The following is a 72,089-nucleotide window of genomic DNA, read 5'->3' as shown; positions in this document are numbered from 1 at the left end:
CGGATAATATACTAATCTTACCTAAGTCATTATTTAGAGCAGGTAAAGTTGTTACCTGGGCAAAGCTAGGTATCAAAAGGGGGATAGGTAAATTGTGGTCTAGGATAGGATGGGGCCTATTGGATAAGAAACTAATATTTTTTTAAATGTAGTTAACAAATGGGCATAGAAGTTAAAGATAGAATCAGATCAAACATGAGAAACTGTTTGTTAACCAAGCCTGTATGTCCAGCATTTTATGCATTATAGGTGAACTGCAGGTGAAGTCACTCAATCCAGTCCCAGAGGCTTGTTGGGGGGACCATACCAAGGTCTCCTGGTGGCAGCTAGCTGAAAGAGCTACCCGGATTCATATCGCACGGTGGGAGGGTAAGACACACTGACACTATCGAACAATAAACAGTGTTCGAGAGGAGAACTGGAATTAACAGAATTCCGGGGGCCATCTCTCGAATGAAGAAAATCCTCCCTGTCCTGTCACCCCTGTTTTTGTTCATAGAAGTGAAGATGTGTCTGGCTCTTGCTAAGTGATGTGTTCTCGGGGAAAGGGTGGGGCTTCACATGGAAGCTGTTTGTCTGAGCTGTCTTATCGTGGGTGACATCCCAAATAACACAGCTCCGGATGAATCAGTACCCGAAGCCTCAGCTGGTTTGACCACCCTGGATCACGGGTTGACAGAAAACACTGGGGTGGATACTTCTGATTAATTGGGTTTGATAATATGTTTAGAAAATGGGCAAAATATTATGATCACTGTATTGTGGGCTACATTCACCTGTGTGACTGTTTTAGTTTTATGGGGCTGTTGTCTAACTCCCTGTCTATGAGGCCTTATTTCCAGGACTCTGGAGAAATCGATGGAAATAGATGGTGATGTACCAGCGGATTCCAGGTTCTGACCCGTGGAATGCTGAATGTATGTCTACAGAACAAGTGGACGAAAATTATAAATGAAATTATATTAAATTGGGAGGGTGTCCGTATGGGGATTACAGGATAACCGACTTGGGACAGTTCTGGGATTGGAAGAGAGGGTATCCTTATAGCATAGGGGATCCCACAAAGGTGGATAGGCTTTTCATGATATGGGAAAACCTGGGAGCACTGTTGAACTTTGTAAAGGTGATGAAATCTTGCTAACCATCAAAACTATTAAGCTCTCTGATGCAGGCACTTACACCCTCGGACTACAAAGGACCGGGACAGACACGATGGGTGTGTTTTCTATTAAGGTGCTGCCAAAACCAGAGGTCCCAGATGAACCAGGGCCAGACACACTCCTCTACCACCCCTGGACCGAACCTGCCACCACTGTATTAAAAAATCCCATTCAGGTAATTAATGTTAGACTATTCAGCTATTGATCAATTAGGCACTGAGACTGGTGTTATTGGTAGGGACAATTTGTGGCTTTCTTATGAGGTACAGTTAAGACCCTGAAAAGAAAGGACTACATGAGTTACATGAAACATTGGTCATGATGGACCTGTTCTGGCTACACACCCATTTGCTATAGGAGAAGGAGAGGGGTGGTTGTGTATTCTGAGAGGTTTATACCTGGTTGAGGCCAATTCAACTCTCTGTTCCTCTTTGAGCCTTGTGTTTCCTACAGTACCTCCTCATCGGGCCCCTTGGGGTGTTGAGGCATATGGGGGCAATTACAGTTGCATCACGGGTACAGGTAATGGCATTGATTATGGGAGATTGCCTGAAGCTGATTGCAGTAGTAACATAACCATTAATTCCACTTGGCCAGTTACAGGCCTAAACCAAACTAGTGGTCTGGCTGATGTGTGGTGGATCTGTGGACCCAAAAGAGTGCTGAGACCCATTCTTAGAGGAGACTGGCAAGGTACGTGTGCTCTGACCAGTTTGATAATTCCACTGACCATTGTTGATGTTACTGCTGAACAGTTGTTGGGTTCTGTATCCAGGGGACCTGAAAACATTCCATCCCATGGGAGACATAGAAGTAGTGCTCCATGGACAGAGGATGTAGTTGACATACACACTAACCTGTTAGGAGTGCCGGTGGGGGTTCCTCATGAGCTTCAGGCCTTGGGCAGGAATGATGGATTATAGGTCTAGCCATGGTGGATGCAAGACAGACTGCATGGATTTATTACATCTACTATGATCAACAGCGTTTTGTTAATTACCCCCGTGATGCACTCACTGGTATGTCTGAACAGTTTGAGGCCATATCTAGGGTTGCCAGACAGAATAGACTTGCTTTGGATATGCTTCTTGCCAGTCAGGGGGGCGTATGCAAGATGTTCGGTGAACAATGTTGCACGTATATTCCTAATAACACCAGTCCAGATAGTAGTATATCTAAGGCCCTTAGTGGGCTTGATGCACTATCTGCTGAGATGTGGACCATGGCGGGGGTGGAGGAGTCTGGCCTGTTCTCTTGAGTGGGAGCCTGGTTTTGGTAAGTAAACTAGAATGGTGGTTACTGGATTTCTGACCCTAATTTTTGTTATTTGACGTGTTGTGCTGCTTGCATCATACCGTGTTTTAAGAAGTCTGTTACAGATGTGGTGAAGGCTTCAGGCATGATGATGCCTTTGCTTGATGCTCCAGTTGGAGATGCTGATACTGAAGCATGCTTTCAGGGGAGGATGAGACTGACTGAGGATGACCCATGGTATGCTGTGGGCGAGGTAGTAGAATAAATCTTACACCACCACAGTTCCTTGTTATACATCTTTATGATGGGTTTTCTTTCCAGTATGTTTGTTCTCCCTGTTGTGAAGGTTTTGAGTCCCTGGGTGGCATGAAGCCCAACTGGTGCAGGATAGGAGTAGCTGAGAGGACCAGATGGTTTATAATAATGCTTTGCTTTGCTTTACTCTGTTTTCCATGACCAAAGTTTTATCCGGTATCTTACATGTCAATAAACAATAAAGTGTTATCCTGTTTTTGCTAAGTGACACCCTTGTGGGTGTCAAAAGGGGGACTTAAATTTCACACAATTTTTTTTAAATGTGCTGTTTTTGAATGAGCTGTTCTCTTTTGACATGAAGGTATTTTAAACTCTGTGACTGTTATATGATTCATTGCTGAGTTTTTGTTCACACCCTGGGGGGTGTGAAAAAGAGGGATTATTGGTTCCTGTGTTTTACATTATAGCCATTACCATATATATGATTGAATATTATCTGCTGTTGGCTTGTGTTGATGTATGCAAGTGTTATGCAACATAGCTGACTTGAAACATTGTTAAAAGTGTCAGGGCCAGGGGACTTTCTCATGCTGGAAAAATACAGAAGGGAGGGCACATTCAGAGCGTGGGGTTGCGAGAACAAGCGTTTTTTTTTTGTTGTTGTTAGATAACAGGAGCCAGGTGCGTGATAACGGTATGGAGCATGAGAGCCTGGCTGCAACTTCTCTTATGACATTCCAGAATCGCATTGCAGTAGATATGCTACTGGCGGAGAAAGGTGGAGCTTGTACTATGTTTGGTGAACAGTGTTGCACTTTCATCCCTAGTAACACAGCCTCCGATGGTAGCTTGACCATGGCCCTAGAAGGTTTGAGGACGCTTAATGGTAAAATGAAATCTCATTCTGGGATGGATACCTCTATGTGGGGACTCCTGGATGAGTGCGTTTGGTAAATATAAAACCCTGGTGTCCTCCATTTTGGTATCCATTTCGGTGTTCGCTGCCATTTTAGTTCTCTGTGGATGCTGTTGCATTCCATGCATCCGTCCCCTTGCCACTAGGGTTATCTCTAAAGCCATTGACCCTTCCTCCCCTTCCCAGATGTTTCCTCTGCTGGATAAAGACCTACATGAATTCGAGGAGGAGAGTGCCTATTTAGGTTTACATTATATCTGCTGTTGCCTTATGGGGATGTATGTATGTGTTATGCAAGTGGATCATTCCGCCTGACTTGCCTAGTTTAAGTCACATCTCTTTGGAGATGTGAAGAGAGGGAATCACAACTTTTTCCTGCGGGAAAAAAGTTGGCTTATGTAGACAAGCATTTACTTTTATTTTGAGCTGTTGTTCTCCGCTCTGTTAAATGAGGGTTGTAAGTTCCTAGGTGGCTGGTAGCCAACTTAGTACATAGTGGGATTGAATGGAGAACATGATGTAATACATATATATCTATTTCTGTTTAAAACTGTGCCTTATTTCATAGTCCCATTGGGAGAAGTTTCTCTTTGTGTCTGGATCCAGTTAGGTTGTGTCACGTCTCTGGTGAGACGTGAAGAGAGGGTTTTGTAGAGAAATGCTAATTCTTATGTAGGTGACCAAACTATTGTTGATAAAGGGCTACAACTCAGAGTTGAGCCTGTGGGGTCCCCTACAGGATAGCTCCCGCATTACACTAATGGCCAAAACCAGCGCACACACACATGATCTCCGTTGTAGCTGAACGTTGAATGCCCGAAGAGGATTCTACGATGACGGACAGACAACTGAGCCAATGGCGGAAGACTACAGACTACACCCCAGATGAACCAATCCAAAGATCCGATCTTCCAGAATCAACCTACATTCTTTCCTATATAATAGTGGTGTACTGATTGTAACGGTCTCTTCTTCGTCTGCGCTTCCGTACGAACCAGCGGGAGAGCCGTAATTACGCTGTTCTAGATATCTTCACTCTGAATAAACTGTAGCTTGTCATACAATTTACCACCTTGTCTGAATCGATCCTTGACCGACTCGTCCGTCTACATACCTAATTACTAACACGATCCTCTATTCAACTTGAATTTTAACATGATTTGATTACATATTACACGCGCAATGACTGTTCCATGGAGTTTGCTAACGATTCTGAGTTTGGTGCACCACACGGAATCGAGGTGTTCGCCGACTACTTATTATAAAAACTGTTGGATTCGTCAGTACCCTGGTATATTCATCGACATTGAGGAATCTCAGAGAAGAGGCGCTCAACTTCTGAAGTATTACCAGGAAGAGACAGCTCTGAAATGCAGCCGAACCTGTTGCCTTACGAGAAATTGTAAGTTTACTGTAATTGTTCATTTTTACTATTGATTAGATGCGCAGCGAAATCAGTTTAACCCTACCATAACCCAGTGTACTATTATGTAAATGTCGACATTAAAAAAGTAGTCTCAAATGTTTAATTCATGATTTATTGGAGGCAATTTTGTACAATACTTTTATTTGCAGGAGCCCTGCCAGGTGGACAGGCGTAGCATATCATGTGTGACTGCGCTACGCAAAAGTCTATTAATCTGTTGCAGGGTGCGTCGATGGATAATTAACATTTTATGTAACTCCTTAGTTTCTTGTAACCTGGCGATATTCCACTATGACACCATCCAAGAGAATGTGAACTGTTTTCATATGCACTGTCCAACATTGGAGAGCTGCATCCTAAGCTACAGAGGCAACGTCATCCTGTACAACATCACCAAAGGTGAGCCTCCATAGGATTCAAATGTTTAGACCCAGGAAGCCAAACATAGATGTTTATTACTGGTTATTAATAGACACACACGTAAAAAGCTTTACCTAGAACATTGCAGGCACTTTATACACTGTTATAGCTTGTGGTATAGATGTTTATCACCTGCTACTCTGACAGCATTTGACTGTGGGGTTGGATGCATTGGGTCTCACACAGGTGTGGATCCAGACCTGTTGGTGTTTGGAAAGTACTTCACCTCCAACGTGCGGGTGTTACCCCACCTCTACACCAGAGTCAACGCCTCAGAGCCCCTAGCCTCAGACAAACGCCAGTTCAACCGGCCACCCGTCCCCCCTGTCCAGCCTCTAACCATAGCCCCTACTACCAGGATCCCCACCACCACCACCGCACTCCAGAGCCCTACTCTGGGCACTACTCATTCCCCCATCACATCCACCCCCTCCTCCACCATAATGCCCACCCTGGGAACCGAGGCCCCCACCACCACTCCCCCGAACCCCATCACGACTGCCCCTGCCCCCTACACCACCCAGACCATCCCTGCCTATTCATCAACCCACAGAGAATCAACTACCACCCCACATCCCACCACACCTACCCAGCAGCCCACATCCACAGCCAGGATGGCCACCACCACCAGCCCACCGACCTCCCTGGCTCCTGCAGCCAATGTGGATGGCAGTAACAAGCAGGACCTCAACGACTCCAAGGGCTACGTGGGCAGGAACCAAACAGCGGCCGCAGGGGGAGAAGGCGACCAGGGTAGCCAGGGCGGGGTGGAGTCCCCCTCACCCGGTGGTTTGGGCCCAGGGTGGCACGTAGCGGCTCACACCCTGCTGGTTGCTGCGGTGACGGTCGTCACGGTGCTGCTGAGCTGCTGCTGTTCCGTGCTGCTAGTGGTGAGCTGGAGGGGTCGGAGGAAGAGGAAGGGGCGGTACAGGACCACCTGGAGGGGGAAAGGGGGGTCCATGCGCCTCATTAAGTATGCCATTGTCAGGGAGAGCTCGTGAGGTAACCATGGGGACAGGGACTAACAAAGCTTTTACATGGAACTGCACAGTTAAAGGTAAAAGTAGTGCTAGTCCACTAGAGAAATAATGTTTACATCAGAAACAATCATGAATTTAGCAAAGAGACCTGCCACCGACCTGCAAATGTTGTTTTCCTCCCTCCAAACTAAATCTGTGTGTGTAGTCTGGAAAAACCACAAACTGAAAAGCAAAGATCGGGACCATCACTGGTGTAGTTTTTTTAAAATGCAGCTGTTATTTCCCCCCCCATTCTGACATGTTCAGTATCATCTTACTTATGTATAGCTATACTTTAGTGGTTTTGAAAAGATGAGCTGCGTGGAGCATATTTTAGATTCCGTAGACCTGGTAGAGAATGAATTGAAGTACATGCCAAAACTGTGAGACCAAAGTTGCTGTGAGGATTGTGGTTAATACTGATGTCATGGCTTGAGACTGACAGTAACTGCTGATGCATTTGTAGGTCATTTGCCTAAAGAAAGATACCGTGCGTCCTTTTGGCAGACCTACATTTTGATGCGGTCGAACAAAATCAAACCGATGTTGATGCCAAACTCCATGGACAGTGTCTGCTCTGCTTTAAGTGCATCGATGGGGGCTTCCAAGCAAGAACAGCTGCTGCAACAAGCCAAGTTTTGTTCTGAGGCAGTAAGATGCTAAATGGACTCTGGTGTATACAAGTGGAGGTGTATCTTAGGCTCAGGCCCATCTTGCCACCGCTCCTCTCTCCTTCAGAACATCTTTCCTGCGCATCGGGTTTCACCTGACCCAGAATCACATGGACCAGAGCAGGAACTCTTTTGAAGGGTTTGGTGATTTCTTTTTTTAATAGGCCTATTGCTGAATGTGTCCTTTCAGTACGGTGCTTCTCTTTGTCCCCCTGGGCCAGAGGGGAGAAGGTGATGGGTTTGAAGCCAGGAAGAGAGGGTAATATAGTAAACATTTGTGTCCACTGTCTAGTGATGTAAAAAGCACTTGTTGAAATTAGCCCAAATTTCAGAACTTGAGGAAATTAAAGCTTTTTATTTAAAATGCAAGGAATACATTTTTGCTTCAGGCTATCAGTTTAGCATAACTCATATACGACAATTGTATTACAGACATATAAACATAGGCCCTTTCATTTATTGTCAATAAATATTTCACAAAAGACCGTTACAGGCATCAAATGCTGTGTGTGGTGATATCAGATGATAGGTTTGTCTCTAGACTTTGAACTGATCACCCCAAGTGTGTTGCAGACGAGTTCTGCTCTTGCTCACTCTCCTGTGTGTTTGTGTGTATCTGCATGTATAGAAGAGGGCATATTAAAGGTTAAGCAGTTTCTTCACAGCGTCTCTGTACTGGTGCATGCTGCTCTCGCTCTCTCCCTCGTTCTTCAGTCTGGTCACAGAGTCCCTGTACTCCTGCACCTCCGGCCTCCCCAGCAGCTCCTCCCTCACCGCCTCTCCCTCCCCCTCCCCTGCTACCTGCATGCGGACCAACGTGGACATGATGTTCTTCTGAGAGGGGCTGTCCTCCCAGCTGTACTCCTCCATGTCTGCCACAGTCTTCTCCGACTCCCAGGCCTCCATTTTCTAGAAAGAATAAGTGGAACAGCACAGCATTATTAGCTACAGTGCATTCAGAACGTACTCAGACCCCTTGACTTTTCCCCCAAAATGTTACGTTACAGCCTTATTCTAAAATTGTTTCAACATTTTTTCCCCCCTCATCAATCTACACACGATACCCCATAATGACAAACAAAAACAGGTTTAATAATTTTTTGCAAAATAAAAATATGAAATTACATTTACATAAGTATTCAGACCCTTCACTCAGTACTTTGTTGAAGCACTTTTGGCAGTGATTACAGCCTCGAGTCTTCTTGAGTATGACGCTACAAGCTTGGCACACCTGTATTTGGAGAGTTTCTCCCATTCTTCTCTGCAGATCCTCTCAAGCTCTGTCAGGTTGGATGGGGAGTGTCGGTGCACAGCTATTTTCAGGTCTCCAGAGATGTTCGATCGGGTTCAAGTCCGGGCTCTGGCTGGGCCTCTCAAGGACATTGAGACTTGTCCCGAAGCCACTCCTGCGTTGTCTTGGCTGTGTGCTTAGGGTCGTCCTGTGGAAGGTGAACCTTCACCCCAGTCTGAGGTCCTGAGGGCTCTGGAGCAGGATTTCATCAAGGATCTCTCTGTACTTTGCTACATTCATATTTCCCCTAGATCCTGACTAATCTCCCAGTCCCTGCCGTTGAAAAACATCCCCACGCTTCCCCGTAGGGAATGTTGCCAGGTTTCCTCCAGATGTGACGCTTGGCATTCAGGCATTCTTGGTTTCATCAGACCAGAGAATCTTGAATCCAAACTTCTTCCATTTAAGAATTATGGAGGCCACTGTGTTCTTGGGTACCTTCAATGCTGCAGATATTTTTTTGATACCCTTTCCCAGATCTGTGCCTCAACACAATCCTGTCTCAGAGCTCTACGGACAATTCCTTCAACCTCATGGCTTGGTTTTTGATCTGATATGCACTGTCAACTGTGGGACCTTATATAGGCAGGTGTGTGCATTTCCAAATCATGTCCAATTAATTGAATTTACCACAGGTGGACTCAAATCAAGTTGTAGAAACATCAAGGATGTTCAATGGAAACAGGATAAACCTGAGCTCATTTTCGAGTCATGGCAAAGGGTCTGAATACTTATGTTAATAAGATATGTTTTTTTCCACTTTGTCATTATGGGGTATTGTGTGTAGATTGATTAAAAATATAATTTAATACATTTTAGAATAAGGCTGTAACGTAACAAAATGTAGAAAAAGGAGTCTGAATACTTTCCGAATGCACCATAAATAACCTCAGACAAAGAAATTGAAACCGTGATTCTTCTGTTTATGCCTCAATATATGACAATAACGAGAGGTATGTGACACGTTAACATAAGCTGTCCCACAGGGGTCCGTGATGGCCCGTCTTGGGAATGTGGGTTTGGAGACAGCGCAGTGTGTGGAACCCCTGGAGTGCCCTGATCGCCCCTAAACCATCTGTGGCGCTCTCCTCTCACAGAGATAGTGTTTCTCCAGACGTGGTGCTGAGTCCCTATACCATAGCCGGTCTCCCTCCCATCACATTCCCCAAAGGACAATAGGCCCGTTGTGTGGGAGCTTAAAGCAGGGGCTGCCACAGGCTCTCCTGCAGCCCAGGTGTTTGGGGTTAATGGACCTCATTACGTCTATATGGTCCCCAATATCAAGACTGGCTGGAGGCCAACCCCTCCAGCGGACAGGTGGTGCGGGTGGGGATGGCTGGAGAAGAGATTGGTCCTCTCCCCTTAGCCTGACTGTCAGGATTATTACACCACTACAGAATCGTCACTGGGCAAAATAGGGCCAACTAAGGTAATGTAGTTCCTTCAAATCACTGATTCTGTACTGTAGTTTTATTCAGAATCTATCATCTGATTGTAAATTAAAATTAAACTACACTGGGTATGCAAAATTATTTTGATTGACAGACTGATCAGGTGAATCAAGGTGAAAGCTATGATCCCTTATTGATGTCACTTCAAATCAGCGTAGATGAGGGGAAGGAGACAGGTTAAAGAAAATGTTTTACACAATCCATGTCTCAATTGTCTCAAAGTGTAGGTGTGCCATTCAGAGGGTGAATGGGCAAGACAAAATATTTAAGTGTCTTTGAACGGGGTATGGTAGTAGGTGCCAGGCGCACCTGTTTGTGTCAAGAACTGCAACGCTGCTGGGTTTTTCACACTCAACAGTTTCCTGTGTGTATCAAGAATGGTCCAACTCAATATGCAACTCGATATTAGGATGGCGTTCCTAATGTTTGGTATACTCAGTGTATATAGCTATAATGGTTGACCATTGGCCTGACAGACTCCATATCTCCCACCACAGAGTGTATCCCAGTGATTGAAAAGAGGGAGATGACTGACAGACGGCTATGTGGCCAGACCAACAGCCACCTGTTCTTCAAAGTTGCTGAGGAGGAAGACATTTGTGGGTTTTATTACTGGAATAGGGCACAGAGTACTGGAGCGCTCAGATAAGGGATTGACATATTAGATAGTCACGTGGAGATTGGAGCGACTCTAGTGCCCAGCGGGCCAGATGGTAAAGTACGGTACCGTACTGTAGATTTCCTGCTGTGGTGTGGTGGAGGACTGGTCCGTCCCAGTAGAGCACTGGCCCGGATCAACAGCCCACAGCAGAATTAGCAACAGGCCCAGAGAGTCAAGAGTCCTTCTCACTGAGTGAAGAGATAGAATCACTTCAGCGGCAACTAACAATTGGCCTCTTTGTGGGCTAGCGTTACTACCGGTGTATGGGCTCCCCCTCCCAGCGTCCACCAACCTGCGGGCTGCACTGTGCCTTCCATTGTGCGTGTAAAGGGCAGCGGACAGTGTTCCGCTTCCCGGCTCCGACGCCATTTCTTAGAGAGACGAAAAAAAGCAGAGGCTTTTTACCAGCTAAACCCCTGCTGCCTTGGCGAGAGAACTGCCAGAGGCACAACAGGGAGAGTCATTAATTCCCTTGTGGATCTGATGTGAAAGCAGCCTGTGCTGGTGACCCTGGTGGTGGATTTCTCAGGTGTGTGGTGTTGGTTGTAGTTGGCGCACTGTGAATAAGTGGCGGGGTCAGGATCTTATTCTGGTGTTGGTTTTCTCCTGTTTAGAGGGGAAATGCCAGTGGGACAATGCTGCTGTATGCCATCCGTTTGCCTATTCACCACTCATAGCTCCCTAACAGGCTTTCTCCTTCACACCAAGGGTAGAGAAAGGTGTCAAGTCCATTGGTGCTAGCTAGATTGGCATGTCTTAGTAGTTGGAAATGAAAACAGACAAATGGAGGGAGGAGGAGCATTGGCCATGGAAAAGCCACACGAGTGTCTCAGCAGGACACAGGGGTTTGGTGGGGAGGGGCAGTACTTGTGAATAGTGAACTCTTGAAATATTCATTACTTGGTTTAAACAAAAAGTATGTCGTGCTCTTTCTACTTAAAAAGCCCTAATGAATACGCTAGCCCTTTACCTCTAGGGACGGCTTAAGGTATCAGGCATCCCTTTCCTAGTACATCATGGATTCTCTGGATAGTGATGGACTTGGCTGCCTGACCACCTGTCTACTCATCGTCCACGTATTGGCTGGGTGGTAAGGTTAGATGGAAGATTGTCTACTCGAGCTCTTTGGCACTGATCAGGGTCACGTTCAGGAAGATGCAACGCACTGAACGTAGCAGATAGACATGTCATGAATAGAACCGAGGATCAATTGTACATCGGGACGCGGCCCTGGCAAGACACTTACCCAAGACTCGTGATAGAGGACAGTCAGGAGGTACATGGCATAGTCATAATTCTGCTTTCTCACAGGGCAGCTGGCAGGGCAAAAAAAAATAAAACATTGATCAGAAAGTACAGGTCAGGTTGACATAAAAACCTCCCCACCAAAAGACATCACTGTAAAGCAATGACAACAGTGAAGGACCAATAACTTCCTTACTTTAGCCTCTTTTAAACAAAGAGGAACTAGTAGATATTTGTAATAGTACATTGAACAACAGGAAGCGCTGCTTACCTGTCAGTGGTGATGGCGAGTATGTCTGTGTCCTTGCAGTACCGCTCTCCTACCAGTTTAACCATCTTCTTCCTGGCATGGTCGTCCAAGTTCAGACAGGAGAGCTTCAGCTGAGTGGACAGAAACACAATCTGACATCATAATACTGAAGCTTATTTGGTTTGCCTAAGATGCTCGATTAGCATGCAAAAAAACGCAACCGTCCATCCCTACTCATGACATCTGAAATAATAAGCACCGTGCCTCACTAAATGTTGAAACTCTGCAGAGGTAAAACACTTCATCACAAAATATGCTTAAAATGATTCCAAAGAACTGCAGCTGTCACAGCTGTAAGGGGGGGAATAATGTTTTCTGCAGCATGAATCATAATCTGCTTGTCTTTCAGTAAACTGAGTTTAAAACACAGGCTTGAAACCTAACAACCGTTTGTACACTTAACATAGGCCAGGCCTGTTGTTACCTCATATCCCAACAATAATGTCTTGCATTACACCTGGGAAGAAAACACTTCAATTTGCTCAACTTACCCCGAGGCAAACATTTTGAATTTACTAGCCCACACAGCTTCAATAATGTGCTTTCATGCTATGTTTAGGACCTCGTATTGAAGCTTAGAAACTTTGGCCAAGATAAGCTGCCAACAAATGCTTCTTGTAGCCATCAAATGAGCTTGCTGCACCTTTCTACTGGGAATTGGTTTCACTCTTCAGTAGCAAACTGTTTTAGGTGTGCCCTCCACCATCTGGTGTTTTCAGCTCACGCCGTAGGTTATAGATGTGATTCAGGACTCCTCACTGGCCACTCCATAACAGTGTTTCTTCTTGAACCATTCCTGGGTGTGTGTAGTTGTTGTCCTACTGGAAAAAACACAACCTTCAACAGATACACCATTTTTGGACACTGGGTTGAACATTGCATTGCAAAGCAGTCCCACAGCATTATCGAACCTCCCCCATAATCTATTAGTTATTTCCTTTGAACGCTTCATTTGGTTGTTGGTAAACATAGGAAGGCCCCACTGTTGAAGGAGACAAGCACGCCTGATTGAACTTCTCAAAAACCCATCTAAACAAGCCCAAATCCTGGAGAAAATGTTCTGTGGACCAATGAAACAAAATTAGAGCTCTTTGTCAATACATATCAGCGCGGTGTCTTTACTGACAACCAAATGAAGGATTCAGTAAAAAAAATAACATCCTCCCTACAATCAAAGATGGGGGAGGTTTGATAAGGCTGTGGGGTTGCTTTGTTGCCTCTGGTACTGGGGGCCTTGGAGGTGTGCAAGGCATCATGAAATCAGCAGATGATCATGTGATTTTTGTATGCCAATGTTCAACCCAGTGTCCAAAAAACTGTATATTAGGTTGTAGGTTTTCCAGCAGGACCAATGACCCCAAACACACATAAAAAAATGCAGGAATGGTTAAGAAGAGATGCTGGTCTGTTCTGGATAGGCTAGCGAAGAGTCCAGATCTGAATCACATCCAAACAATGGCGAGATCTGAAAACAGCAGTTGGTAGAGGGCACCCCCCAAAAATTGAATTTGAGTAGTTTGCTGCTGAAAAGATGACCAAATTGTCAGTAGAAGGTTACAGCAAGCTCATTGATGGCTACAAGAAGCATTTGTCTGCAGTCATCTTGGCCTTAGGCTGTGCAACCAAGTACTAGCTCCGGGGTGCCAATAATTTCGTCCATACCATGTCTTTATTTTCTACATTACAATTGTAAACATACATTTACTAAAAAATAAAATTGGTTCTGCAATGTTGAAAATCCAATAAGGTGTGGTGACCAAAAGTTGTTCTACATTTCTACTTATTTTAGAAGAAATGGGGAATGATTTAATAAAGGTGCAAGGGTGCTAATATACTGCATTTGCCCACAACTGTACAAGCATCATGAAAGCTCTAACACAAATTCATATATATATATTTTTACCGTTATTTAACTAGGCAAGCCACTTAAGAACAAATTCTTATTTACAATGACAGCCTACCAGGGAACTGCGTTGTTCAGGGGCAGAACAAGAGATTTTTTACCTTGTCAGCTCGGGGAGTCGATCTAGCAACCTTTCGGTTATTGGCCCAACGCTCTAACCACTAGGCTACCTTGACTTGTTGAAAATCTGTTTTGTTTTTTTGACCTAACTTGCTTAAAACTTTTTATATGTGGTTTCTTCCTCCAGACTCCATAGAATGACCTCTTCCTTAATATTTGGTAAAATTATTAATTTAGCGTATGGTTTCCTAGAAATAAGGGTGGCACAACCCTTTGGCTCAACATTACCCCACTCTCCCCTAAGCATTTGTTTTTAGGTTCCACTTTAGTGCGGTTCTCTATTTGTGGCAAGTATGTTACAGCAGCATTTCATAGGCATAAAAGCATAGATACGGACAATGGAGGTCTTTCTTGAAAGGTCAGCCAGCCGGACATGAGCTGAGAGCTGTTTAGGGAATCTCTAGATCCCTTCTATACAAAAGAGGAAAACCGTGCACTTTCTATGCATTTCGTAGAGGGTCAAATACAGGTCAAAGAGTAAAATTGAAATATTTGTATTTTAATCTGTAAACTAAACCCCGAGTCCCAGACCATATAGGCCTACAACACAGGCAGACAAACTTACTCGAAGGTGGACTATGCGGGCAGATGGGTTTCTGAGGGAGGTGCCGGCAGACACGTAGTCCTTGCTCTCTACTTTGACAGGGAAGTGCTCATCACATTTAGCACCTGTGTCCAGGGCAGAGGGCCACTCTGTGCAGAACGCTTCAGGGAAAAGAGAAACAGAAATACAATTAAATACTGTTGCTACAGTAACATGTGTGTCTCTATAAGCAATTTTGTGACTTACGTTTCAGAGCTTCACAGTGTTTCTTTATGGCTAATGGGGTTAAATGCAAAAAGTTTGGAATCTGAAAAGAGAAGAGTTTTGATTAAAACCTGAATTAGCTACAATAGACAGAACAGAAATACTGCTGTACAAGTAAGGTATGTGGAACCAGTATGACCTGACAGCACAATACAATATATAGCTTTAAATGGTACAAATTATTTCCCTCCCATTGCCAGATAATGCTAAAATCAAAAGATCTGATATCATGCCAAGTTGGAGATAAGACCTCTGACCTTGATGAGCTCCAGGTTGCCCTTCTTCTCTGGGGGCACCCCTTTCTTCACTGGGAAGCCCATGCGGACAGGCAGGGGCACAGAGCCCTGTCTGAAGGGGGTAGCGGTCGGGTACACTGTAGTCCAGTCCTGGTCTACAGGCATCCTGTCTGTCCTGGGGTCGCCCGCCTGAAACACACCACGGAGACAGGGAACAGATGGAAAGGAGTCAGTATGTGGGTCAACTTCAAAATACATATACATCTTTCTGTCAATATACAGCTTGGAATAAACTTGATCAAAATAATTATTCATGACTTCTTTTTTAATAGTAAAGAATCTGGGCTGAATTCATGACATGCCCCTCTCCCCCCAGGGACCATAATGTGCTGTAGGAGCCATGTTGCCCTACTTAGAGTGCCTTCAGAAAGGATTCACAGCCCTTGACTTTTTTGTTGCGTTTCACCCTGGAATTAAAATGGATTCAATTGAGATTGTCACTGGCCTTCACACAATACCCCGTAATGTCAAAGTGGAATTATGTTTTTTCGAAATTGTTACAAATTAATCAAACATGTAAAGCTCAAAATGTAATTCAACCCCTTATGGAAAGCCTAAAGCCTAAATAAAGTTCAGCAGTAAAAATGTGCTTAATAACAAGTGACATGCTTGTAATCATTAAGGACTGGGGAGTTTTTCAGGATAACATTTTAAAAAAGAAACGGAACGGAGCGAAGCACAGGCAAAATCCTAGAGGAAAACCTGGTTCAGTCTGCTTTCCAACAGACACTGGGAGATTCATCTTTCAGCAGGACAATAACCTAAAACACAAGGCCAAATCTACACTGGAGTTGCGTACCAAGAAGACAGTGAATGTTCCTGAGTGGCTAAGTTACAGTTTTGACTTAAATCTAATTCAAAATGATCAATGATCGATTTGACACAGCTTGAATAATTGAGGGGGAAAAATGATCCAGGTGCTTCTACAAAGTATTGCCTCAGGGGTGTGAATAGTTATGTAAATTCAATACCTGTATTTCATTTTCAATACATTTGCAAAAATGTCTAAAAACATGTTTTCACTTTGTAATTATGATGTAGTGCGTGTAGATCAGGCTGTAACACAACAAAATGTGGAATAAGTCAAGGGGTATGAATACTTTCTGACGGCACTGTTGTGTACTCCATACAGTTTGTCTGTCTTTGTATATTCCACTTCAATTGTAGACTAGAGGGCACTATTTTTACTTAACCTTTATTTATACAGGTCGTCTCATTGAGATAAAAAATACATTTTTCAAGAGAGACCTGGTCCAACCGAGACAGCAGCAGGGGGGGGGGCAAAGTTTCAGACAAATCTCAGACATAGAAACACAATGAACAACCGATAGACGTAGACACCCATAAATTACAATCACATACAGAGACATACAAACACCATAGATAAAAATCTGTCTCGTGTACCACTGCATGAAATCCTAATGACAATCACGTTCCTCAGTAACAGGAGGGTCAAATCCAAAGAAACAAGACCCCGGAGTTTCAAACTGGTCTGGAGACAGTTCCAAGACCACAAAGCCGAGTAACAAAAACAAAACAAAAAATGTTTTTGCCATGAACCGTTGGGATTGTTGGAAAGTGGGAGTGACACCGTAGCTGACCTAGTCAAAGGAGAACAGAGGAAAAGCAGCAGTTTTCCCAAAACAGTCTTCTAGATCAGAGTTTACCAATGTTTAAGCCTACATAGACTTAATGAAGACCAGTCAACAGCACTGTACAGATCATAGTGATGGGTCAGATGCTTTTGGTTAGTAATAAACCTAAAAAGGGCCTCAGGATAGTGCTTGAGGTCTGCTTATAATAAATAACATCAACGAAGTCCCAGACAGACAAGAACGTACACCATACCGTCTCTTTTGTGGCCTCAAAGGAGAAAAAAAAAGAGCCTTGTGCCAGTAATAAAAACCTATTCTCAACTTGAGTTTCTTAACCAGGTTCTCAACATTATTATTGAAGCTCGGCTTCTCACCCAGCCAAACTCACAGATATCTGTGCGTTTTGACGTGCTCTGTGGAATGTCCTTTCAAGGTAGCAATGACATGGTTTTCAGAGTGTTGTTCAGAAAACACGCTTCAAATCGCATAGAGTCAAACTTCTGCCACTCGACTAGAGAATAGTGTCATTTTGAGGCTCCCGAGTGGCGCAGCGGTCTAAGACACTGCATCTCAGTGCTAGAGGCGTCACTACAGACACCCTGGTTCGATTCCAGGCTGTATCACAACCAGCAATGAATGGGAGTCACATAGGGCAGCGCACAGTTGGCCCAGCGTCCTCCGGATTTGGCCGGTGTAGGCCATCATTGTAAATAAGAATTTGTTCTTAACTGACGTGCCTAGTTAAATAAAGTTAATTTAAAAAAAAGATTCTGCATAAAAAGGTACATCCCAATGTTGTTGATATAAGTAATAAACAGGGGACCTAAACTGGATCCTTGAGGCACACCTGAGCTGTGTTGGGTCATGGGTAACTTATGTGGGAGGGTGGTAATTATCAGTTGTGAAGTCGTAAATACCAGTTGGATACATTCACATGCTTTGGCTAGATTGGCTAATGGCCAACAAGCGGAGTCAACCATAAACTCAAAGTACAGCTATCATGCCCGGGGAAAAAAACAAGAGTTCAAAAACCATATTAATAGATTACTTTTAATAAATAATGTTTTTGTTGCATTTAACTGGTGAAAGTGCTGTTATCGAGGTAATTTCCTTAGTAGGTGACGTCAGAGGTTAACATGTGGAAGTAGTCGGAGCTCAGGGGTGATAGACGAGTTTCCCACTAGTAATTTCCAGCTGGAGGGGCATTCAAGTGGATTTTCCTTAGTCGTATGTGGTAAATACCACCTTCCCACTTGGTTATGAAGGCAGCATTAGGCACCATGGCAGTCGAGATTTGGAATGATGGCCTCTCAAGACTATCACACAAGTGACCAATTCTTCCCGTGCTCATCGTTTACATCAGTGTTTCCCCAACTCCGGTCCTCAGTACCCCCAACAGCAGACATTTTCGTTGTAGCCCCAGACAAACAACTCATTCAACCCATCAAGGGTTTGGTGATTAGTTGACAAGTACTCAAGGACTATGTAGGATTCCCACCCCCAGACATAACACTCTCCATATGGTCGGGTTTTCAGCTGTTACAGTCGCCCAAGTTAGGCTACGTGTTAGGCTATGTGAATTACAATTCCGATGCCGTCTAATAACGTTTAGAAACGTCAATCAACATCACTTTCTAAATGTTTTTCGAAATATATGCTGATATGCCCCTGATCATTCATGTCAGTGAGAAAGAATCTTTAAAAAAAAGATTTAAAAAAAGACTGTGTGCCCCCAGTTGATGAACTACACTTCCTCCCCAGTTACGCTCACACAGAGGTGTTCGGAGCACACTAGATAGATAATTAGCACTGGCAGCCGCCTATGTCTTCCATCTGTTCTCCGTAAACAAGCGTTGTAACATGGAGATATAACCATGTGGGAAGACTAACCCTAACACTATAAAAGGTGTGTAGTGATTTAATGTTTTTATTTTCTTTAAAATTTGCTGATATGAAAGATACGTTCCTTATGTTTCCCAAAACAGTACTGCAAGTGATGCGTGTTAACTTTCAGACCGAGCATCAGGGCTCTTCTTCCTGATAAAGAAGATCTTATCGCCAATAGGCGCTAAAGTAGTTAGCATTTAGGACTGGAGTTGAGAAACACTGGTTACACACTAGCAATGCTGGGAATAAACTTGATTTTTTATTTATTAGAATCTGCATGAAGCCAGGAGTTCAATCAAATTACATTTAAATTTACTCTGTCGATTGGATGAAGGCTTGGTCCTTATACAGTGGGTAATAATAATCATTTAAAAAATCTAATAGAACGTATAATTAAACAGAATTTCCAAACGTGGGTCTGTTGTAGACCCATGCAGCTCCTTGAGCTTACCTCATGTCAAAAATAAAGCTTACCCACAAGTTCTTGCTTTTTTGTGTGCAGGTATGGTACACATGCAGGACTTTGACATGCGGTAAGTGGAGAGGAATTAGGTCGACCCACATTTGTAAAGTCTTTAAATTGTCATAATTTCTCAATTTCCCCCCTGCATGAGGATCAATCCTACGGACAATCAATCCTACGGACATTTTATTTGATTTAAATTCCGGTGGCCTTTCCGGTATTTTTTTGAAAGCCAATTCCTACCAATGCTAGTGTGTAAATACTACCGTTGCTAAAAGCAGCTACTTCAAACTATTATATGTGCCTAAGGGAATTTGCTAGCTATATCTGCCAGTATGGAACGTTTTCATCTTTACTGCTAATAAAATGGGCAAAAGACCCAACCAAAAACCTACTTTTGGAAAGCAGTTTGTTTAGCATCTATTTATGAACATTTGCAATCCCACCCGACTGTGCTAGGGTGGGTATCAAACAACTTTTGATTCGGTTAATCTTATGGCTAGGAGTTCCGCTAGCGGCACCCCTTGACAACGTTCCGCTGAAAAGGCGTGAAATTCAAAAATATTTTTCGAAATATGTAACTTTCACACATTAACAAGTGCAATACACCAAATGAAAAACTTATTCTTAATCTACCAATCGTGTCCGATTTTCAAAAAGGCTTTACAGCGAAAGAACAACATATGATTGTTAGGTCAGAGCCAAGTCACAAAAACACACACAGCCATTTTCCAGCCAAAGAGAGGAGTCACAAAAAGCAGAAATATAGGTCAAATTAATCACTAACCTTTGATGACACTCATAGGACATCATGTTACACAATACATGTATGTTTTGTTCGATAAAGTGCATATTTATATCCCAAAATCTCAGTTTACATTGGCGCGTCACATACAGTAATATTTAGCAGAGCCATATCAATTTATAGAAATACTCATAATAAAACATTGATAAAAGATACAAGTGTTATTCACAGATTTAAAGATAGACTTCTCCTTAATGCAACTGCTGTAACAGATATGAATGTAACCAAATGACAGGGATTAATGGTACACTTACTATTGGTGATAAACATAAGGGCAAACAATTTCACTGACAGCCGCAACTCAATAATCAGCTAGGGCTTTTGCCGCGCTAGCTGCCTATGAAAGAACCTCATATGCCATTTCTCTCCTGTTCTATTGGTTTTCATGTCAACTTTCTTTCGTTGTCCAGAATCCAAAAGGCGCAATCCTAGTCATATTAGCAACCCATCCTAGTTGTTGCATCTTTAGATTCACCCTCTTTCTAAGTTTCTAACTGAGATTTTCATCGCTGTCATATACCGCTTGCATCAGGTGAGGTGTTTGGAATTGCATTTTGGCAAATGTTTGAAAATGACATTTCATTGGAGGCTTCATTACAGGTGTTGCATAAGATGAATTGCCATAATCGAAATGTGATTTCTGACCACGATGGATGGACGCCCTAATGGGTTACACACCTAATGCATATGGGTCCAGTTTATTTCTCAAATGGCCAGTAAATTAAAATATTGCTGGTCACATTGTCTGGCGCCACAATTTCCTAATGAGACCCTGATATAGGGTTAGACGGCATTATATCAGAACCGACACAGATCCAAGACAAAAGTCAGAATTTTGGACCCGGAACCGGTCGAATCTTGGGTCTGTTGGACGCGTCCAGACATCAAATCAAACATTCCTTGTTCACTCACCTCTCTCCTTGATCTTCGGTTGAAAGGTCCTCTGTTCCCTCTGTCAGGAAAGCCTGAAAAAGATATCGATCGTATCAGAAAAACACGATACAGCCCATTTAATTATGCTAGCAGCTAGCTATGCGTTCTCCAACTTTCTATATGAAACTTTGACATCATTGCGACCATGATTCATATAGTCATTTGGACCAGGCTAGCAAGCTAGCTAGCAAATTAGCTCCTCGTTGTGACGGCATGGTAATGCATGGAAACTCACCTTTATTTTGACTAGAATGATTGGTAGACAAGGCCGTTGCATATGTTGCCCTGTTTAACGGGTTACGCACATTAACTCTATAAATATGACAATGTATTCGTCCTAAGGACCAAATTGATTTCTTCAATGTATGTGCAGCCATGTTTGAGGAGGCAATGTCAACCTATGGCGAGTCGAGAGGGACAGTCGTTTGGCGCTTGCGAAATAGAACATGAATACAACATTGGGTATCAGTGCCCCACTTTGGTATAGATAATGAACTGCAATATGGGAAAAGGTGAACGATTAGCGGTAGCCAATTACAAATGTTTTGTTACGTATTGTCGTAAAAATGTAGGTCTGTTTTAAAATGTCTAAACTTCTTCTTCTGTTATACTACATTATAGGAGCTCAACAATATGTTAATGGTGCTTATGCTTGGGATTACCTAATTACTCGCATGATTAATATCTAAAGAAGTACGGTTTCTGATTAGTGTATTCTTGATAGACCAAAACATTTATTTGAGCTGTTGAGGTCACGTCCGTCAGGTAGATAACGCCGTGCGCAAGATGATAGGCTCTGTCCACATGTGTCCTTCAGCACCCCTGCCATCCTGAGCGCACCGCCAGCTGCTGCTTTAACACATAGTAACACAACACTACCCTGTTCCTGGCAGACACACATCAGAGACGAGCTGTTAGGGACAGAAACAACGACCCGAGTTTCTGTATTCTAATGTTTCATTTTCCATGGTGTCCACTGTCATTTACGCACACAAAAAACTATTGCCATTGGGTACCACTTTGAAGAGAAAGGTAGGTTCACTTTTCATTTAACACGAAAGGAATTTAGGCTACTACGCTGTCTGAAATGATTTATTTTTGATAATTAAAATGTATATTGGATTTTTAGGCCTATTAGGACTTTTTGTAATAACTCTAGCTGAAATGGAAACATCTTAATATAATATTCTATCGCAAATATTTCTGTATTTTGTGTTATGTCCGGCAGAGACCTTTTTCTAAAGCTCATCTGAAGCATCTGTAGCCCCTGCCTATGTAATAGGATTCCACCTTGTTCCAAACCATCTGTTGGTTTGATGTCTCATAATACAACTACTGTAGCCTGAACACAAGCACACATGACAGCTGTGACAAAGGTCACAGTTATAGGCCTGTTGTCTTTCTTTGAAACGTTTTGTTTGTGTTAAATACTGTTGTGCACTAAACCATGTGCTTTAATCATCATTTGTGATGGAATCATCATCACAAACTATGTTTAGACCTAAACATTTGAATATTAAAACTAAAAAGATGTAGTGTAAGGTTAAGATTATGATATTCCTATGTGGAATGAGTGATGGATTTGCATGTCCATTTTTCCATGTATCCCTTTGTAACAGAAGGAAACATAGGAGTCCTATGCCTGACAGAGTTATTGTGTGTTTGATGGTTGTCCAGCGTAGCTTAAACAACAGAGAAACTCAATCTATGAACTGGGGACAGCAGCAGTGTTTCTGAAACCAGACTGTCTTCACATTCTCTGCTGTGGAGGACAGACATGGAGGGTTGCTAGCTCCTGTTACGTTCCAGCCTCCCACCACAAAGGCTTGTTTCCAAGGGCTTAAGTGACCATGATCCGTTCATCTCTTTTCAGACCCACTTCAGTTTCCAGAAAATACTGTATATTGACCCCTACTAATTAGTCCACTTGTCTTTTCTGGTGGATGATACTAGAGAAGGAGAAGGAGAGGGAGATAGAGGGGGTAGAACTTGGATAGGATAGACTATGCCTAAAGTCAATGCTAGTTGGGTGGCATCTCACCTGAGACTGCAAAATAGCTAACAAAATGGCAACACTGACTATATGCGTTGAATCTTTTATTTTATTTTTTGCACAGAATCCATGCCCACTCACTCAGGACAATACACACTCACTCACACTGACACTCCAACACACACACACACACACACACACACACACACACACACACACACACACACACACACACACACACACACACACACACACACACACACACACACACACACACACACACACACAGTCATACTGACTCTACACACGCACACACTCACATACAGTACAATCATCCTATATGCTGCTGCTACTCCGTTTATCAAATATCCTGATGCCTAGTCACCTTACACCTATACATACAGTATCTACCTCTACCATTCCAGTAACCCTGCACATTGTAAATATGGTTTTGGCCCTGTAACTGACCCTGTATATAGCTTACTTACTTTCTCGTGCTCTTCTTATTTCTATTTCTTGTGTGTTTTTGTTCTACTTTACTTTATTTTATAGGACTATGGATATTCATTACTGCATTGTCGGGAAAGAGCTTGCAAGAACAGCATTTTACTGTACTTGTGCACGTGACAATATAACTTTAAACTTGAGTCATGTTTCCAGTCTGAGTCCTGAGAGATCTCACAGAGGATTCTGGTCCATTAATGTTGCATGAGAAATTGGATGAGGATAGACAGGGGCTTACTATTGTAACTATGGATTTGGAGAAGTGTGGCATCTCTATGCATCATCATTACAGCTATCTCCTTTCACATGTGATCTGTGTTTCTAACAGCATAACAAGCAAACAATATACTCACAATGTCCAGACAGGTAATGATGATGCATGTCAAGCAGTTCTCAAGGTTGAGAGCCATGAGACCATCTGAGTTTGGTGACAGATAGCGTGTGAGTGGCATCCTAAGCTCTGTGGATCCACTGACACCGCTGAGTAGAAACAATGCATGATACAGTACACAGCCAATGGTACAGACCAGAGGTCACCACACACAAGGTATACAACACACAGAGAGGATCACCTCTTAGGGCTTGGGGATAGAAGCTGTTCAGGAGCCTGTTGGTGTCAGACTTGTTGCTCCGGTACTGCTTGCCATGCGGAAGCAGAGAGAACAGTCTATGGCTTGGGTGGCTGGGGTCCTTAACAGTTTTCCGGCCTAACTTTCACACTGCCTGATATAGAGGTCCTGGATGGCAGGAAGCTAGGCCACAGTGATGTACTGGGCTTTCTGCACCACCCTCTGTAGTGCCATGCGATCGAGGGTGGTGCAGCAACCATACCAAGTGGTGATGAAGCCAGTCAAGATGCTCACAATGGTGCAGCTGTAGAACATTTTGAGGATTTGAGGGCTCATGCCTAATTTTCTACAACCTCCTGAGGGGAAAGAGGCGTTGTTGCACCTTCTTCACGACTGTGTGCGTGTGTGTGGACCATATTAAGTCCTTAGTGATTCGGACACAGAAGCACTCAACCCGCTCCACTACAGCCCCCCCTCCCCGTGTTTCCTGTAGTCCCCGATCAGCTCCATGGTCTTACTGACGTTGAGGGAGAGACTGGTGAACAGGCCTACCACTGTTGTGTCGTCAGCAAACTTGATGATGGTTTTGTAGTCATGTGTGGCCATGCAGTCGAGGTTGAACAGGGAGGACAGGAGGGGACTAAGCACACACCCCTCTGGAGCCCCCGTATTGAGGGTCAGCGTGTCGGAGGTAATGTTGCCTACGCCACCACCTGGGGTCGGCCCGTCAGGAAGTCTAGGATCCAGTTTCAGAGGGAGGTGTTCAGTCCCACACTACCAAGCTTGGTGACGAGCTTGGGGGGACTATGGTGTTGAACACTAAGCTGTAGTCAATCAACAACATAGTTATTCCTCTTATCTAGGTGGGTGAGGGCAGTGTGGAGTGCATTTGAGATTGCAAGTACCCTTAGAGTTCTTGTGAACAGGAATGACGGTGGTCAGCTTGAGACTGGGACAAGGTTGAAAATGACCGTGAATATGTCTGCCAGCTCTTCTGCGCATGATCTGAGAACACGCCCTGGAATACCATCCTGGCCCGCGGCCTTGCGAGTATTGACATGATTAAAAACCTTACTCTCATCGGCCTCAGAGAGCGAGATCACCCTGTCCTCTGGGACGGCGGGGGCCCTCATGCACAACTCGGTGTTGTCTTTGTCGACGCTTACATTAAATGCATTGAGTTTGTCTGGTAGAGAGTCATCGTTGGGCAGATCACAGCTGGGTCTTTCTTTGTAATCCGTAGTGGACTGTAGCCCCTGCCTATGTAATAGGATTCCACCTTGTTCCTATATTGTCCTTTTGCTTGTTTGACGGCTCTGCAGAGGTCGTAGCAAGACTTAATGTACTTGTTTGTGTCCTCAGCCGTAGCCTTGGGTTTGGCTGTGATAACCCTGTGTGCAGTATCCCTGCTCTTTAGCTTAGCGCCAACCTCAGTGTTAATCCAAGCAGCGAACCTTCACTGTGGGGACACCGTCGGTGATACATTTCCTAATGAAGCAGGTGACGGTAGGGGTTAGCTCCTTGATGCTATCGGCTGAGTCCCAGAACATTTTCCAGTCAGAGCTAGCAAAGCAGTCCTGTAGCATAGCCTCCGATTTGGAGGACCATTTCTCTATGGCACTCGTCACGGGCACTTTGAGCTTCTGCTTGTAGACAGGAAGCAGGAGTATAGAGTCATGATCTGATTTTCCGAAGGGGGGACGAGGAAGTCCCTTGTATGCTTGCTTGTGGGTAGAGTAACAGTGGTCTCCTACTTAAGTACAGACACAAGTCATCGGACTCTTTTAACTAAAGCCCAATACTCCACTGGATCCTTTCTGTAAACTCTGGACCTTGGCACCGGATCACCTCTGCTACCGATTGGCTATAGTGGCTAACGCCACTGCCACGAAGCTAGCACCAGTTAGCTGTGAGCCAGGCGCATCTCCCGGCTAGCAAACTAAATTCCACAATACCTCTTTCGCCATCTGGCTTGGATTCTCTGTCGATACGGCGCCCCGCCGTACCACCACGACTGGTCTGCCGACGAATACTCCATCCGCTGTGCCTTCAACCGGCCTCCGTCAGAGCAGACGCTCCTACTAACCCCGGGCTACTAACTTTAAACGCCATGTCGCTAGCGTAGTGGCGGATTCCCTGTTCTATCTACTGCTGCCCCCTTGACACTACGATCACTTGGCTACATAGCTGATGCCTGCTTGACTGTCCATTAATCACGGTACTCCATTCTGTTTATTTATTTTTTATCTGTCGGCCCCAGCCGCGAACTCAGGCTCTGTGTGTAGTTAATCCGACCCTCTCTGCCTAGTCATCGCCATTTTACCTGCTGTTGTTGTGTTAGCTGATTAGCTGTTGTTGTCTCACCTGTTGTTTTAGCTAGCTCTCCCAATCAACACCTGCGATTACTTTATGCCTCGCTGTATGGCTCTCTCAAATGTCAATATGCCTTGCATACTGTTGTTCAAGTTAGTTATCATTGTTTTAGTTTACAATGGAGCCCCTAGTTCCACTCTTCATACCTCTGATACCTCCTTTGTCCCACCTCCCACACATGCGGTGACCTCACCCATTACAACCAACATGTCCAGAGATACAACCTCTCTTATCATCACCCAGTGCCTGGGCTTACCTCCGCTGTACCCGCACCCCACCATACCCCTGTCTGCGCATTATGCCCTGAATATATTCTACCACGCCCAGAAATCTGCTCCTTTTATTCTTTGTCCCCAACGCTCTAAGCGACCAGTTTTGATAGCCTTTAGCCTCATCCGACTCCTCCTCTGTTCCGCGGGTGATGTGGAGGTAAACCCAGGCCCTGCAGGTCCCCAGGCAACCTCATTTGTTGACTTCTGTAATCGAAAAAGCCTTGGTTTCATGCATGTCAACATCAGCAGCCTCCTCCCTAAGTTTGTTTTCCTCACTGCTTTAGCACACTCTGCCAACCCTGATGTCCTTGATGTGTCTGAATCCTGGCTTAGTAAGGACACCAACAATTCGGAGATTTCCATACCCAACTATAACATTTTCCGTCAAGATAGAACTGCCAAAGGGGAGGAGTTGCAGTCTACTGCAGAGATAGCCTGCAAAGTAAAGTCATACTTTCCAGGTCCAGTTTAGGTGACCTAAACTGGGATATGCTTAACACCCCGGCAGTCCTACAATCTAAGCTAGATGCCCTCAATCTCACACAAATCTTCAAGGAACCCACCAGGTACAACCCTAAATCTGTAAACAAGGGCACCCTCATAGACGTTATCCTGACCAACTGGCCCTCCAAATACACCTCCGATGTCTTCAATCAGGATCTCAGCGATCACTGCCTCATTGCCTGTATCCGCTACGGGTCCGCAGTCAAACGACCACCCCTAATCACTGTCAAACGCTCCCTAAAACACTTCTGCGAGCAGGCCTTTCTAATCGACCTGGCCCGGGTATCCTGGAAGGATATTGACCTCATCACGTCAGTTGAGGATGCCTGGTCATTCTTTAAAAGTAATTTCCTCACCATCTTAGATAAGCATGCTCCGTTCAAAAAATGCAGAACCAAGAACAGATATAGCCCTTGGTTCACTCCAGACCTGACTGCCCTTGACCAGCACAAAACATCCTGTGGCGGACTGCAATAGCATTGAATAGTCCCCGCGATATGCAACTGTTCAGGGAAGTCAGGAACCAATACACGCAGTCAGTCAGGAAAGCAAAGGCCAGCTTTTTCAAGCAGAAATTTGCATCCTGTAGCTCTAACTCCAAAAAGTTATGGGACACTGTAAAGTCCATGGAGAACAAGAGCACCTCCTCCCAGCTGCCAACTGCACTCAGGCTAGGTAACACGGTCACCACCGATAAATCAATGATAATCGAAAACTTCAACAAGCATTTCTCAACGGCTGGCCATGCCTTCCTCCTGGCTACTCCAACCTTGGCCAACAACTCTAACCACGGCCAACAGCTCCCCCCCTCGCCCAAGCCTCCCCAGCTTCTCCTTTACCCAAATCCAGATAGCAGATGTTCTGAGAGAGCTGCAAAACCTGGACCCGTACAAATCAGCTGGGCTTGACAATCTGGACCCTCTATTTCTGAAACTATCCGCCGCCATTGTCGCAACCCCTATTACCAGCCTATTCAACCTCTCTTTCATATCGTCTGAGATCCCCAAGGACTGGAAAGCTGCCGCGGTCTTCCCCCTCGTCAAAGGGGGAGAAACCCTGGACCCAAACTGTTACAGACCTATATCCATCCTGCCCTGCCTATCTAAGGTCTTAGAAAGCCAAGTCAACAAACAGATCACTGACCATCTCAAATCCCACCGTACCTTCTCCGCTGTGCAATCTGGTTTCCGAGCCGGTCACGGGTGCACCTCAGCCACGCTCAAGGTACTAAACGATATCATAACCGCCATCGATTAAAGACAGTACTGTGCAGCCGTCTTCATCGACCTGGCTAAGGCTTTCGACTCTGTCAATCACCATATTCTCATCGGCGGACTCAGTAGCCTCAGTTTTTCTAATGACTGCCTTGCCTGGTTCACCAACCACTTTGCAGACAGAGTTCCGTGTGTCAAATCGGAGGGCATCTTGTCCGGTCCTCTGGCAGTCTCTATGGGGGTGCCACAGGGTTCAATTCTCAGGCCGACTCTTTTCGCTGTATATATCAATGATGTTGCTCTTGCTGCGAGCGATTCCCTGATCCACCTCTACGCAGACGACACCATTCTGTATACTTCTGGCCCGTCCTTGGACACTGTGCTATCTAACCTCCAAACGAGCTTCAATGCCATACAACACTCCTTCCGTGGCTGCTCTGAAACACTGTAAAACCAAATACATGCTTTTCAATCGTTCGCTGCCTGCACCCGCACGCCCGACTAGCATCACCACCCTGGATGGTTCCGACCTAGAATATGTGGACATCTATAAGTACCTAGGTGTCTGGCTAGACTGTAAACTCTCCTTCCAGACTCATATTAAACATCTCTAATCTAAAATCAAATCTAGAGTTGGCTTTCTATTTCGCAACAAAGCCTCCATCACTCCATATCCTACTGATCCTCGACTTCGGCGATGTCATCTACAAAATAGCTTCCAATACTCTATTCAGCAAAATGGATGCAGTTTATCACAGTGCCATCCGTTTTGTTACTAAAGCACCTTATACTACCCACCACTGCGACCTGTATGCTCTAGTCGGCTGGCCCTCGCTACATATTCGTCGCCAGACCCACTGGCTCCAGGTCATCTACAAGTCCATGCTAGGTAAAGCTCCACCTTATCTCAGTTCACTGGTCACGATGGCAACACCCACCCGTAGCACGCGCTCCAGCAGGTGTATCTCACTGATCATCCCTAAAGCCAACACCTCATTTGGCCGCCTTTCCTTCCAGTTCTCTGCTGCCTGTGACTGGAACGAATTGCAAAAATCATTGAAGCTTTTATCTCCCTCACCAACTTTAAACATCTGCTATCTGAGCAGCTAACTGATCGCTGCAGCTGTACATAGTCCATCCGTAAATAGCCCACCCAATTTACCTACCTCATCCCCAGACTGTTTTTATTAATGTACTTTTCTGCTCTTTTGCACACTAGTATCTCTACCTGCACATGACCATCTTATCATTTATCACTCCAGTGTTAATCTGCTAAATTGTAATTATTCGCCTACCTCCTCATGCCTTTTGCACACTGTATATAGACACTTTTTCCCCCCCTTTTTTTCTACTGTGTTATTGACTTGTTTATTGTTTACTGCATGTGTAACTCTGTGTTGTTGTCTGTTCACACTGCTATGCTTTATCTTGGCAAGGTCGCAGTTGTAAATGAGAACTTGTTCTCAACTAGCCTACCTGGTTAAATAAAGGTGAAATAAAATAATAAAAAAAATTAAAAAGATAGGTTCACTTCACTGCCCTTTGGACAAGAAAAGAACATTCTAAGATTGACTTGGAAGTGTTAAGGTCTGGTTTCCCATTGTAAATGACAAAAAGCAATGACGCCTATGTAGGATGAATACAAGGTAAGAGATGTGATCTCTTAGGCATAGTCAATCATGTCCAAGCTCCTCTACCCCCTTTTACTTCCTCTCCTTCTCTAGCATCATCCAACAGAAAAGTAAAGTGCACTAACTAGTAGAGGTCAATATATTTTTCTTAAGGAAACCGACCCGTGTCTGAAATGTGATGAACAGATTATGGTCACTAAAGCAGTCCGAAACTAGTATTTTTGGTGGTAGGCTGAAAGGTAACACTTGTTACCCTACTCTGGTCAGCAACCCTGGTCCTGGAGAGCTACAGGGTGGGACTGACTGCTTTTGTTTCAGTGCAGCACTAACACCCTGTTTAATCTAATCCAGGTCTTGATGATTATTTCATTATTTGGTGTTAAGGGTTTAAGTGGAACCAAAGCCTGCAAAGTGCCAACAGTCTCAGGACCGGGGTTAGTATGTACTAATGTACTAGTTACAGGGTTCAACTGTCACTGTGATCACCCTGACCATTAGATCTAACCGCTCTGATGTCAGCATCTTCTCTACTGCAGGTCTGGTCACACATGTAGCCTAACACAGAGTGCTTAGACCTCTGGGGTGGACGTGCCTTGTTGTTAGCTGTTTATCTCCTCCCACCTGGACCTCAGGTCGGAGCTTTGACCCAGCCTCCTCTTCCTCTGATCAGGACCGTTCTCTTTGGCAGTATGGGTGAGAAGCGGGGTAGTCCCTTCCAGCTGCTGAACCGCGTGCACAGAGACTGCGATGGTAGTGGTGGAGGATCCAAGCCCTTAGAGCAAAAAGGTCATGACACCACCAGCCTCACCAACCCGGACCTGGGCACCATGGACAGTGCTGCTGCTGCTGCTGACAGTACACGCTTCTCTCCTGTTTCACTGGAACTGGACCCCACAGCGGTGAATAATGGATCAGACATTCCCTGCAGCCCGCAGACAGACACAAAAGACCCAGCGCTGCAGATCAACAGCCGGCCCTCTACCTGCGGCCCTAACCCTCCTCCTCTCCCTCCAGCTAGCCAGCTGCTCTCCTCCAAGCACTTCCAGAGCCCCTACATTACGAAGACTAGCATGCAGGGGGATGTCTACAACTTCCTAGAGAGACCCACTGGATTGAGATGCTTCCTCTACCACTTCTTGGTGTGAGTACCTCTGCCTTTTCACCCTCTACTGGTCACTTCAACATACCGGTAGCTAAAAGGCTAGACTGCTTCCCTAGATGACATTCTTTTGTGAATATAACATGACATATATCCTTATTAATGACATTAACATTTTTGATTTAGAACTATTCAGAATTAGTGGCTTTCAAATGTTCCCTAAAAATATATCTCCCCCAGAAATAACAGTGGATTTGGAAAATGCCATTATTAGACCAAAGGCGAGGACACCACAGTTCACCGGACACAACACAGAGTCCAAACATTTAACATTTACTGTGTTTTCCTCTGCATTTGTTGATATGAAATCCGAAAATACTCTGGATACATTCAGTAACATGATGAGAATATTCCTGGAAAATGTGGGGTAGGTGCAACATTAAAACAAAAAATGGCAAGACTTTGAGGACTAACTGGTGTCTCCAAGTGGCCACACACCTCTCCAAAGTGTGCACAGTTCCTAAGTCATTTCAATGCACCTTTATGACTTAAAGAAGAGTCCTCAAACATAAGGTGCTTTTTTTTTAGGTCTCCTAACTGTGCCGTCTAGGAACTAGATCAAGCGCACTTGTTTTATTTGGAACACAAACGCCATCACAATATGACTGTTGTTCCATTAGAAATCGCAATCTGAGTCAGATGGACATCATTTGAAAGCTTGTTCTATTGTTACCATGGCAAGTTAAGTTACAGTGGGGCAAAAAAGTATTTAGTCAGCCACCAATTGTGCAAGTTCTCCCACTTAAAAAGATGAGAGAGGCCTGTAATTTTCATCATAGGTACACTTCAACTATGACAGACAAAATGAAAAAAATCACATTGTAGGATTTTTAATGAATTTATTTGCAAATTATGGTGGAAAATAAATATTTGGTCACTTACAAACAAGCAAGATTTCTGGCTCTCACAGACCTGTTCTTTAAGAGGCTCCTCTGTCCTCCACTCGTTACCTGTATTAATGGCACCTGTTTGAACTTGTTATCAGTATAAAAGACACCTGTCCACACCCTCAAACAGTCACACTCCAAACTCCACTATGGCCAAGACCAAAGAGCTGTCAAAGGACACCAGAAACAAAATTGTAGACCTGCACCAGGCTGGGAAGACTGAATCTGCAATAGGTAAGCAGCTTGGTTTGAAGAAATCAACTGTGGGAGCAATTATTAGGAAATGGAAGACATACAAGACCACTGATAATCTCCCTCGATCTGGGGCTCCACGCAAGATCTCACCCCGTGGGTCAAAATTATCACAAGAACGGTGAGCAAAAATCCCAGAACAACATGGGGGGACCTAGTGAATGACCTGCAGAGAGCTGGGACCAAAGTAACAAAGCCTACCATCAGTAACACACTACGCCTCCTGGGACTCAAATCCTGCAGTGCCAGACGTGTCCCCCTGCTTAAGCCAGTACATGTCCAGGCCCGTCTGAAGTTTTCTAGAGAGCATTTGGATGATCCAGAAGAAGATAGGGAGAATGTCATATGGTCAGATGAAAAAAAAATGATATGGTCAGATGTAAAAACTCAACTCGTCGTGTTTGGAGGACAAAGAATGCTGAGTTGCATCCAAAGAACACCATACCTACTGTGAAGCATGGGGGTGGAAACATCATGCTTTGGGGCTGTTTTTATGCAAAGGGACCAGGATGACTGATCCGTGTAAAGGAAAGAATGAATGGGGCCATGTATCGTGAGATTTTGAGTGAAAACCTCCTTCCATCAGCAAGGGCATTGAAGATGAAACTGGGTCTTTCAGCATGACAATGATCCCAAACACACCGCCCGGGCAATGAAGGAGTGGCCTCGTAAGAAGCATTTCAAGGTCCTGGAGTGGCCTAGCCAGTCTCCAGATCTCAACCCCATAGAAAATCTTTGGAGGGAGTTGAAGGTCAGTGTTGCCCAGCAACAGCCCCAAAACATCACTGCTCTAGAGGAGATCTGCATGGAGGAATGGCCCAAAGCAACAGTGTGTGAAAACCTTGTGAAGACTTGTGAAAACATTTGACTTGTGAAAACATTTGACCTCTGTCATTGCCAACAAAAGGTATATAACAAAGTATTGAGATAAACTTTTGTTATTGACGAAATACTTATTTTCCACCATAATTTGCAAATAAATTCATTAAAAATCCTACAATGTGATTTTCTGGATTTTTTTTTCATTTTGTCTGTCATAGTTGAAGTGTACCTATGATGAAAATTACAGGCCTCTCTCATCTTTTTAAGTGGGAGAACTTGCACAATTGGTGGCTGACTAAATACTTTTTTGCCCCACTGTATATGATATTACAGTTTTAGTCTTTTACAATGCAATTCAGCACAACTGATTATTATTTTGGTGCGCATAGAAAGTGGTCCTGAGTGCATTTAGGTGCATGTGCTTTGGCAAATGTTCTACACAATAGACAAACACAGGCTCACTCTGTTCAGAACAACCCAGGGTATGACACCATGTCATCTTGTAACTACATAAAACACGGTGATCATAAATCTTGACACAGTATATGACACAAGTTTTATAATATGGAAATGTGAAATGCGTGTTTGGCTTGCTTGTATGACATCAAAACTATTTATTATCTTTGAAAATACATTTGAAAATACATTTTAATTTACAGCATTTCCGTCACTCAGACAACAAAACATTTTCAAGAGTTACCAAATATGTCAGGAGGGATGGGGGACAACTTCTTCCGAAGTTCCAGTTTAGGCGTTTATCAGTTCCCAAATATGCAATTTTCAACCCGTATACATACGGATACGAGTGTAAATCACTACTTATAGTTATCGTAATGGCTGTAAGGAATATGTTCTGGTTCCCAGTAACTAAAGGAGAGGTTGTCTGTCACTGTGGCCTGGCTTCTCTAATTATTTCTCCATGAGACCACAGAGCAGGCAGGAGGAGGTCAACACGATCCTGTCACCCACACCTCTGTTCTTGTCCGACTGCTCTCTTTTCTTACCTACCGGTCAACAAATCAGCCCTGTATGTTCTTAACCCTGGGCAGCATGGGTCTGGGAGGCTCACGGGGATATTGGTATCCACAGTCCTCCACCAATTATACATTTAACTCCATACTTCTTGTATTAAAAAAATGTTGGCACATAAATGCACTTTAATTCAAGATTTATAACTGAAATGATGTTTCTCTGCCTCATGGTTAAATGTGTACAATAAGCAGGATTTTTGCTTTAAAGTTGGGACAACAAAAAGCCTCTATGCTGCAAAAACAACAAAAAATCTAACTTTTTGCAAAATATGTCCCTTACCACCTCACTCAGCCCCTAAAACCACAGCTGGTTGAGGGAATGCTAAGAGTGTGCAACGCTGTCATCAAGGCAAAGGGTGGCTATTTGAAGAATTTCAAATATAAAATATATTTTGATTTGTGTAACCCTTTCTTAGTTACTACGTGATTCCATATGTGTTATTTCATAGTGTTGATGGCTTCACTATTATTCTACAATGTATAAAATAGGAAAAATAAAGAAAAACTCTTGAATGAGTAAGTGTATATCGGTAGTGTATATCATTCATATGTAGGTCCAAATATGGCTATAGCAACTGTACATTGAGGTAAAGCAGTTGCAACAATGTATACAATATGTACTGTAGCTATAGAAATCTATGATGCATGTTTCATTCCATAATCCCAGGATATTTAATGGTATGAGGATGGGGAATGAATGGTTGACTCAATAAGTGACTCGGCATGACCATGTGAATGGAAACGCCGTTGAGTCGTCCAGCTCTTGTTTTCCTCCCCTCTCTGTTTGTTGTGTGTGTGTGTGTGGCCTGGCATCTCTGATGATAATCTTCCCCAGCAGTAATTGAGGCTATAATGTTCCCCACTCACACAGAGAGAACCCGAGAACCCCTGGACTCGTACAAAATTAAACCCTGATTCTGATTCATCCTCGCTGACGCTCCTTTAAGTAACCCTTACTTGTCAATGGGTATTAATGATTCTGCTGGGCCTCCTCTCCGCTCTGCTCCACTCTGCTCTTCTATATCAGGCCATCCAGGAGAGACGTGAGAGGAGAGAAAGGAAGGCTACATCAAGGGCTGTGTGCAGCAGCCATGACGGGCTAAGTGGCCTGCTCTTCATTACGATGACACAGATAGATAGGCAGAGAGGGTTGAGTGGTTGTGTGCCCGGCTGCCAGCGTTTCCAGCCCTATCCATCACTCCTCTTATCGCGCTGAGGTCAAAACCAGAGCCAGGCCAGGGACAGTGTCCCGCTGGGGACTACGTACTTCAATGCCTCAGCCAGAGATGGAGGAGAAACAGACTCAACTCACGGCAATTACATCCGTCCCTGGGCCACACACGGACATAGACTCACAGGTCCGCACATAATGACGGGCACAAAGCCATGCATACACACTCTCCGTCTCTCTCTCTCACACACACACACACACACACACACACACACACACACACACACACACACACACACACACACACACACACACACACACACACACACACACACACACACACACACACAGTCCAGTAGAGAATATATCCCTCTGGTTACCCACAGCGTACTGGGGCAGGTGTCAATAAAGAGTCTTATGCAATGTCATGCAGTGCAGTCAGCAGGCACTTCAGGCTCAACATAGAACAGACCAGACACTTTGGATCTCTGATGAATAAGGATCCAGTAGAACTCAGTCTTTCACATGACATTATCTTACACAGGAGATAAGGCATGTGTTACCACAGCCTCACTCAGCCCCTAAAACCACAGGCTCCTTTGATCTGTGGCTTGCCAAGCTTCTCACTCTCTCTTCAGATCATCAATGGCACTGGACTGACTAGTCCCTAACTGATTTTATTTCTGAAGGAAGTGCATCTTCAGGGAATAATCTACCATACACGACTGATACAACCACACACAGCAGATGATTAGGTTTTGTTGCTGTGGATTCTGTATGGGTGATTCAACAGAAGTGATGTAAATGACTTTCCCCCAAAAAACAGTTAAGTCTCCAAATGTAGGACATTTATTTACATCATGATGTGTTTTATTTAAATCCAAGGCAATAACAAACATATTCAGGGCTTTTTATGCCATTAAACTTCTTTGTCAGGTTTGCCTAAAATAATAAAAGATAAAAAAACATTTTCGAGATGGAGAAACACTTTCAGTGTTAACTTAAACGACTAAAACCACATCTAAACTATGTAGAAAATATAATGAACCTATATATTTTTTAGAATATAATATTTGAGAATGATCTTGTCTCAGCGCTGCAACTCCCCAACAGGCCCTGGAGAGGTGAAGGTCGAGTCATGCGTCCTCTGAAACATGACCCACCAAGCCGCGCTTCTTAACACCCGCTTGCTTAACCCGGAAGCCAATGTGTCAGATGAAACACTGTTCAACTGACGACTGCAGTCTTCCGGGCCGACCACAAGGAGTCGCTAGAGCGTGATGAGCCAAGTAAAGCCCCCCGGCCAAACCCATAATGTCACTTACGGACTGCAAAGGGAAACCCAGTCGCGAGCTGCCCTGTGACGCGAGCCTACCAGACAGGCTAAATGCCTTTTATGCTTGCTTTGAGGCAAGCAACACTGAAGCATGCATGAGAGCACCAGCTGTCCCGGATGACTGTGTGATCACTCTCTCCGTAGCCGATGTGAGCAAGACCTTTATCCAGGTCAACATTCACAAGGCCGCGGAGCCAGATGGATTACCAGGACATATACTCAGAGCATGCGCGGACCAACTGGCAAGTGTTTTCACTGACATTTTCAATCTCTCCCTGACCGAGTCTGTAATACCTACATGTTTCAAGCAGACCACCATAGTCCCTGGGCCCAAGAAAGCGAAGGTAACCTAGCTAAATAACTACCGCCCATAGCACTTTGAAAGGCTGTTCATGGCTCACATCAACACCATAATCCCAGAAACCCTAGACCCACTCCAATTTACATACCGCCCCAACAGATGCATAGATGATGCAACCTCAATCACACTCCACACTGCCCTTTCCTACATAGACAAAAATAACACCTATGTGAAAATGCTTTTCATTGACTACAGTTCAGCGTTCAACACCATAGTGCCCACGAAGCTCATCACTAAGCTAAGGGCCGTGGGACTAAACACCTCCCTCTGCAACTGGATCCTGGACTTCCTGATTGGCCACCCCCAGGTGGTAAGGGTAGGTAATAATACATCTGCCATGCTGATCTTCAACACTGAGGCCCCTCAGGGGTGTGTGCTTAGCCCCCTCCTGTACTCCCTGTTCACCCACGACTGCGTGGCCAAGCACGACTCCAACACCATCATTAAGTTTGCCGACGACACAACAGTGTTAGGAGTGATCATCGACAATGATGAGAGCCTATAGGGAGGAGGTCAGAGACCTGCCAGTGTGGTGCCAGGACAACAACCTCTCCGTCAACGTAAGCAAGACAAAGGAGCTGATCGAATATGCCCCCATTCACATCGACAGGGCTGTAGTGGAGCGGGTCGATAGTTTCAAGTTCCTTGGTGTCCACATCACCAACAAACTATCTTGGTCCAAACACACCAAGAGAGTCATTAAGAGGGTACGATAACGCCTTTTTCCCCCTCAGGAGACTGAAAATATTTGGCATGGGACCCCAGATCCTTAAAGTTATACAGCTGCACCATCGAGAGCGTCCTAACTGGTTGCATCACCGCCTGGTATGGCAACTGCTCGGCATCTGACCCTAAAGCGCTACAGAGGGTAGTGCGTACGGCCCAGTACATCACTCGGGCCAAGCTTCCTGCCATCAAGGACTGATATACTAGGCGGTGTATGGCCCATAAAATTGTCAAAGACTCCAGTCACCCAAGTCATAGACTACTCTCTCCGCTACCGCACTGCAAGCGGTACCGCAGCACCCTGTCTAGGTCCAAAAGGCTCCTTAACAGCTTCTACCTCCAAGCCTGCTGAACAATTAATCAAATGGCCACCTGGACTATTTACATTGAAACCCCCCCTTTGTTTTTACACTGCTGCTACTTGTTTATTATCTATGCATAGTCAGTGTACCCCTACCTACATGTACAAATTACCTCGACTAACCTGTATCCCCGCACATTGACTCGGTACCGGTACACCCTGTATATAGCCTCGTTATTGTTATTTAATTTTTTACCTTAATTTATTTAGTAATATTTTCTGAACTCTATTTTCTTAAAACTGAGTTGTTAGTTAAGGCCTTGTAAGTAAGCATTTCATTGTAACCTGTTGTATTTGGCGCATGTGACAAATAACATTTGTTTTGATTTGATTTGAAACACACACTTTATAACAGTGTAGAATGAATGTTCCTAAAGCCACACCCCTACAAATATCACCAGGTGATGAGATTGCACCCTTCTCCAGCATGGCCACATGGTGGAGTAGTCTGTCTGCAAACATATAGGAGAACATTTTGTGAGCAAGTTGGTAAATCTGAATGTATTTTTAGAAGTTTCACTACCGAACATCTAATATATCAAGAAATATGTAAACACATGTTTTTGGGGACTAAAATATATGTTTACTGGGATGAACAGTAACATCCCAATGAAATATTGCCGGCAATATGTTAGCTATGGGGATTCTTTAAAGTCCAAAATAAGTTAAAATTGTCCAAACCGAAATGGTCACAACCGAAACATTTGACACCATAAAGATATATAGAGGTCTTTGTATCTATGCCATTATGAAGTCTGTGATAGCAAGGGAAGTGCCATTGAGCCTATCTCCCATTTAGAGTAACATACACCATGCTTTACCAACTGAGCTACAGAGGACCAACATGTGGGTAGTGGATAAGTGCACACTTCAGGAATAGATTCAGTCTTTAACTTGTCATGGTCTCAACTCTTTGGATCTGGATCTGGATCTGGATCTGGATCTGGGTCTGGATCTGGGTCTGGATCTTGCGACCAATGTCCTGGTGTAAATGTTGGTCTTGGCTCCTGGATATTACCATAGACTTTGGTTTACAAACCATAGGCCACCAAATTTGAAGAAGACAATGTTCTCTGATCATTGGCTGATCACTCCAAACCCATAGGAATCCCCACCCAGTTGACTACTTTTAAATGTTGGAAGCCCTCGATGGCAATGTCTGTACCAAAACAAATTATTTCCATCAAGTCCTCCATTTATCTCTATGATTGACACTTGACACCAAAACGCCTAATATTTTTCTAAAGTAAAGATAGGTAAAGTGATCATTTAAACATCAAACAATAATTAATTACATGCATAAGTAATTAAATCAGTCAATAAGTTTCAGATTCATATAATCAACATTAAACATTTTACAGAGAAAAATAGAGATGCTATTTCTCTAAATTAAATGTCAAGGTTTTGAAAATCAGGTAAAAAATCATGTTTTTACTATTTTGTTAATTTGGTATACAATTTTAATAAATACAATGAACATGTAAAAGAATATTAATCCAAATGATCACTACTGCATGGTTCTCATTTTACTGTAACTTGTTCACTATGTTTAATTAGTGACAAATTTAGTGAGGTGGAAAGGAATTCAGGTAAATATGATTTAAATATGCAATACAAACAAAGTGTGTGAGTAGAATATACAGTTGAAGTCGGAAGTTTACATACACTTAGGTTGGAGTCATTAAAGCTCGTTTTTCAACCACTCCACAAATTTCTTGTTAACAAACTATAGTTTTGGCAAGTCGGTTAGGACATATACTTTGTGAATGACACAAGTAATTTTTCCAACAGTTGTTTACAGACAGATTATTTAACTTATAATTCACTGTATCACAATTCCAGTGGGTCAGAAGTTTACAAACACTATGTTGACTGTGCCTTTAAACAGCTTGGAAAATTCCAGAAAATGATGTCATTGCTTTAGAAGCTTCTGATAGGCTAATTGCCATCATTTGAGTCAATTGGAGGTGTACCTGTGGATGTATTTCAAGGCCTACCTTCAAACTCAGTGCCTCTTTGCTTGACATCATGGGAAAATCAAAAGAAATCAGCCAAGATTTCAGAAATAAAATGGGGGACAAAGATCGTACTTTTTGGGAGAAATGTCCTCTGGTCTGATGACCAGACAGACTATTATTCTGACATTTCACATTCTTAAAATAAAGTGGTGATCCAAACTGACCTTAAACAGGGCATTTTTACAAGGATTAAATGTCAGGAATGTTAAGTTTTCATAACTGTGGCCTTAATTGCCTACCATCTGTAAGATGTTAGTGTCTTAACGACCGTTCCACAGGTGCATGTTCATGAATTGTTTATGGTTCATTGAACAAGCATGGGAAACAGTGTTTAAACCCTTTACAATGAGGATCTGTGAAGTTATTTGGATTTTTACGAATTATCTTTGAAAGACAGGGTCCTGAGAAAGGGACGTTTCATTTTTTGGTTGAGTTTATATATACTGTATTGCAAGTATAATCCAGCCTAAATCCAACGTAGGTCGAGGTCCTCCTGCCTCTCAGCACGTCCACACAGCCTGGTCAGATGTTATGATCAGAAGAGGCATGTCTATTTCATAGTCATCTTGCCGGTTTGAATCTGAGGTCTGTTAAGCCAAACGCACCCACATATTCAGGAGAACGTTGTCGCAGTTGAGTAATAACATTGCTCGTAAATTACAGGTAGACTTTATTGAGTAGCCTTTCAAACATGTTTCAATCACTATCTTTACAATAGTATACCCAAACTCATTTTGAATCAAGTGCCAGGCCAACTAGGTTATTTTGAAATTATGGTCACATCTGGAAAGATCTCTGTGATATTGAGCTGTCTAGTCAATTGAAGTGGCGTTAGAAACTAGTGCAAATGTTTCCACCAGATCATTCTACTTGGAAACAGTAAACATGAATAAGTAATCTTGTGCTGAATTGCCTGGTGATGAGCGAGGACAGCTACAGTCCAAAGTGCTCACAGAATCTCCACTCACTCCACTCATGATGCACTCCAGTGGAGGCTATTGGTTACTACCATCAGGTTTTACCCTTGACTTGGTCATGGTCTTTGGTCGATTTGGAACTTTCACATTATAACCTGTTACTTCTTCTTACAGTGGGTCTATACACGTTGTGATGTGTTAGCACCAGGGCCCTAAAGCAACTGAGGACACATGAGGTTCCATGAGGACACAGACCTTTTGAACGGATCTTGCGTTATCATCTTATATCGCAGTATATTTGCCATTACAGGAGCTGATTCATAATGTGAGACTTTGATTCAGAAAGGAGATAGCCATTGATGGATTTCCCTAGATGGACAGTGATAAGCTTTGGCCAAATGGCTCGACTGACTGAAACACTGATTATGACAGACCACCTAGCTTTTTCATTCAGCTTGGCTGTAGGACCAGTGTGACCTTACACTGGGGTCTCCGTGTCTGACACTTGTCAACAAGAACACACACACACACACACAAATGTTGTTTTGTCTCCCGGAGGACCATGAATGGTTCATATTGAAGGGGGGATTTGGACTACACTGCAGTGACTGCTGACTGCTCTCTCTAGTGGGGCATGGGGATATGCAGTTACTGTAATAATTCTGGATCAACCACCAGCAGATCCCAGGGGTTTTGTCCTTCCAATCAGGTTCTCTAATGATTGTGACCTGGTTTGTCGTGACGTTAACCTCCAGGGGCTTCAGAATACACACAGAGAGGGTTTAGGTCCTTTAGCATATTACTGTAGGAGGAATAGAGGGTACCTTAGTTTTGCTAGCTGCTACTCATATTGGTACACTTATAATGCACTTTTCGTTATACAACAATCACGGAAGGCTACAGTGTGTGCATTTAAAACATGTAATACATGAAAACAAATACTCACACATGTTAGTTTATACTGCTTTTTTTAGAACTCAAAGATGCTTTTTTTCAATTGGAGTTTGATTAAAATAGGACTCTGCAGTTTGTCTTATGTAAATGCGACTGTTTTGTTTTTGGCATGGGACCCTGTTCAGGAGGATTTGTCCTCGGTTTTTGCTCCGTCTTAGGATCTTCTGTTTTTGTACCTAGGCATGAGTAATTTTAGAGTGTATGAACTCTGGATACACGCAGAGCTTGAAGTCTGGTTTTACTCTGTGCAGTACTTCATATATCATACTCTGCATTTATGCTGTTACCAGACACCACTCAGAGGTTTGGAAATACATATTTGGCTCCAGTGGATAAGTGTTATTGATATTGCTGGGGTCAGGGATTGGTCGTTCCGTCTTCCGTGTGCTTCAGTCCTCTCAAATTATAACTTTACTAGCTACCTTCATTTTGTTCTTCCAAAAGCTTTTTTAGCCTGGTCCCAGCTCGGTTTGTCCCTTTGCCTACTTCAATGTCATTGTCAGCCCAAATTACAATGTTTGGCATGGCAATTCCCATAAGGAGTTGGCAAGAGAGCAACAAAAACAGACTTAGCACCCAGGCTAGCTTTGACTGGCCGGTCAGATGATGTCTTTATATGTGTGGTATTGATACTCTTGCAGGTATAACTACACAACGGGAAATGCCACACGGTATTCTGCAGTACAAATATTCTGGGGGAAAATCAGAGTGAGGAAACGAGCAAACATAGAGGCAGTATTTCACACTGCTACGTAACATAATTTTCTCCGGGGAATTGGACACTTGCGTATAACCTAGCCAACAATGTCATCATATTTTTCATGACTAAAAATCCAGTTAAGGAACTCCCTTGTTATGACAAGAGAGAGGATTAAGGGATTACATGTAATTTGAGTTTAACTGCCCCCTCCAATTTCTTCACTTCTTCCCCAGATGTGAGAAAATGCTCAAATTTAATCAAAATAGGTCAGCAGATGAAACCACTGCAGTGATTTTGTTCATAATATACTCCTACTAAGGACAGGGATTTTCGGATGACAGAAATGCTATATTCTCTTTTCATGGTGTGTGATGTGTGTTTTATTAATCCCAACATGAGTAGGCCTAAATGTTGGAGCCGTACATGTTTGGTGATATCCCTCATAGCCTAAATACTGGAACGCCACTTCCATGTTTTGTATGGACATCTGTTCAGTTCATTGAGGATTTACAGTAGCTACAATTCAGCAAGGGAATTCAGCATTGCCTTTATACAAATGAGCATTTGTCAGTACTTCTCTCTCTCTCTCTGACCGAGAGCTTGGAATTATAAGGTTCTGTGTGCATTTTTTTGGTCCACAATTTAGTTTTTGATCTTAACCATGTTCTGTTCCTGTTCTCTACCTATACACTGTAGTACTCTAAAATACCCCAATTCATGTTGTTAAGTTAAAAAGAATATTATCCATTTATCTCAGAAGCATCTTTTTACAGATAGAACCTTATAATGCTAAGGACGTGTGATCTTGTTCCAATTTGTTTTCATACTACAACAACTAATCTGTGGAAAAACCTTCTCCAGTTCTTTGTCATGGTCCTTTGAGATGGATTTGACCCGTTGTCGACCATTGATTTTGTGCATTTCAGTGGGTTAAATGTCTTGAGACAGCTGTGGCTTTAGAGTCCAACGAGAGAGTTGTAGTCAGGCATGTGTCAAGACAACAGGCAAACCGTAGTGACAGTTCTCTAGGTTTACAGGCTGGTTGTGTTAAACTGAGATTGCGAGAAACTGAGTCTGAATGGGACTGCAGTAGAGTATAGTGGTACTAATTCAGACCCTCTCCCACCATTTCACCCCACTAATCCTACCTTCAGCCCAGGGAGGGGGGCTTCCTACTGTCCTTCTGATGTTACCTCTGTCAACTCCTGTTTTAGCCCCTCTAGCGTTGAATGATTTGCGGTGAAATAAGTGTTCCCAATTTTCCTTTTCAGTAAACTCTTAATGGCAAATGTACAATAGATGTTTAGGCTAATTTTAGATGTCAGTTTGCTTTTGAATGGACACTAACTCAATCATTGTCTGTTATTGTTTGGGTTTTTCTTGCTATCCCTTACCATCTCTCAGACAGGCCTGTTGTAGCTGGATCAGCGTCCTATAGAGAGTCCTATAGAGTGTGTTATTGTTCTTTTGAGAAGGTTCTGGGCTTTAATATGTCTTTCTCAGTCTAGTAGTCAACTCACGTAAGTCCCGTACGCCAAGTGAGTAGAATCTACATCTGGGATGTGATGTAACTACAGTCGTGTTCTCTCTCTCACTCTCACTCACACGAAGCACATGGGACATTATCATCGCACGTGTGTGTGTTTATGTGTGTGACGGCCGTTAATCCAGGTGGAGGGAAATCATTCCCCCATCTGGCCCATGTGTCACAGAGTGTGAGGAGAATTCTCCTGGAAAACCTGGTGTGTATGTTTCTCACAGAACACAAATCTCACTTCACCCCTCCCACGGTCAGCGACACTGGATGGGGTTTCAACACCTACTGCTTACAGTACAGTCAGTACTATGCGGCCCCTATTTAACACCATCTCTGAGAGGGTATTACTGTACACTATACAAGCAGGAAGTCTCACACAGCCACGGTTCTTTAATTAAAACCATGAAAAGGTTGTGCACCTGAACTTTGATCTGGTGTTTGGAGAGTGTTTTGAATGTAAACCCAATGTAAGTGTTTGAATACACAGAATGTGTATTGATAATATAAATAAAGTACTCTGAAACACCCAATGTAAGTGTTTGAATACACAGAATGTGTATTGATAATATAAATAAAGTACTCTGAAACACCCAATGTAAGTGTTTGAATACACAGAATGTGTATTGATAATATAAATAAAGTACTCTGAAACACCCAATGTAAGTGTTTGAATACACAGAATGTGTATTGATAATATAAATAAAGTACTCTGAAACACCCAATGTAAGTGTTTGAATACACAGAATGTGTATTGATAATATAAATAAAGTACTCTGAAACACCCAATGTAAGTGTTTGAATACACAGAATGTGTATTGATAATATAAATAAAGTACTCTGAAACACCCAATAGTGGTTATTTATTCTGAATATTGGTGTTTTTAATATTGGTGTTTATGAAAACACTTTTTGGGGATTCAGTACATGTAAAAGGCAGCACAAAACACAAAACCAATGTTTCTCATACAATCAACGGTTTAGAAATGCAAATGGTTTATAGCCTAAATATTGATTTATGATACGGGCCTATGGAGAATATTTTTTGTGGAATTCCAGCTTTATTTTTCAATGCTTTATTTAGACAGATTAGAAACAGGAGGGGCAGTAAAATGGTACATTTCGGTGGAATTTCACCCACTCAACCACACAGCCACACCGTAAGAAATTATTCTGGGGTGAATTGACATGGACAAAAAAAAACAATAACAAATACTTATTTGTATTATTATTATTATTATTCTATATATTTTTTAAATTAAAACAACAACTCCCATCAGTGGGTGTGCTCGCCCCCACCCGCCCCTACACGCCAGTAGGGTGAAGCCCCCTCCACCGGCTCAAAGGGATTTTCCAAGGCCAGTAAAGACCAAGCGCCGCCCGACGCTCTGGCGGGCATGGAAACCAGCGCACCCATAACCAACATATACTTAATAAAAATAAATGCAAGTCGTGCAGAGGCCGTGCTCTAGCGCTAACTCACCCGGCTTAGACACTCTCCCCACCGAAGACTGAGGTTCAACTCCCCGCTCCAACCCTTCAATCTGTTTCTCCCACCTATCTGTATCCCCTCTCTCATTTCACAACTCTCAATAAAGTGTCAAAATACCCCCAAGTCATTTCAATTATTTCTTATTTTCATTTAACCAAAATAATGTAACAATAAATACAACTTAATATGTTTCTCGAAATGTAATTATCTTTCATGAGGATAACCAAAGAGAGAGAAGTCTTTGGTTTGAATCACTTTGCATTTCTTATCTTGTCACGTGGTTCTTTCACACACCGTCGTATCTACTGAAGAAAGAAATGTGTTTTCCTCTGTAAATATAATGCTTGTTGTACCATGAGGTGTAGTAGATCGGGATGAACAGATATCAAAAATATTCAGGCAAAATGACATTCAATGAGGACAGCACCCATTCCCACAATGTAAGACACAGAAGTGCAGAATCCTCAATTCTTGCTGTTTAACCGGCAGTTATTGCTGGTGGTTTGAACACTCTCCTTGACAATGCCTGCCAAAACAGTATAAAAAGGTCAATTGATCAAATACGTAAAACAATGTTAAATGTTAAGACAATTCCGACAAAGTGATCTAATTCAAAACATTATAATAGTGTTTAGAAGCTTTAGAGAGAGGACCATGTAAGGACCAAACACCTTACATAACATTGTGTGTGGCCTTATGCACAGCTACTATCTACATGATCAGTTGTCAGGAAAACCACAGGGCTCTAGAGACAGTATGTCATGTGATAGATAGTAAGAGTGCTGTTTGTTTCTTTCCTCCACAGATTCCTCATGGTCCTAGTGTGCCTCATCTTCAGTGTCCTGTCCACCATAGAGCACTATGCCGATTTCGCCAGCGGAACTCTCTTCTGGATGGTGAGTGGACTTGTGATGGATTTCCTTTCTTAGTTTTTTGTTGTTGTTGTATTGCAATACCATCCACATCCACATGATGGGAGTAGGACATCTTGGGTGGGAAGCAGACTAACCGCCATCTTAAATTCAACAGTTCAACAGTATGATAAAAGTAGTGAACCTCAAATGAAATGGAAAGGATATATAAAGGCACATGAAACTCTATGTCTATTAGTCGTCGGCATGCTTCAGAACTTATTGCTGGGGGGGATTTGGTTCATGTAGATTCTATCGGCCACTCTCAGTACTACTCTCACAGGTAGACAAATACTGATATGGGTCAGGATAAGGAATTTTCATCACACACACACACACACACACACACACACACACACACACACACACACACACACGCACACGCACACGCACACGCACACACACACACCTCAGGACAGTAGTGTTCTCTAAACTTTTGACCATCATTGCCTTTTAGAGGATTCACTGGCTGCTGAGTTATTCATTCATTTACACCCTGGAAGAAAAACTCGATTCTCAGCAGCTTGATTAGAACTAAGAAAAAGTGAGTGCAAAGCCCAGTGGGGAGGACAGAAGACAGAGCTGGAACATTTTGAGCTAAAGCAGTAGTTACGTTAGACTTAGAGTTTGAGGAACAAAACGTGGTTAAAAATACATTTGTAACTCAAGACATGAGCGTTACGAAACCTACAAGACACCGTATTAGAAAAGAAAACAGGCGGCAATGTCCAAAGGATGACATTTGACACTCAACTGTGTAACCCCATTTTATGTGCACCTGCATGTGTGTGTGTATGATGTCATTGTGTGTGTGTATGATGTCATTGTGTTTGTGTATGCCATATGTTGTGTGTGTGTGTTTGTTTGGAGTTTGTGTCATCATGGTGTGCATTTGTTGTGGAGTGGCTATGCGAGTTCCGGGGTTAGCTGACATTCATGAATCAGAGCATGCTTGTTTTGGGTGGCAGAGAGGACATTAGTCCTCGAGGATATTTGGCTTTCAAGGCGGCTGCCAAAGTAAAGCTAGCCAGGTTCAGCAGGGCGCACCGACATCCATCACGTGTCACACGCTCTAGTCTCTCTTTCCTCTCCTGTTCTCCAGTCTACTCTGGGTCCACTGATGTCACAGCTGTGCGGCAGGGTGGCACCACCAAACATCTGATCAGAAATGGGCCTCTACCCTCATAACACAGAGCCCCATTAAGGAGTTCCATATAGCCCAATCCAGCTTCATTCCATCTGATCACATTTAAAACCTCTGGATCAGCGCCATCCTAGTTTTAGGAGATTAGGGAACACTATTAAATGAAACTATCAGCTGTTTTCTGCAAACATCTAGTTACCGTTTCATCACACCGAAATCTCTGAAATCTGGTCGACCCATTTTAGAATTTTGGGGATTTATTGTAATCTTATTTGATTCTCCAAATTCGCCAGTTTGTTTTTATGTAGTAATTCAATTATTTGACTGAGAAGAACCAAAACCAGTTAAACACCTGTCTTTTATTCTCAGCCCAATCTGGCCATTCATCTGTGTTTCACGTTCCTGTTCCACTCTGATTTGGACATTCTGTATGTCACGTGTCTTGCTTAGGTTTCTTTAAAATCTCACAACAAGCCATGGTGACAAACAAATAGACCACTGGGGAGCAGTCTGAACAGGTGTGGGGATAATAGCCTTGGCTGGAAGGACACCGACACCTTTAGACACAAATACCCACAAATATACTGAACAAACATTTTGTTTAAATGCAAGGTATAAAGTGTTGGTTTCATGAGCTGAAATAAAAGATCCCAGAAATGTTCCATATGCACAAAAAGCGTATTTCTCGCATCCTTGTTAGTGAGCATTTCTCCCACAGGGAGATGTATGCTACATCTCTACACAACAGTGCTATTTGTTCTTGTTACATCAATCCACTGCACAGTATAATTTATGAGGAAAGGAAGGGCACCGTCGCTGCAGTGGTAGTCTGTGAAAATGTCTATAGGGTGAGTGACAGTCAGGGGATTGTTTTTGTGACTATGGAGCTCTGTTGTTGCAGCAGGGCCTTGGAATTAGGTTTCGTAAGGGGGGGACTGGTAGGGAAGCCAGTTTAAGCAAGCAATGGGACTGCCACCCACACTGGGACGGCTATTGCTGAGCGTTAGGTGGCACAATATTATGGAGAAATGGTGCAAATGAAAAAGATATTGGTTCACTAGGACTTATCAAGTCATGTCACACCTACACAAAATGACACGCATTCAAACCTCTAAGATACGTGCTCGCGCACACGCTCACACGCATGGATGCTCGCACACACACTCAAATGTTGTTTTGCTCCCGGAGGACCATGAATGGGACATATTGAAGGGGGAATTTGGACTACACAGCAGTGACTGCTGCAGCCTCTCTCTAGTGGGGCTGTGGGATATATGGTTACTTTAATAATGCTGGATCAACCACCGGCTGTTTTGTTTTAATCAGATCCCAGAGTTCTGTTTTCCTTCTAATCAGGTTCTCTAGTGCTTCTGACCAATGTCTTTTAACCACCCAACAGATGTGTAAAGGGCTCCCAACACAACCCAGCTCATTAGGATCCATCCTACCTGCACATCCTGCTGAGGCGCTGTCACAGCATTGACGCTCAAATCAGCGAGCCTTTGACCCTGGCTCACTATGCTCTGTCATCAGAGATGCTATCAAACCTTTCTCTGGGTGGGCCTGTGTGAATGGCTCCCTCACCACCAGACCACCTCGGTCTCTCTCTGTCAGCACACCCTGTCCCACCAAGCTCTTATCACGCCTGAGATCTCAGTGCATTGCTTGGCACTGGACATAGAAAAACACTCATATCCCTCTCATATGTAATAGTAAATAGACAGTAAGTCGTAGCAAATTGCGATAGTAAAATGAAGTCGTCTTAATGGACTAGTTTTGAATGCTTTGTGTCTTCCCCAGCCCTGTTTTCCTGACTGTTGTCTATAACTGCTTGTGTTCTGGTCCACAGGAGATTGTCCTGGTGCTGTTCTTTGGGACAGAGTACGTGGTGCGGCTCTGGTCCGCCGGCTGCAGGAGCAAATATGTGGGGATCAAGGGACGACTCCGCTTTATCAGGAAACCCATATCTATCATTGGTGCACCTGGCTTCTACTTTATTGAATCGCACACAACTGTGCCACATGCAATCAGACAGACACTGTTGTTACGTGGTTTTACCCCTCTTCTTCTAGTACTATTTATACTGTTACTACTTGTGTTTTTCAATGGCAATTTAAACATTTGAAGATTATGAGCTAAATGTTAATGTGTTGAGGTGCACATGCATTACAGGTGGTGTCTGTTTTCTTTGTCCCCCCCCCCCAACAGATCTGATAGTGGTTATTGCCTCAGCCATAGTGCTGAGTGTAGGTTCCAATGGCCAGGTGTTCGCCACATCTGCTATCAGGTAACTGTGTATGTTACAAATAACAGTATAATAACTGTGTCATATCTTGTGCTGTAACTGTGTTGTCGTTGCTTAGTAAAACGGGCGGAAGAGAGTATAGGAGGCTCTCTCATTGGTGTAGGCTAAGGTTTGATTGACATCGGTTGCCTTTTTGTCTCTGTGGTTACAGGGGGATTCGCTTCCTCCAGATTCTACGCATGCTGCACGTGGATCGTCAAGGAGGAACATGGAGGCTTCTGGGATCTGTAGTCTTCCTCCATCGACAGGTGGCGATCCCTTTACATATCTTGGGGTCATTTCATCTCATAATTATGTGCAGTATGTGCTCACATGAAGTTAAATATCGCAAGGTCGTCTGGAGCATAATGCTGTTTTAAGTAGAGTGACTTGAACGACCTTGATCCTACTTGATCTACTTTTTTTTTTAACCTTGAGTAGGCTTCTTATAAATCCTCAGTCAATCAAACTGATGAAAATGAAAATGCAAGGTAAATGAGATGCCTTAAGACGAGGTTAGTCATGGCTTTGAAAATGAAAAACAACGAGTGTTGGACATTTCTTAACCAAATAAGGACACACCCTGTGGTCAGATGATGGGTGCACATTGCTGCCATTTCTTCCAGAGGATTAGTGCACTTGGTCTGTTTGAGTTGCCCTTCCTCCTGCCTCTTGCCTAGCCTGTCTGGTTATGGGCAGACATCTATCCATGTTTTTCATGCTACATTACCACCAGTGATTACCACAGAGCCCGGTGCGCAATCACAGATTCCTCTGATACTCTCACTGAGACCCGCAAGGCTTTATAAGGAGAGAGAGGTAGAGAGTCAGGCTCAACAGCTCTTGTTTATTCTTTTCTTTATTATTCTTGAACTGGAAGATGTGGGTTATTTCTCTGTGATGTGCAATGGGTCTACCGGTCATCTTTTGGGGTTAGTTTTAGGGTTACATCAATAGTCAAAGGGAGCTGATGTCTTCTCTCTGTGTGAAATGATAGTGCATTGGAAACTATTCAGACCCCTTGACCCTTTTCCACATTTTGTTACTTTACAGCCTTATTCTAAAATTGATTCAATTGTTTATTTTTGCGATTGTATAATATGTCACATTTACATAAGTATTCAGAACCTTTACTCAGTACTTTCAATTTTTTTTTTTAAAGGTGTGGATCAGCTTAATATTGCGGAAAGAATATTGGTTCCATCAATGTAGTTGTCTGCATCATTTCCAATCCCCCATATTTTTTGGGGGGTCAATATATATATCCATTACACGCATGCATACATATATACATACACATACCTATATAGACATACATACACTTTTTTAAAGAATATACCTTTATTATTATTCCCCGCAAATCCTACCACCGATCCCCCAATTGGAGTAAACTAATAAACACTTCGGCTTTTACCTTCAATTTATACATCTTATGAAAGTCAATATATATAAAAAATATTTAAATAAATAAAAAGTTTACATACACAGTCTATTTTACAATAGTTATTTTTTGTTTGTTTTTAGTCCTTCCTCTATTTCTGATGTCCATCCAGTTCTATTTGTAACTGCTATTTCACAAAAGATCTGAACATATATACATTTTACAGACCCTGTATGTTTTACATATTTTATCTTGCTATTTACTCAGTACTTTGTTGAAGCACCTTTGGCTGAGATTACAGCCTCGAGTCTTCTTGGGTTTGACGCTACAATCTTGGCACACCTGTATTTGTATTTGGAGAGTTTCTCCCATTCTTCTCTGCAGATCCTCTCAAGCTCTGTCAGGTGGGATGGGGAGTGTCGCTGCACAGTTATTTTCAGGTCTCTCCAGAGATGTTTGATCGGGTTCAAGTCCAGGCTCTGGCTGGGCCACTCAAGGACATTCAGAGACTTGTCCTGAAGCCACTCCTGCGTTGTCTTGGCTGTGTGCTTTGGATTGTTGTCCTGTTGGAAGGTGAACCTTCACCCCAGTCTGAGGGCCTGAGCACTCTGGAGCAGGTTTTCATCAAGGATCTCTCTGTACTTTTCACCGTTCATTCTTCCCTCGATCCTGACTAGTTTCCCAGTCCCTGAAAAACATCCCCACAGCATGATGCTGCCACCACCATGCTTCACCATAGGGATGGTGCCAGGTTTCCTCCAGATGTGATGCTTGGCATTCAGGCCAAAGAGTTCAATCTTGGTTTCATCAGACTAGAGCATCTTGTTTCGCATGGTCTGAGAGTCCTTTAGGTGCCTTTTGGCAAACTCCAAGCGGGCTGTCATGTGGCTTTTACTTAGGAGTGGCTTCCTTCTAGCCACTCTACCATAAAGGCTCGATTGGTGGAGTGCTTCCTTCTGGAAGGTTCTCCCATCTCCACAGAGACCACAGTCACCTCCCTGACCAAGGCCCTTCTCCCCCGATTGCTCAGTTTGGCCGGGCAGCCAGTTCTAGGAAGAGTCTTGGTGGTTCCAGATTTCTTCCATTTAAGAATGATGGAGGCCACTGTGTTCTTGGGGACTTTCAATGCTGCAGACATTTTGTGGTACCCTTCCCCAGATCTGTGCCACTACACAATCCTGTCTCTGAGCTCTATGGACAATTCCTTCGACCTCATGGCTTGGTATTTGCTCTGTCATGCACTGTCAACTGTGGGACTGTGTATAGACAGGTGTGTTCCATTCCAAATCATGTCCAATCAATTGAATTTACCACAGGTGGACTCCAATCAAGTTGTAGGAACATCTCAAGGATGATCAATTGAAATAGGATGCACCTGAGCTCAATTTTGAGTCTCATAACAAATGGTCTGAATACTTATGTCAATAAGGTATTTCTGTTTTTGTTTTTAAATCATTTGCAAAAATGTCTAAAAACCTGTTTTCGCTTTGTCATTATGGGGTATTGTGTGTAGATTGATGAGGAACATTTTTTATTTAGTCAATTTTAGAATAAGGCTGTAACGTAACAAAATGTGGAAAAAGTCAAGGGATCTGTATACTTTCCGAATCCACTGTATATGCCTCCTCTTTCTATGTTAAATCATTGCATGCTGTAGCCTTGATCAAATGATGTGTTATAATGATATATGTTCCGGATGCATTTAATTTTAGTTCGATTCATACCTGCAAAATGTGCAAATAATGTCAAGAAATGCATTTAACATCAACACATTATCTACACATTACAACTGACATACTACACTCAGTGTGTATTTCCTCTGTTGTAGGAGCTGATCACCACGCTGTACATCGGCTTCCTGGGGCTGATCTTCTCCTCCTACTTTGTGTACCTGGCGGAGAAGGATGCTGTGGACGAGGAGGGCAAGACTGGCTTCTCCACCTATGCTGATGCCCTGTGGTGGGGCGTGGTAAGGCATAGTAATAGCATTACATATGCCATATAGCAGACACGTAAACAAATTCAAGGACACTTTTAGTGAAGTGTGGTGTGTATACATTTGAGCATACAGCATACAGTCGGAAGTTTACATACACTTAGGTTGGAGTCATTAAAACGGTGTTTTCAACCACTCCACAAATTTCTTATTCACCAACTATAGTTTTGGCAAGTCGGTTAGGACATCTACTTTGTGCATGACACAAGTAATTTTTCCAACAATGGTTTACAGAGAGATTATTTCACTTATAATTCACTGCACCACAATTCCAGTGGGTCAGAAGTTTACATACACTAAGTTGACTGTGCCTTTAAACAGCTTGGAAAATTCCAGAAAATTATGCCATGGCTTTAGAAGCTTCTAACAGGCTAATTGCCATCCTTTGAGTCAATTGGAGGTGTACCTGTGGATGTATTTCAAGGCTTACCTTCAAACTTAGTGCCTCTTTGCTTGACATCATGAGAAAATCAAAAGAAATCAAAAAATAATTGTAGACCTACACAAGGTTCATCCTTGGGAGCAATTTCCAAACGCCTGAAGGTACCACGTCCATCTGTACAAACAAAAGTATAAACACCATGGGACCACGCAGCCATCATACAGCTCAGGAAGGAGACACGTTCTGTCTCCTAGAGATGAACGTACTTTGGTGCGAAAAGTAAAAATCTATCCCAGAACAACAGCAAAGGACCTTATGAAGATGCTGGAGGAAGCAGGTCCCGAAGTATCTATATTCACAGTAAAACGAGTCCTATATCGATATAACCTGCAAGGCCGCACAGCAAGGAAGAAGCCACTGCTCCAAAACCGCCATAAAAAAAGCCAAACTACGGTTTGCAACTGCACATGGGGACAAAGATTGTACTTTTTGGAAAAATATCCTCTGGTCTGATGAAACAAAAATAGAACAGTTTGGCCATAATGACCATCATTGTGTTTGGAGGAAAAAGGGGGATGCTTGCAAGCCGAAGAACACCATCCCAACCGTGAAGCACGGGGGTGGCAGCATCATGTTGTTGGGGTGCTTTGCTGCAGGACGGACTGGTGCACTTCACAAAATAGATGGCATCATGAGGAAGTAAAATTATGTGGATTTATTGAAGCAACATCTCAAGACAACAGTCAGGAAGTTAATGCTTGGTCGCAAATGAGTCTTCCAAATGGACAATGACCCCAAGCATACTTCCAAAGTTGTGGCAATATGGCTTATGGGCAACAAAGTTAAGGTATTGGAGTGGCCATCACAAAGCCCTGACCTCAATCCCATAGAAAACTTGTGGGCAGAACTGAAAAGGCGTGTGTGAGCAAGGAAGCCTACAAACCTGACTCCGTTACACCAGCTCTGTCAGGAGGAATGGGCCAAAATTCACCCAACTTATTGTGGGAAGCTTGTGAAAGGCTACGCAAAATGTTTGACCCAAGTTAAACCATTTAAAGGCAATGCTACCAAATACTAATTGAGTGTACAGTATGTAAACTTCTGATGTGATGAAAGAAATAAAATCTGAAATAAATCATTATCTCTACTATTATTCTGACATTTCACATTCTCAAAAATAAAGTGGTGATCCTAACTGACCTAAGACAGGGAATTCTTCCTAGGATTAAATGTCAGGAACTTCTGACTTCAACTGTATGTGACCCCAACAGGAATCAAACCCACAGCCTCTATTTCCACCTTTTTGTGGTTGTTTTGTGGTGTGTGTCTGTCAATGTCCCCCTCTACCTTGAGTGATTCTGAAATACCGTGACGACACAAGTTCCTAAGCCGGTTTCTGTCACACAAAGCTATTTCTATCCCCAAAGTAAGATGTTTTGTTTTGAGGGAAATAGACAAAAGGTGTCAGGAGTTAAGTAGACGATGAATACAGACATAGTCCTGAAGCTTCAATAACACACAGGGGTTCTTATTGGACATTTTGAAGACGCTGCTCACCCTAGTTGGGACCAAAGATTGAACTACACTCAATGACTATTCATTTTTCCATTTGTGGCTGATGCGTGAAGTAGTTGGTGCAATACTCAGTCTATAAGGAGGCAGCTTATGGTGTTGTGCCCATGCTGTTGTGGCTGTTTCCTTCAGGTTTCCATCCGGGGTGGGTCAAGTTTCCAGTTCAGTTCATTAAACTGTTGAATGTAAGGCTGTGGGTAATGAGAAACCTGCGGTAGTCTTGTGCTAGTGGGATCTATACACCACAAAAGACTGTTTAATTAAGACTGTTTAATTAAAACTGTAATTGCAGGATTACTAGCTGTTTTTTGACGAGAGTTAGAACGGTTCAGATGCCCAATGAAACCAAGAAGACAAGCTGTTTTTTTTTGATGAGAGAACGGTTCATGTGCCCAATGAAACCAGGAAGAAAAGCTGTTTTTTGATGAGAGTTAGAACGGTTCAGGTGCCCAATGAAACCAAGAAGAAAAGCTGTTTTTTTGTGTCTCGCAGCCCACAATGAACAAAACAGCCCAATAGGAGCTTTGCTCTCCTTTGTTTTTCACAGACTGTGAACTTGAGACTTGTGATATGCCGTGCCAATAGCGTTGGTCACTCAACTCTGGTTTGTGTGTGTGTGTGTTTCCCAACGTATTCCCTGTCAGCATGTTTTCAATTGTGGGATGTGCAGGGCACAGCTGTAGGACGGGCCCAGAGCCCACGGGCCAATGGCATGATTCATATTCCCCGTCTCTTCTCTCATCCGCCTCTCACACTCAGTCCATCCAAGCAGATGGAGGTTGTTCAAGGAAGGGTGTTTGATCCGGAGCTTCACCACCACTCTGCTCAACTTCTGAGAAAATATATTTGGAGAGAGAGACAGAAAAGTGATTTATTTCAGGAAGGATAGGGAGAGATCGAGAAAGAGCAGCAGTGTGCCATATACATTAATTTAGTTTATGGTGTGATGCCACACATAGGGTCTGTGGTGTTTACTATGAACCATAGGATGGCCTGCGTGGTGTGGCAATGAAACATACTTACACATAGAGAGGGAGAAATAGACCTTGCCCCAGTGAGAACTCAAGATGGTCTGTTTGACCTGTGGGAAGGCATGTAGAGGCTTCGCCACAAACCTGGATTGCAGAGCTTACACCAGGGCCCAGTTATTCAAAAGTTACATGTGACATGCATAAAGTTACATGCATAGAAATACGACTAGAACGGTCGAATCATTGACTTGAATGGGGACTTCCGTTCTCTTCATTCTATTTCTATGATAAATACATCCAGAAAGATAACTTTTAAAAAACTGGGCCCTGGGGTTTGAATGCAGGGGTGATGTTGAGGGGACTATTCCACACTGATGTCAGGCCTATTGTTTGGTCATACAATTTGTAGATGAGGATTAACCACCCCCTCTCTCCCTCCCTCCTACTCGGCTTCTTCCTCTTTACTCCCAAAGCCTTTTAAGTATCTCACCTTACATCACCCTCTTTGTGTCAGCACACAGCACATGGTCACACGGCGCCCCAAAGACACTCCACTGTAAGCCAAGTGCTTCTCTCAATGTGTCACAATTGGCTCAGCTTTCAGAGTGATTGTACATGCAAATGCAGCGGGGATTTGTTTTCCTCTCCCGCTCGGCCGAATTCCTCCCTTCACCGTGGATTAGTCCCAGTCAGAATCGTATTCCTATTGAGTGAAGTTCAACTGTTGAATAGTGACAGATATGGAGCGGGGCCAATACGTCTGATGAACTTTCTCTTCGTGATCTGGCCCTTGTTGTTATCGCCAAGCTGAAGGAGCTGTGAAAGCACTGTGTTCAATGACCTCATTACAACCCAGCAGCTCATTATTAGAAACGCGTTAAAAACTATTTTAACTTCTTTAGTTGACAGTTAAATGGATATGTAAATGTTATAAATATATACTAGGAAATTAGCATGTGAATAAAAATAAAGTCAGTGTGTGGAAACATTGCCTTGTTTTCCCTAACGTAGAGTATCATCCCATCTTTACTGTCTTTGTTCCCAGGTGACGGTGACCACCATTGGCTATGGGGACAAGGTTCCTCAGACGTGGATAGGGAAGGCCATCGCCTCCTGCTTCAGCGTCTTCGCCATCTCCTTCTTCGCTCTTCCTGCAGTAATTACCCCTCCTCCTCAACAACCTAAATAGCATTATGTGTACATAATACACAAAATTGTCTTCCATCAATACTGTGTTGTCTGTTGCCTCAGTGTGCAGCTCCAGGTCCTTTTCACAGTGTTGTGATGTCTCTCTCTCTCTCTCTCTCTCTCTCTCTCTCTTTTGTTGTTTTATCTCCCCAGGGTATACTGGGCTCGGGCTTTGCTCTGAAGGTACAGCAGAAACAGAGACAGAAACATTTCAACAGACAGATCCCGGCTGCAGCCTCACTAATCCAGGTACTGACTGACTGAGACACAGACAGACAGACACCCACCAGTCAATCACTCACTCTGTCCTGTCTGGGATCTTAACAGCCGTGTATAGGAGAGAACATGTATAGTAAAGAGTGTATACTTAGAGCTTAAACAGAGTAATGGCATTTGGGACATACTGTAGACCATTGAACCTCTACACTCTTAGAAAAAAAGGGTGCCATCTAGACACCAAAAAGGGTTCTTCGGTTGTGTCCATATTAGAACCCTTTGAAGAACACTTGTTGGTTCCTGGTAGAACCATTTTGGTTCCAATTACAATCGTTTTGGGTTCCATTGGGATCCCTTTCCACAGAGGGTTCTACATGGAACCTAAAATGGTTCTACTTGGTACCAAAAATGGTTCTCCTATGGGGACAGCTTTTTTCTAAGAATGTAGGAGCTGGGCTGGTCTGGGCTGGTTTGGTTCTGACACACATCATCTTTGATTTAGTGCACTCATGTAGCAACTCCAGGCTAGCAGGTCAGACGGGTTGAATTAACTTCTTATGGCTACAGTATTGAGTAGCTTGGATGAAAGGTGCCCAGAGTAAACTGCCTGCTCCTCAGTCCCAGTTGCTAATATATGCATATTATTACTAGTATTGGGTAGAAAACTCTCTGACGTTTCTAAAACTGTTTGAATGATGTCTTTGAGTATAACAGAACTCATATGGCAGGCAAACGCCTGAGAAGAAATCCAAACAGGAAGTGGGAAATGTGAGGTTGGTCGATTTTCAACACAGCCCCTATTGAATACACAGTGGGATATTGGTTATGTTGCACTTCCTAAGGCTTCCACTAGATGTCAACCGTCTTTAGAAACTTGTTTTAGGATTCTACTGTGAGGTGGGACCAAATGAGAGAGGAATGAGTCCGAGGTCTTCCAGCAGTCACGCGCTGCTCACACGCATTTCACATGAGAGGTATCTCCCGTTCCTTTGCTTTTCTGAAGACAAAGGAATTCTCTGGTTGGAATATTATTGAAGTTTTATGTTAAAAACATCCCAAAGATTGACATACATTGTTTGACATGTTTCTACGGACAGTAACGGAACTTTTTGACATTTCATCTGCAACTAAGGAACGCGCTTCATGACTTTGGATTTGTTTACCAAACGTGCTAACAAAAGTAGCTCTTTGGACATAAATGATGGACATTATCGAACAAATCAAACATTTAATGTGGAACTGGGATTCCTGGGAGTGCATTCTGATGAAGATCATCAAAGGTAAGTGAATATTTCTAATGTTATTTCTGATTTCTGTTGACTCCAACATGGCGGATATCTCTATTTGTTTTCTGAGCGCCGTTCTCAGATTATTGCGTGGCTTGCTTTTTCCGTAAAGCTTTTTTAAAATCTGACATTAACCTCTCTAGGGTATGTGGGACGCTAGCGAGTGAGATTGCAGAGTGCCAAATTCAAATACAGAAATACTCATTATAAAAATTCAGTAAAGATACAACTATTTTACATTGGTTTAAAGATGAACTTCTTGTGAATCCAACCCTGGTGTCAGATTTCAAAAATGCTTTACGGTGAAAGCGTACCTTACAATTCTTTGAGAACATAGCCCAGCAGACAAATCATTACAAACAGTAACCAGTAAAGTAGAAGAGTTACACAAGTCAGAAATAGAGATACAATTAATCCCTTACCTTTGATGATCTTCATATGGTGGCACTCAGAAGACATTAATTTATTCAATAAATGTTCCTTTTGTTCGATAAAATCTTTCTTTATATCCAAAAACCACTTTGTTCGCGCATTTTCTTCAATAATCCACAGGCTCAAACACAGTCACAACAGGCATACAAAAAATCCAAATGGTATCTGTAAAGTTCATAGAAACATCAAACGATGTTTATATTCAATACTCAGGTTGTTTTTAGCCTAAATAATCTATAATATTTGAACCAGACAATAACGTCGTCAATATAAAGGTAAACAAGAAAGGCACTCTCTCTGGTCGCACGCATGAAAAAGCTCTGTGACACGGCAGGGTCCACTCATTCAGACTGCTCTTACTCCCTCATTTTTCAGAATACAAGCCTGAAACAATTTCTAAAGACTGTTGACCTGACCTTGATCTAGTGGGAGGCATAGGAACTGCAATTTGAGTCCTAAGTCAATGGATACTGTAATGGCATTGAATAAAAAACTATGGGGGAAAAATCCTACTTCCTGAATGGATTTTTCTCAGGTTTTCGCCTGCCAAATCAGTTCTGTTATACTCACAAACATTATTTTAGCCGTTTTGGAAACTGTAAAGTGTGTTCTATCCAAATCTACTAATTATATGCATATCCTATCCTCTCAGCCTGAGTAGAAAGCTGTTTAATTTGAGCATGCTTTTCATCCAAAATTCCAAATGCTGCCGCCTACCCTAGAGAAGTTAAGGAGAAGTGTATCTATATTTCCATGTCTAACAATTGTATTTTCATCAACATTTATAATGAGTATTTCTGTACAATGATGTGGCTCTCTGCAATATCACCGGATGTTTTTGGAACTAGTGAACATAACGCGCCAATGTATACTGAGATTTTTTATATAAATATGCACTTTATCGAACAAAACATTGTGTAGCAATGTCCTATGAGTGTCATCTGATGAAGATCATCAAAGGTTAGTGATTCATTGTATCTCTATTTGTGTTTTTTGTGACTCCTCTGGCTGGAAAAATGGCTGTGTTTTTCTGTGGCTTGGCTCTGACCTAACATAACCGTTTGTGGTGCTTTCGATGTAAAGCCTATTTGAAATCGGACACTTTGGTGGGATTAACAACAAGATTACATTTAAAATGGTATAAAATACATGTATGTTTGGGGAATTTTAATTATGAGATTTCTGTTGTTTGAATTTGGCGCTCTCCACTTTCACTGGCTGTTGTCATATCATTAACGGGATTGCAGCCCTAAGATTTTTAAAAACATGTCCAAGACCACAAAATCTCCCAAATTCGATCCTTTACGGAATGTATTTGTTCCCTCCAGACCTTGCCAATGTAAGCTTCAAAAAGCATTCTACTACAATTAGAGGAGTAGCAGTGTTTGTAGTCTGCATATTCCTGCCATGTCCTGGAAAAGGTGAGCGGTTCTGTCCCGTTCTCTCCCAGACAGAGACGACAGGCAAATAGCACCCGGTTTTATTTGCCAGGAGCTGGCCATCCCAAGGATCACATTGACTCTGAACATACACAGAAGCCCACAGCTGCATTTACAAAGATAATCCTTATTGTGGTGACATTTAGAAACATAGAGACACTGAATAAACATGATGATGACGATGACGAGGATGATGGTGCAGAGCTAAAAAAAGGAATGAGATTTTTCACCAAATAATGCCAGGCTGAGGTTGTGAAACAGAGAAGAGTTGTCTCTGTCAGAGCACGGTGTTGTACTGACAGACTGTAAGCTGTTTGCCACGTACTGGTTGAGGTTTGGAAAGGTCTGATTCCAGATCTGTGCCTAAGGCCAACTTCTACTTAGCGCTGAGAAAATGTCCAGGTGATCAGCTCACCCGCTGGGTTTACCCTGGTCAATGATGTGATTCAAACATTTATCACGCTGGTTCACTGTTTGTCTCCATCCTCCCTCAGGCGCTGTGGCGGTGCTATGTAGCAGAGAAACCAGAAGGCTGTCCTGCCACCTGGAAAATGTACGTCCTCACCGGAGACTACATCCCTACCATGAATTCTGAAAACGACAGCCCAAACCTCAGAAACAAGGTAAAAACTGCATTACTTCTTCAGTTATTAAAAATAAAAATACAGTAGATGTATACACACATTATGTACCGTTAACCCTGTTCAGAGAAAAGCAACAGTTAGCCTCTGCATTCCACCGATGCACTCTAGCTGCTTCGTCAATCAACAGCTAATATATCGGATCAACCCGTCACTCGGAGCACATGCATCCCATCTCAATTTCCAGAGATGACAGAAAGAGAGCTGCCCTAAAAGCTGTTTAGTGGGGATATGAGCCGTCCATCTGGCTGAAAGACCTAGTATTATCCCCTTCGACAATGTGATTTTTAACTTAACTACATTAGCTGTGTGGTGGTGCTTAGGGCATGGAACTGACTGTGAAAGAACAAGTTAAGCACCCCATCCACTCCCTTTCCCCAGGCAGCAGCCCCCACCCACACCACATACCCCCTACCCCTCGAGGCCTGAGCCAGTGAGCCACCAGGATGACTCCAGGCCTTTGTCTCCCCACACAAAGACACAGTCAGTTGAGATGATGTCACCGCTGCCTTTCTCATGGGAGTAAACCTTTGTGTTGGTAGAACAACAACAAAAAAATCTTTGTTTAGCATTGAACCCACACATATTAGGGAGAGTGAAGGCTGCTTCCGTCCCTTTCTGTTTCTGTATGTGACTTTTCTCCTTCTCTCTCGCTCTCCTCTATCCCTCTCCCCTCTGTTCCTAATGAGTCATTCAGAATTCAGGCACATTCTGGTATTTGGACAGGACTGTGGGCGAGTCAATGGCAGGAGACTGTGTGTCTGTCACTGAGTAAAAATCATTCCGTTTCTATAAAGCAGTCAGTCTATAAAGCTTGTTCTGGGAGACGGAGTGGAGCACAATGAAGGTCCGGAGGCATTCAGAGACTCAAAGAGCTTTGACCTCCGCTAAACCTGCACAGATTAGAAGACATGGCCTAAGTCACCACGCTATAAGTGCAGGTAGCTTTGACCAACCAATTGAAATGTCAGAAATGTATTATCTGAAGAGGTTTTAAGTGTGCACGAATCATTGCTTACAAAGCAAATACTGGGGCATCAGCATTACGAATGGTTATGCAGTGCAGCATCAATGTTTACTGGGCAGCACATGCAATGTCAGCAATAGCAAATGAGGTGATAGTGCTAAAACAACTCTAAGTGCAACCCAAAAAAACATATCATACGGACATAGTGATAGGCCACATGCAACCCTTACCTGTTTATTCCCACAGGACCAGGAGTGGCCACGTAAACCTGACCAGTGAAACTCCTGGCCCTAATGACCGATGCTGAGTTTTGTGTTCCGGACAGTCCCGGTGATGCTCTTCTCGTGTCTCTGTCTTCAGAGCAAGCGCCCCAAGAGGAAACTGAAGATGGTCCGTGACAACGGCTCCCTGACCATCCCTGGAGAGAAGAGGATGTATATTCCTCAGCTCACCTTCGACCACATTGAGGATGAAGACGAGAAGAAAGAGGTCCCCTTGTTTCTGGAAGAACAGCCAGGTAACTGGACAGTACTGGATGGAACAGGTTTCTTTACAGTTGGTCATGTTACAGATGCTCCTAATGTTTGGCTTAAAGTGAAGGTAGATTACACTGGAAACAGATGTCATTTCAACGTCTAGTTTTGATTCACATTTGGTTGAGTTATCAACTAACATGAATTTGACATGACATCAACAACACAAAATGTTGCAAGGTCACTGGAAGTAGGTTAAAAGCTGGGTGGGAAAAAACATGAAATTCCCTTACTAAATGTCCCTTGCAGACATTTAGTAAATATAATCAGTTTTCCACGTTAATTCAATGTTATCACATAGATTTTTATTGCTGAAATGATGTGGAAACAACATTGATTCAACCAGTTTTTGCCCAGTTGGATACTGCCATAATGATAGTGGCGATTTTTACATTAATTGCACTATAACAATGAGAAACAGTGCCCACAAACTGTTAGGTCCTACATAAAGCTGTCCCAACAGCAGAAATGATTTTCAGCACCATGCATTGAATCCTTACCACTGTTACACCTGAAAAGGATTTGCCAGTAGATTGCCGACTTGATGCATGATGATGACTGCTTGTCTAGCTAATAATTTGAAAGTATGATGTTGACATGATCAGTCCAGTCAAAGCTACAGTAGATAACGTGATTTACAAATTGACATGTGACACGTAGTAATACCAAAATAACATGCAAAACTGCTAAACAGGTTCTGCCCCACCTGCCTTGAATGACTCGTCGCCACTACATACTGGGCATATCTGAACACATTTTCTATAAAGTGATAGAGGAAGTAACAAGCTCATTGATATTAGAATGTGTAACATATTGTGGTTTATTTTAAGAGGAACACACACACTTACTTAAACCAGAATATAAAATACTAGAGCTTTTTGGTATTTTTGGTATTTTATTAGGATCCCCATGAATTGTTGCACAAGCAGCAGCTACTCTTCCTGGGGTCCACACAAAACATGAAATAATACAGAACATTAATAGACAACTCAAGGACAACTCAAGAACAACTCAAGGACAGAACTACATATGTTTAAAGGCACACGTAGTCTACATGTCAATACATACACACAAACTATTTGGGCAAATAGGGGAGAGGTATTGTGCCTCGAAGTGTTGCTTTATCCGTTTTTTTAAAACCAGGTTTACTGTTTATTTGAGCAATATGAGATGGAAGGAAGTTCCATGCAATAAGGGCTCTATATAATACTGTACACTTTCTTGAATTTGTTCTGGATTTGGGGACTGTGAAAAGACCCCTGGTGGCATGTCTGGTGGGGTAAGTGTGTGTGTCAGTGCTGTGTGTAAGGTGACTATGCAAACGATTTGGGATTTTCAACACATTCATGTTTCTTATAAAAAGAAGGATGCAGTCAGTCTCTCCTCAACTCTTAGCCAAGAGAGACTGGCATGCATAGTATTTATATCAGCCCTCTGATTACAGTGAAGAGCAAGATGTGGCGCTTTGTTCTGGGCCAGCTGCAGCTTAACTTTCCTTGCAGGCACTCGATCACACGACTGGCCATTAATCAAGATTAGACAAAACTAAAGCCTGCGTAACTTGCTTTGTGGAGTGTGGTGTCAAAAAAGCAGAGCGTCCCTTTATTATGGACAGACCTCTCCCCATCTTTACAACCATTGAATCTATATGTTTTGACCATGACAGTTTACAATCTAAGGAAACAGCAAGTAATTTAGTCTCCTCAACTTGTTCAACAGAAACACCATTCATTACCAGATTCAGCTTTGTACCAAATACAATGCTCTTAGTTTTAGAGATGTTCAGGACCAGTTTATTAAATTGTAAGTAACAGTGAATGTGTTTAAATGTACAGTACAGGATGTCATGTGCATTGGACATGACACAGTAAAGATTTGAAGAATGCTCTGACTCAGCATGCCTATCGATGGTAAGGTTCTGAGTGGTTGGATTTGGTGAGTGAGTGGTGTGATTCTCTCTCTTCCCCCATAGAGGGAGAGAAGAGGGATGGGGGACGGGGACGGGGACGGGGACGGGGGACGGGGGGTGAAGCTGGTACAGGGCTTGAATGTCAGTCAGTCAGAGAGAGGAACAGGGGCCCTGGGATAGAAAGACAGACACAAGATGGCTGCCATGTGGCTGGGTTAGGCTCCAGCACCAACAAGGACAGGCCAGGCCAGATGAAAGTCATTAGAGTCACTGGTGATTAGAGTTCCTGTATACTGTACAAGTGCTTTACTGCTCCACTTGTCCGCATCACTGGCATCAGACACTCGCACTTTGATTGATTTTACCTGAAGAAAATGACAGAAAGTACTTCAAAATAGATGTTGCGGCAAGAGTCAGTCAGAAAGCTAGTGTTTTGTGTTGAATCAATGGTAAAATTCCCGCAGATGTTGCATTCAGTTACTTAGTATTCACCTTACTGATGTTGCTAACTAGACCGTTGCACCATGTAACGGGGGCGGGGGGGGGGGGGGCTTTCTGTGTAAACCCCCGCCAAATGAATCGTCCCGGTCTGGAGGTTAAGAAGTGTGCTTTAGGAGTTTTTCCTGTCAAAGCACATAATCATGAAAGGAGGGAGAGGGATATTAACACAGAACGTAACCAGCAGAGGAAGGAGATATGGGCGAAAATGCTAACTCGTTTGGTGCTTAATTGGAGGGATGTAACGGTAGATAATGAACAGGAACATATGCCTTACTGCCTTTGAACTTTAGAGGGGGGGGAAAAAACATATTTGTCAAGTTGCATGTATTTTGAGGCTAGTTAGTGGAGCCAAGACTTTTAAAAGGCGGTCTGTTGATGTCATAAAGACATTTAAGTAGCCATGCTCACCATACTCTCAACAGCATGTTGTCACGAAGGATAATGTTTAAATTCCAGGCAGCATGGTGTGCTTTCTGCTGATTACAGTGTATAAAAACAGACATCTGCAGATTCAACTGTCTCTGGAGATCGTGGGTGTTTAAAAAGGTTCTTATCCTGCGGAAACAAACTGTTAACAGTTTTCTTGTTGATGAAAAGTGTTGTTAGAACAGCAATGACATTGCACTCGCTTATATTAAGAGTTGGTTGATGCTGAAATCTAAGTTTATCGTATGTTTTCAGACCTCAAAAGTGGTCTAGTGTTGAGATGAGTCAACGGCCTGGGTAGCCTAGTGTTTAGAGCGTTGGACTAGTAACCGAAAGGTTGCAAGATTGAATCCCCGAGCTGACAAGGTAAAGAATCTGTCGTTCGGCCCCTGAACAAGGCAGTAAACCCACTGTTCCGAGGCCATCATTGAAAATAAGAATTTGTTCTTAACTGACATGCCTAGTTAAATAAAGGTAAAAATAATTGTAAGAATCCCATGCCATTGGTTGTGTTGATTTTGATTCCTTTATGTACAGTATGTCAAATTAAGGTAGTGGTTTTTGAGGACATCATTTTGAGAAGTTCTTTCTTTTCCTCCTCAGTCATCACCCGGATGCTCAGACAAACAGGTGAGCCCTCACCTCTCTACACTCAGACACCATCTCCTACTTGACCCCATGACCTCCAGTCTTCGTGACGCACTTCAGTTCCAACTCACACCGTTTCAGGCTCAATCCTTTGTCCCTTTAAGAGATCCTCTGTGTTAATCATTATTTATTTTCTCCCCATGACCTAGACAGTATTTTAATTAGACTGGAGTTTGTCACCAACCGGAGCAAACTGGAAGCCAGCAGAGAGACAGATGCAGGCAGGCCCTGGACTCCCTCCTCTCCTCTCTACCAGCCTAGCCTGGGTGTTTTCTTTTCTGTCTGTCCTGCCAACACCAGTCGGGGTGAGGGCTGGGTCAGGGGCCGGGGGACTCACCGGGGAACAGGGGGGACTGGGAGGGAGGTTGGGGTGATAAGCGGACATTGTGGAGCTCCAGTGGTCAGAATTAAACTGGGCATTGTTTGATTTAGTCAACGTCCGGCTTATCACTCCACTTATCTGTCTGGCCCTCTGGCCCGGCTGCCGTCTGTGAGAATCTCCATTTTCAATGGGGCGCTCTCTTTCCAGGCTGTCACTCTCTCTCCCTCTCTCGTTCTTTGTCTCTCTCTCTCTCTCTGTCTGTCACTCTCTCTGTCTCGCTCTTTCTGCCCACCCCCACCATCTCTCGCTCTCTGGCCCCTGCTTGTTTTCATTCTCTGGTGCTCCTAACCCAGTGTGTTTGCTCTGACAGGGCCAGATATTAATAAGCCTGCAGTGTTTTTGTAGCAGATAAGCCCGCTCGCGTCCCCGGTCCCACTGAATGAGAGAGAAGTGGAGGAGCTGCACAGTACCCCCTGTCCTTAACTTTCCCTCTCTCTCTCCCCCTTTCTCTCTCTCACTATTTCTCCTTCTGTCTCTATCTGTGTCTCTCTACCTCTCCCCCCTCTCTCTCTGTCTACCGCTCCCGCTCTTTCTCCCTCTCTCTCTTCTCTATCTCTGCCCCCCCCCCCCTCTCTCACTCTTCTTTCTGTTTGAGTGGGTCTAAAGTAACAGTGTAGCCGAAGCATCCGGGCTGAACAATGTTAAACTGATGGTAAAGGTCCAGAGGGTTCAGTTGCCTTTGCTTTGGTTGGAGTGCTCACCCAGTTCCTGGAACCCCGTTTTTTTCCATTCTTTATTCTTTATGAAACTATGCTGACTGTTGGACTGTAGCTAGTTCCCTACAAACCTTCACTGTGTGATGGTTTTTAGCTGCACAAACAAACTCTAGAGGTTCGAAAGCGATGTTACCAATCACCATCTTCACAGACTAAAATAACCTCTTCTTGGTGTGATGATACCATTCAATGACATGCTGTATACTTGATTGACTAGTCACCATATCTTCTTCCACTGTCTTTGTTCCACCTGTTTCTCACTCCTTTTCCTTCCTTCCTTCCTTCCTTCCTTCCTTCCTTCCTTCCTTCCTTCCTTCCTTCCTTCCTTCCTTCCTTCCTTCCTTCCTTCCTTCCTTCCTTCCTTCCTTCCTTCCTTCCTTCCTTTATTTCTTTATTTCTTATTGTTCTTCTTGACTCCAGGCGTTCAGCACTCATGGTCCTCTTTCAATCTGAGCTGTCCTGCCTCTCCAGGTAGACACTTCCCTAATGACTATCCTTTACTTTTTCAATTAGCCTATTTTCTTCTTACTTAGTAAATCGGAAGCGGAGTTGAACTGAATCCTTGATTATATCATCAAGACTCTTGTGTTGTCTCCCACAGTTAAGAAAAAACTGGACGGCTCTTCCATGGACATCTCCCGGACGAACAGGTTGTGTGATGACATGGCCTATGTCAGCGAGGACATCCCTTTAACCGTGGTGAAAGACACAGCACAGTGAGTACCTAACTACCCCTCCATCCGTCACTCATTACAGTACATCTGCCTGCCGTTCATCAACCCTACAGCCATTGTATTGTACCCATGCTCTTTGTCCTTATTCATTTATTAATCCATACCATAGACACCTCCCTGCCTCTTACACAGGCCCATCCGTAATCTGTATGGTAGAAAGCCTGTTGATAGGCCAAAGAGCCCTCCCTGTCAATGTAGAGCTGCTCTGTTAAATGGCCTCTTGAGTGCTTGAAACCCTGGTTGTTACCACGGTATAGAACGGATTAACCCTGAGTTGGAGAAAACAGTCCCGTTTGTTTGTGACATGTTTGTAAGGTGACTGGTTGGCTAGTTGCTATAGTGCCTTCGAGAAAGTATTCACACCCCTTGACTTTTTACACATTTTGTTATATTACAAAGTGGGGGGGGGATGAATTGTCATTTTTGTCAACGATCTACACACAATACTTTGTTATGTCAAATTGGAATAAACATTTGTAAAAAAATATATTTTAGGAAAAATAAAACACATATATATCTTCATTAGATAAGTATTCAACAACCTGAGTCAATGCATGTTAGGATCACCTTTGGCAGTAATTTCAGCTGAGTCTTTCTGGGTAAGTCTCTAAGAGCTTTGCACACCTGGATTATACACTATTTGCACATTCTTCATTCAATAATTCTTCAAGCTCTGTCAAGTTGGTCGTTGAACATTGCTAGACAGCCATTTTCATGTCTTGCCATAGATTATCAAGCTGATTTAAGTCAAAACTTTAACTACGCCACTCAGGAACATTCAATGTAATCTTGGTAAGCAACTCCAGTGTATATTTGGCCTTGTGTTTAATGCTATTGTCCTGCTGAAGGTACATTTGTCTCCCAGTGTCTGTTGGAAAGCAGGCTGAACCAGGTTTTCCTCTAGAATTTTGCCTGTGCTTAACTCTATTCAGTTTATTTTCATTTAAAAACAACGACCTAGTCCTTGCCGATGACAAGCATACCCATAATATAATGCAGCCATGCTTGAAAATATGAATAGTGGTACTCAGTGACGTGCTGTGTTGGATTTGCCCCAAGCATAACACTTTTTATTCAGGACATAAAGTTAATTTCTTTGCCAAATTATTTGCTGTTTTACTTTAGTGCCTTATTTCAAGCAGGATACATGTTTTAGAATATTTTTATTCTGTACAAGCTTCCTTCTTTTCACTCTGTCAGTGAAGTTAGTATTGTGGAGTAACTACAATTTTGTTGATCCAGCCTCAGTCTTCTCCCATCATAGCCATTAAACTCTGTAACTGTTTTAAAATCGCCATTGGCCTCATGGTGAAATCCCTGAGCGGTTTCCTTCCTCTCCAGCAACTGGGTTAAGAAGGACGCCTGGATCGTTGTAGTGACTGGGTGTATTGATACACCATCTAAAGTGTAATTAATAAATTCACCATGCTCAAAGGTCTATTCAATGTCTGCTTTTTTAACAATCTACCAATAGATGCTCCTTTTTGCCAGGCATTTATAAACCTCCCTGGTATTTGTGGTTGAATCTGTGTTTGAAATTCACTGCTAGACTGAGGGACCTTACAGATAATTGTATGTGTGGGTTACAGAGATAAGGTAGTCATTTAAAGTGGAACTGACCGCAATTTAACTATTTTGCAGATATGAAACAAACTGAAATCATAATATCAGTCAAAAATATACAATTCACAGTTTGTGCTACAAAACCAACATTATAAGAGGTGGATGCAGTTCAATGCATTATTCATATAATTCCCCAATACATTTCTTAATAGACCAAAAAGTATTGCTATCACGTTTTAAATCACAGCTGGCCTGGTACATTATTTGATGCCTCCATTCGGGATGCACTGTTTCAGTTTCAATTATTCAATATTTTGGACAAAAACTGATTAATGTAACTAAGGCTGGGAATGTCAATACAATCAAACTGGCAAGGGCAATGATCACAAGTCAGTTATAACGTTGCTAATATGCTAGCATATCTATTTTTGTAGCAAGCTAAAAACACGGAGCCTAACGTTAGCTAGCTATAGCTGCTAGGAGGATGTCATGTCATTGGAGGAGTGGGTGAGTGACTGAGTCTTTCCCTCATATTGTTTTTCGGTGGCTACACAGCTAGAAATGCAGGTGTCATTTGGTTATCTAGCAAGAAATGTGAATCGCTTTGCTAGCTATGATGAACTTGAACAACTGTTATAGTTAGCATATCTCTTGTGTATGCAAATTCACGCTATCTACTCCGATTTCAGAGCGCAGAATAACTGATGAATTTATGAACGCGCAAGCTAGCCAACTTTAGCCAGTTAGTTAAATTGTGTGTGCTTGGTTGGGACAAGTATGCTTTGCCAGGCAAGCTGCAGGAGGACGAGCAGGCTGCTTACTATTCCCCATCGTTTATCAGTGCAATTTTGACTGCCATCGAGCTGAAAATTTTTGAGAGGGTTTATCTAATTTTCCTTCGTTAGATTTTAGCTCATCTTGCTCTGGCTAGCATTAGCTGTTGATCTTGTTGATGTGCATATAGAGAAATATAGCGTACCTTTTATGGTTGTTTAATCAATAGGACTGTAAAGTTCTCAAATGTAAGAAGTCTCCTGTAGTCTTTACATATTTGCAGAAATCCATTTAGGTGTATTTTGTGGCTTTTGCCGAATGCGTTCTAATGATCTAAAGTCGCGCTGTTGTAACTAACTGCCTGTAAACACACAGTCCAGTTCAAGGTGAATGATGGCAAGTCTGTGTGGTATATGGCTTGTTTGTATGTGGGCCTACTGTAGCTCTGATTGTCTATAGCGCACTACTCTGTGTAGACTCTGGTCCTGGATGAGACATGTTTTTTATTAGGTTTTATTTAGTGATTGTCAAAACGCACGGCCGCTTTCCCATTGCATATTCTTCCTGGGGTGTATATGAACATATTTGAATAAGATTTCATGTTGCTAAAATGCTGTCAGTTCCACTTTAAAAATCATGTTAAACACTATTATTGCACACAGAGTGATTTCATGCAAAGTATTATGTGACTTGTTAAGCCAATTTTACTCCTGAACTTATTTAGCCTTGACATAACAAAAGGGTTGAATACTTATTAACTCAAGACATTTCCTCTTCAAAATTGTAATGAATCGAAAAACGTAATTCCACTTTGACATTGTGGGGTATTGTGTGTAGGCCAGTGACAAAACAATCTCAATTGAATACATTTTATATTCAGGCTGTAACACAACAACATGTGAAAAAAGTCAAGGGGTGTGAACACATTCTGAAGGCACTGTACCTGGATTGTTCAATATTTGCCCATTCTTCAAGCTCTGTCAAGTTGGTTGTTGATAATTTCTAAACAGCCAATTTCAAGTTCTGCTATAGATTTTCAAGCCAATTTAAGTCAAATCTGTAACCACTCAGGAACATTCAACGTTGTCTTGATAAACACTTAGTGCCTTATTGCAAACAGGAAGCATGTTTTGGAATACTTTTTTTCTGTACAGGCTTCCTTCTTTTCACTCTGTTATTTAGGTTAGTATTGTGGAGTAACTACAATGTTATTGATCCATCTTCAGTTTTCTCCTATCACAGCCATTCATCTCTGTAACTGTTGGTTTCCTTCCTCTCTGGCAACTAAGTTAGGAAGGACACCTGTATCTTTGTAGTGACTGGGTGTATTGATACACGATCAAAAGCGTAATTGGGATATTCAGTGTCTGCTTTTTTTTACCCATCTACCAATATGTTCCCTTCTTTGTGAGGCAATTGGAAA

The 72,089-nt window shown here is 43.0% G+C and overlaps 3 protein-coding genes across 3 annotated transcripts; 2 read left to right on the top strand and 1 right to left on the bottom strand.

Annotated features, from left to right (window-relative positions):
- Positions 1–4,551: 4,551 nt before the first annotated feature.
- mansc4 (MANSC domain containing 4) lies at positions 4,552–7,603 on the top strand. Its single transcript, XM_031801890.1, has 3 exons — positions 4,552–4,987; positions 5,276–5,410; positions 5,618–7,603. Exons 1-3 carry the CDS (start codon positions 4,768–4,770, stop codon positions 6,430–6,432), a joined length of 1,170 nt encoding a protein of 389 aa, XP_031657750.1. The 5' UTR covers positions 4,552–4,767; the 3' UTR covers positions 6,433–7,603.
- Positions 7,457–21,720, bottom strand: LOC109866781 (28S ribosomal protein S35, mitochondrial). Its single transcript, XM_020455615.2, has 8 exons — positions 21,125–21,720; positions 20,869–20,921; positions 15,168–15,335; positions 14,893–14,953; positions 14,668–14,807; positions 12,041–12,150; positions 11,771–11,840; positions 7,457–8,030 (listed from the first exon to the last, which is right to left on the bottom strand). Exons 1-8 carry the CDS (start codon positions 21,264–21,266, stop codon positions 7,761–7,763), a joined length of 1,014 nt encoding a protein of 337 aa, XP_020311204.1. The 5' UTR covers positions 21,267–21,720; the 3' UTR covers positions 7,457–7,760.
- Positions 21,721–30,503: 8,783 nt separating this feature from the next.
- Positions 30,504–68,335, top strand: LOC109867675 (potassium voltage-gated channel subfamily KQT member 1). The gene is made up of 12 exons (XM_031801893.1): positions 30,504–31,090; positions 46,476–46,566; positions 49,575–49,701; positions 49,934–50,012; positions 50,182–50,278; positions 53,219–53,359; positions 57,357–57,467; positions 57,653–57,748; positions 61,367–61,495; positions 62,841–62,997; positions 66,453–66,479; positions 68,197–68,335. Exons 1-12 carry the CDS (start codon positions 30,639–30,641, stop codon positions 68,313–68,315), a joined length of 1,626 nt encoding a protein of 541 aa, XP_031657753.1. The 5' UTR covers positions 30,504–30,638; the 3' UTR covers positions 68,316–68,335.
- The last annotated feature ends 3,754 nt before the right edge of the window (positions 68,336–72,089 follow it).

The sequence above is a fragment of the Oncorhynchus kisutch genome, linkage group LG22, assembly GCF_002021735.2.
Source record: "Oncorhynchus kisutch isolate 150728-3 linkage group LG22, Okis_V2, whole genome shotgun sequence".
NCBI lineage: Eukaryota > Metazoa > Chordata > Actinopteri > Salmoniformes > Salmonidae > Oncorhynchus > Oncorhynchus kisutch.
This window is presented reverse-complemented; position numbering and strand designations above follow the sequence as displayed.

What these genes read in the sequence shown, in the direction of transcription:
- mansc4 (XM_031801890.1), top strand. Translation starts at nt 4,768, where the DNA reads ATGACTGTTCCATGGAGTTTGCTAACGATTCTGAGTTTGGTGCACCAC. An exon ending in CTGTTGCCTTACGAGAAATT is followed by an intron (nt 4,988 to 5,275) that starts GTAAGTTTACTG and finishes GTAACTCCTTAG; the next exon opens with TTTCTTGTAACCTGGCGATA. An exon ending in CCTGTACAACATCACCAAAG is followed by an intron (nt 5,411 to 5,617) that starts GTGAGCCTCCAT and finishes GGTCTCACACAG; the next exon opens with GTGTGGATCCAGACCTGTTG.
- LOC109867675 (XM_031801893.1), top strand. Translation starts at nt 30,639, where the DNA reads ATGGGTGAGAAGCGGGGTAGTCCCTTCCAGCTGCTGAACCGCGTGCAC. An exon ending in TAGTCTTCCTCCATCGACAG is followed by an intron (nt 50,279 to 53,218) that starts GTGGCGATCCCT and finishes CCTCTGTTGTAG; the next exon opens with GAGCTGATCACCACGCTGTA. An exon ending in GTTTCTGGAAGAACAGCCAG is followed by an intron (nt 62,998 to 66,452) that starts GTAACTGGACAG and finishes TTTCCTCCTCAG; the next exon opens with TCATCACCCGGATGCTCAGA.
- LOC109866781 (XM_020455615.2), bottom strand. Translation starts at nt 21,266, where the DNA reads ATGGCTGCACATACATTGAAGAAATCAATTTGGTCCTTAGGACGAATA. An exon ending in TCATTCTAGTCAAAATAAAG is followed by an intron (nt 20,922 to 21,124) that starts GTGAGTTTCCAT and finishes TATCTTTTTCAG; the next exon opens with GCTTTCCTGACAGAGGGAAC. An exon ending in ACACTGTGAAGCTCTGAAAC is followed by an intron (nt 14,808 to 14,892) that starts GTAAGTCACAAA and finishes TTTTCCCTGAAG; the next exon opens with CGTTCTGCACAGAGTGGCCC.